This window comes from Hibiscus syriacus, unplaced genomic scaffold (assembly GCF_006381635.1).
Source record: "Hibiscus syriacus cultivar Baekdansim isolate YM2019G1 unplaced genomic scaffold, ASM638163v2 tig00109936_pilon, whole genome shotgun sequence".
Lineage (NCBI taxonomy): Eukaryota > Viridiplantae > Streptophyta > Magnoliopsida > Malvales > Malvaceae > Hibiscus > Hibiscus syriacus.
The window spans coordinates 34,614-106,702 of record NW_024062533.1 but is presented as its reverse complement, the minus strand read 5'-3'; the positions used below and the strand labels follow the sequence as shown (position 1 = coordinate 106,702).

General features: G+C 33.7%; 3 protein-coding genes and 2 pseudogenes across 3 annotated transcripts; 4 read left to right on the top strand and 1 right to left on the bottom strand.

Moving 5' to 3' along the window:
- The first annotated feature begins 15,515 nt into the window (after window positions 1-15,515).
- Window positions 15,516-18,047, top strand: LOC120210817 (annotated as a pseudogene).
- A 25,797-nt stretch (window positions 18,048-43,844) lies between these two features.
- LOC120210784 (putative Myb family transcription factor At1g14600) lies at window positions 43,845-46,336 on the top strand. The gene is made up of 6 exons (XM_039209462.1): window positions 43,845-44,281; window positions 44,368-44,444; window positions 44,531-44,567; window positions 44,910-45,069; window positions 45,158-45,305; window positions 46,033-46,336. The coding sequence occupies exons 1-6, from the start codon at window positions 44,155-44,157 to the stop codon at window positions 46,321-46,323; spliced, it is 840 nt and encodes a 279-aa protein (XP_039065393.1). The 5' UTR covers window positions 43,845-44,154; the 3' UTR covers window positions 46,324-46,336.
- Window positions 46,337-47,810: 1,474 nt separating this feature from the next.
- On the bottom strand, window positions 47,811-50,212 carry LOC120210815. The gene is made up of 7 exons (XM_039209478.1): window positions 49,981-50,212; window positions 49,837-49,883; window positions 49,158-49,305; window positions 48,858-49,056; window positions 48,389-48,518; window positions 48,099-48,275; window positions 47,811-48,016 (listed from the first exon to the last, which is right to left on the bottom strand). Exons 1-7 carry the CDS (start codon window positions 50,132-50,134, stop codon window positions 47,861-47,863), a joined length of 1,011 nt encoding a protein of 336 aa, XP_039065409.1. The 5' UTR covers window positions 50,135-50,212; the 3' UTR covers window positions 47,811-47,860.
- An 11,692-nt stretch (window positions 50,213-61,904) lies between these two features.
- Window positions 61,905-66,320, top strand: LOC120210814 (annotated as a pseudogene).
- Window positions 66,321-69,019: 2,699 nt separating this feature from the next.
- Window positions 69,020-71,446, top strand: LOC120210782 (anthranilate synthase beta subunit 1, chloroplastic-like). Its single transcript, XM_039209459.1, has 8 exons — window positions 69,020-69,168; window positions 69,255-69,418; window positions 70,104-70,174; window positions 70,261-70,298; window positions 70,399-70,509; window positions 70,664-70,763; window positions 71,050-71,185; window positions 71,302-71,446. Exons 3-8 carry the CDS (start codon window positions 70,107-70,109, stop codon window positions 71,407-71,409), a joined length of 561 nt encoding a protein of 186 aa, XP_039065390.1. The 5' UTR covers window positions 69,020-69,168; window positions 69,255-69,418; window positions 70,104-70,106; the 3' UTR covers window positions 71,410-71,446.
- The last annotated feature ends 643 nt before the right edge of the window (window positions 71,447-72,089 follow it).

Below are 72,089 nucleotides of genomic sequence, written 5' to 3'. Positions count from 1 at the left end.
GTAGAAGAATTTCACTATGAGAAAATAGGAATTACAACTTCTCTCGATCGATCAAGGAGAAAACAATGATAATTCTCTCTTGATAAAAAAGAGAAAACAACTCTCAAGAAACTCTCTAAATTCTCTCTAGTATTGGAAGAAATCTAGAATGCTTTGGGATGGTTTTGAAGCTAAATGAGCTAGTGTATTTATAGTTGAAGCCTAATGACTGATTTGTAAATACCCTAAAGTTTAGTAACTAAATTGAATTATCCCATTTTACATTCAACAAAAGGGGCCATGCACCTTTCGGTGCATTAATTTATGCACCTTTTGGTGCTAGTCAACAGACATCTCCGGGACATGAGACTCAAACGCCAACTGTCAAGAAGCGATCTAAGAAAACTGAGTCCCCAAGGTAGAGAAGTGAGACTCAAAGGTACCAAACCGTAAATCCATCGCCCCTATAAAAGTCTGGAAGTAAGGAAGAATAACACTTGCATCCTCACCACCGACTCTAGGAGGATCGTCTAGAATGTAATTCATCGGATCATCGATATTGTGCATCACATCATTGTCTTAAGGCTGAGTTGCACCATAGGAAGAACCAGTTGTTTGCTTCCATTTTCTTTGCCAAGATGTGCCAATCTTCTCTCATTCCGGTTTCCTAAGAGAATTACGATCGATGTAGGACAAGGGTATAGCGGGATCTTGATCGACATTGATATCGACTTTAAAAAAGAAATGGCTAATGAGACAACCATAAACTAAGGTATCAAATTTCCTAGACTAAAAACTGTTTATGGTGTCAATGAGCTCACCAAAGACTATTTAGGGAAAATTAATTTGTTTGTTATTTTGAAAACAATGGATCCACCAAAAGTCAATAGAACGAAGGGAAGAGAACTTACCTCCGGATGGTCGAAACCACCAAGAGGTAATAAGATGTAAGAATTACTCATGAATATCTAAGGTATTGACATTATTAGCGACAACATAAGGGGAATCTACAGGTAAAGCCTTATTTTAGCCTCTATGGTCCTTTAACTTGTAATTTGACTCATTTCTTGCTTTTTTTGAGATTTGAACTTATTCAAACGAATACTGAGCCCTAAAGACGAGACTGGATACTAGTTATCAGAAACAATATTGAAGCATCATGTCTTAAGGTCTTAGTTATCAGAGCAAGCATTTAAGGATGGATCACTTACAGTATTAAATGGATTTGAGGAATTGTGTTCTCAGAAATTAATGTTATAAGCTTTCTTAATGATTTGTTTCAGTAGAGAAAAGACATCTAAAATACCTTCATACCGCATGAAAATGTTTCCAGGAGTCATAAGCCATCAGTTTTACTCAGTGATAACATGAATAAGACTGACTAGCTCCTTGGTTGCAATGATTTTGAAGATGTAACAAAGACATGTCAAACATTCTTTGCTGTTAACCTACTAGAAATTTTATAATCAACAGAGAATTGGGTTGTCTTAACAGGATATATAATTGAAGTTGCCAAGATGTGATCCTTGGTCACTAGAACTAAGATTCGATTGTGAATTCTTGATATTTTTATCTTGAAAAGGAAGTCTTTGCTCATTTTGATTTTCCCTAGTTGATGTAATGGTTGGTTGTTCTCTAGTTGATCATATTTGGTGATGTAATGGTTGGTTGTTCTCTAGTTGATCATATTTGAACTATTGGAGTAAAGAAAGTTTAATATCACTTACAACTCTTTGCTTTTTGTCATCTTCTACTGCGAATCTTGTCCATTCTTTTTTTATTTTTCTTATGTTTATAATAAAGCAAATACGGGTCCATAGCTCTTATTGTTACTTTTTACGTCTACCCAATTAAACAACTTTTGTGGCCGAGGAACCATAGTGAATCTGTTTTTTTTTTTCTGCTTCAGAACATTCATGGGGCTATCTGATTCTTCTGTACATCTTTGTTCAAGTATCACGTTGCATAGCTGTTGGAGCATTATATCCATTTTTAGGATATTTTGGATATGGTTTGGATTTGAAGGAAGCCACCATCCTAATATGGTCAGGTCTCCGAGGGGCTGTTGCATTATCACTTTCTCTATCTGTTAAGGCAAGTTTGCATGGATCAACTCCTACATGTTTACATATTTTTGATATGGTTAGACATATTTTGAGATCCGCCAATTGGGAGACGGATGGGTTGGCTAAAGTAGGAATAGGGTGATTCTTGTGTTTTCGAGTCTGGGTGATTATGTTAGGTTCTGGGTGTTATGCTGGTTGTTTTAAGTGTGGGTTTGCATGTTTTTGATCAGTTTTGGGTTGAGGTATATTCTTACTGTTATTGTTTGTATTGTATTGGTATTGTACTTAGTATTATATCAATAAAATTTTGAGTCACTCTTTTCCTCCTTTCAATGTTCATTAAGCTACTTCCGTTAAAATTATAAAAGTTATTTATATTTATTTTTATGAAAATATATTAATTATAAATAAATTATAAAAATTATAAGATTATATTTATAACATCAATAAATATATTAATTTTGTAAAAGTTATTTATAATTTATGATACAAAACTAAAAGATTAATGATTATACTAAAATTATTTACTTATATATAAAAAAAAATGGTTGTCCCTTTTTCCCATATATATGGGGTAAGGGGGAGGTAAGATAGTAGGCTAACCCCCCAACACCAGGTTGAGAGCAGTTTCCGTAAGAGACCTCCGAATTATGAAATGTCCTCCGTGGGACTCGATCCCACGACCTCAAGGTTAAGAACCTTGTGCTCTACTAACTGAACTGGATGGTCATTTCTATTTACTTATATATAAATTATAATTATATCCTTTTAATATTTTATAATTTATATTACTTTTATAAAATAAATGTAATTAATTTTAATCACAGTTTTGTCTAAATATTATTTTTGTCGATCATGTAAGTATGTAACTGCCTCAGCTGCCATTAAATATGTAGGCATGTCACACGAGCTTTCGTTAACGACAGTGACTGAAATGAAAACATTCCTTAAGTTCACCGACTCTAATGAAAGTTTTTTATTCCGGTGATCCAGATGTAAACACCCTAAAAGTTCAGTGACCATTAGTCTAGTTTACCCTAAGATTATTAAAATGTCTACCGTTAAAGAAAAATCTGGAAAAAGAAATGCGCTTTTCCTAAATGGTGCATCTGCCTATGTCTCTGACAATATCTATTTGCTTCATATTTACTTTGGTTGTAAGATCCCATTTTCTGCTTTGCATTTATATTTGCTTCTACAGAAGCTTATACTGGACTACACGAAGTATGAAATGTTGAACAAAGCATTTGAGGCTTTTGAAGACAGGCGATTTTCTCGATATATCATCGGTGAACAGTATATTTTTTGATCTAATATCGGTCAGATTATATTTTTCGATCTAACACCCTTAGCAGTAAAGCGCGTCCCCTGCACCGCGCTATACGATGATCTGTCATACACGTGGGTATAGCGCGGCCCCTGCAGCGCATTATACGTCACGTAGGGGTATAACGTGGGGCAGGTACCGCGACATACCTTTACTCCTAACATAATTTTATATAGCATTGGGTAGGTACCGCATTTTGTATAAATTTCCTCGCTATAAATATCATTCTCCGCCGGTTAAGTTTCTCACACCTCTCCTCTCAACTTAAAAATTAATACAACAATTCCGTCAACGAGTCAATAATTCTGGAAATCTTCTCATATTTTATTTAGAAGTTCGTACGATTTTTCGTTATAAGGTATTTTTTATTATATTTATTGTTTATTATGATTATTTGAAAATAATATTATACCAATTATTTTCAATTAATTTTTGTGTTTGTAAAATTGGAAAGCGGGAGCATACGTCGAAATAGTTTTGCGGTGCAGGTAATAATATTAAATTATATTATTTAATTTATTTACTTTGATGTGTAAAAATTTTATTGTGTTATATGTTCGTTCATATATAATTTATTAAATCAGGTTTGTTTCATTTATTTTTTTTTTTTGCAGATATAATAGTGCCGCACTTTTAAACTCAAATAATGGCACGACTTTCAGCTATTGTTTATTATGATGGTGAAATTCGAGAAGATGAAACCGGCGTTGTTTTCGTATCAAATGAGCGTGTTAAAATATCATTCAAGAGAAACATAACTCTTGAGGAGCTGATAATGAAGATTTCGATGAAGATTCATGTTGGAAGTAGTAGAAGAATGTCGTCGTTGCAGTACAGATTTCCAACATCATTGTTGTCATTAACTTATACAGCGTTCGAACTTTCGAACAATGATGATGTTCAAATGATGGTTGAAGCTCAAAGTAATTATTTAGACGCCGCTATTGAGATGTATGCATATATTTTGTTCAAGTGCGTGCTGTTCGGGGTCAATCTTTAAGCTCACACTATGGGCTGGCTGAACAAGTTGATCAAGTTGACATCCCGACTACAGTAATGTGTAATGATTTTAATGCCAGAATGGGGAGATATTCATCCGCAACTCCTTACGATATGTACCGAGGTGGGTCCACGAACAATCTGTATGGCAACACCGCGTTCAGTTCAAGGGGAAGGCATTCATCTGCAAATTTTTTTGACCATATGGAGATGCCATCGACGCAACCATCTGTGCAGTTTCCGTTTGACACGATGGCTTCAAGCTCCAGGGGGAGGCATTCGACTGCGAGCTTTTTCGATCTCAATGTCGATATGCCTTCCAGTTCAAGGGGAAGGCGTGCAAGTAGTAGGTTCTTCGACCTAAATGTGGAGAGCATGGAGAAACCATCATCTCCACCAGAAGAACCGCTTCATGAGCATGGTGCGGATGGTGCTGAGACTGGACTATTCATTCACCCATAATCACCGCAATTCAACTCCGATGATGATGAAGTTCCAGGAAATGTGGCACAAACTGACCCTCATGCACACATGTATGAAGCTGATTATGGTGCAATGTACGGGCCAAAATTTGCGGATATACCTCATCTCGATGACTATGGGTATTACTCATTATTAAATAATGGTGAGTTATCTTTAGGCATGGAGTTTTCAAGCAAAGAAGAAGCGATGATGGCTATCAAAAATTACAATATCCGTAATTCTGTTCAGTCTAGAGTAGACCGCTCCACGACCGAAAAATATGTATGCTACTGTGCCCAGCGTGAAAACGGATGCAATTGGATGGTTCGCGTATCGAAGAGAAAGAGGAAAAACAACATATGGGAACTAACAGTATACAACGATCCTCACACATGTTGTGCTGGAGGAGTCAACCAAGATCATCCCAACTTGGACTCTGAAGTGATATGCCAAGCCATCATGCCCATGGTCAAAGCAAGCTCTCATATAGTTGTTGCAGTGTTGATTTCAGCTATACAATCGCAGTATGGGTACACTGTCTCCTATAAAAAAGCTTGGTTGGCAAAACAAAATGCCATTGTCAAACTTCATGGTGAATGGGATACATCTTACAACGAACTTCCAGGTTGGTTTAGGCTGGTGCGGACATTGAATCCTGGGATAATTGTGGACTTCGAAACCTCCTATGCATACCATAATGATCGAGTTATTCGCGATCGATGCCAATTCTACCGGGTTTTTTGGAGTTACCCACAGTGCGTTAATGCTGTTAAATACTGCAAGCCTGTGGTCCAGATCGACGGGAGTTTCTTGTATGGAAAATACAAGCAAGTTTTATTATTGGCAGTTGTCCAAGATGGCAATCACAACATTCTTCCAGTTGCTTTTGCTCTTGTCGAATGAGAAGATACAGCTTCTTGGGCTTTTTTCCTCCGAAATTTATGGGTACATGTTATCACAAGGGAAAATATCTGTGTCATTTCAGATCGCGGAGCTGAGATCAAAGCAGCAATGGAGTCTTTGGGTCCAATGTGGCAACCACCCTTTGTCCAACATAGGTATTGTCTTCGACACATTGCCGCGAACTACCATGGAAGGTACAAGAAGAATGATGAGCGTCAATTAATTGTGCGCATGGGTAAGTGAAACTTAGGAAGTTTGTTTTCTTTCGATCGTTTTAATTTTGCAAAGACAGCAAGTTAGTAAGTTATACATTTTTTGATCAGGTTACGAACTACTTCCTCGAACGTTTGAATCAATGTTTTAAGAAATGCGGGCGAAGAACGAGGAAGGATATGATTACATCAGCCTCATCGATAAAGAAATGTGGACGAACGCATATGATGGTGGATATCGATATGGACACATGACGACCAACTTGGCAGAGGCAATCAATTCAACCTTAAAGAGTGCACGTCACTTACCAGTAGCGGCTTTGGTAAAGACTACATATTTTCGTTTGGGGGCGCTTTTTGCGAAGCTCGGGGGACAAGCTCAAACTTGGATGCAAGGCGGTCATGTCTATCACCCTAGATTAGTTGCAGATCTACAGAAAAAAAATTGTTGCATCAAATGGAATGTCTGTAACAAGCTTCTCTAGAAGGCATGAAATGTTTCGTGTCACAGAGTTACCGCGACCCCTTCAAGGGATTGAAGTTGTGTCGTTAAGAGTAAATCTAAGGGACAGAACGTGCGACTGCGGGTTTTTTCAAGCTCTGAAGTATCCATGCTCTCATGTGATAGCAGCTTGCTCGCATACACGTCAAGACTATAACCATTTTGTGGATCACGTATACATACTATATGAAGTTTTTAAGGTATATGAATTTGAGTTTCCCCCATAGGTAATTAAACACCTTAAGGAGAAGGGTCAGTTGAATGTGCTGGGAGAAATAGGTTTTGGATCGTTGGTAGGAGTAATGGATCGACCTATTCGGAGGGAATTGTGTCGATCCTTGATGGCGCAATTTGATGTCAGACAATGTATTGCTAAGTATGGTGATTTTTCATTTCCTCTCGGGATCCCATGTGTTGCAGCCGTATTGGGGGTAGAAAATGAAGGCAAAAGTGTTGTAGAAGTCTGTAAGAGTAAGGACTGGAAAGCACTTGCCTCCAAATATGATTTGAAGCAAAAGGTGACATATGCTGAAATTGAAGAGGAAATAAAAAGTGGATCTTACGTTGGGGATGAGCTGAAGGCCAGAGTTCTATTATACCTTGTCGGTATCGTTCTTTGTCCAACGGGTCATACGTCAACGAACAAGGAACATATGAAGCTCATTTGCGATGAAGGCTTGAAGGGTGAATTCAATTGGGCTGAATATATCCATTCGAGATTGATTGAATCAATAATCACCTTTAAAAAGGGCAGCCAGAGATACCTCAAAGGGTGCATAGCAATCTTAGAGGTAAATGAGTTGAAGAACTGTTTTGTGTTTTTATATAAAAATATAAATTTTATTATAAATGCAGGTTGCACTGTTCGATTTTTGGTCGGGCTGTGAGGCAGTGCCGACTTATGAAAGAACCGGAGTGGCACGCATCCGTGCATGGGGGAAGGAAGAGGTGGTTAGAGTGATGGTGAAGTTGAAGTTGGATAGAGCGAAGAAGCAAGAAAGGGTAATAAATGTAATTAAATAATATTAAGAATATAATCAATGTCTTAATATTGTAATTTAATTTTGAAGGTTATTGGCAAGGATGTAGAGGAGGCAGTGGAGGCAGAGAAGAAGAAATGAGAGATGGTTGTATTGGGGGATGACGGTGAGTGAGACGACGGTGAGGGAAAACATAGTAACTTCGACATTTTGATGTCTGAATTAGCTGATATCAAAAAAATCCAATTTGATATCATGTAAAGACAATCAAGAGTCGAAGAGAAACTTGATAGAGTCGAAGAGAAACTTGAGAGAGTCGAAGATACACTTGAGAGGCATAAGGGGGTAGTGGAAGGAAAAATAGATGGAGTGGTGAAAGAAGTAGAGGTGTTGAGGGGTGAAGTGGTGAAAGAATTTGGGGTGTTAAGGGGTGATATTAAGATGGTGACGGGTGAAAAATTTGAGGGAGTGGTGAAGGAGGTTGTGGAATTGAGGAGTGAACTTACGGGGGTGAAGGGGGTGGTTGATAAATACTTGAATGAAGGAGATCAATTGAAGGGTGAAATAAAAATAGATGAAGAGCTATGTAGAAAAAAAATACGATGAACTGAAAAAATATGAAGAAGAAAAGAGGGAGGGAGGAGGAAGAAGAAGAGATGGAAGAAATGAGGAGGAAGGAAGTCGATGTCATTTATACACCGGAGAGTGTTATAGCAGCAGATTTGGATTCGGAATATCCTGCACCCCAGAAGAAGAAGCAGAAGGTAAGTTGAATAAAAGAAAACTTAATTTGATTTTTATTATGTTATTGTGACAAAAATTTGTATTCAAACTTGTAGGTTGAAAAAGCGGAGATTCCAAGCGGAATTGATGACATCGAAGCTGTAATTTGTGATTATTTATGGAATAGTGAGTTAGAATCGGAGTAAGTGAAATGTATTGCTTTGTGAGTTATATTTAAATATTTCATGACAACATATTAATCCTAATGATTCATATAGATATTATGTAATCTCAATGGGAAATCAATTCGCTAGTGTATACGACGTTGCAACGTTGAAGCCTACGGAATGGGTTGGCGGTGTGGTAAGTAGAAAGTAGAAAATGTTAAAACTTATTGAATATGTTCTGATTGTGTAATTAATTTTGTTAGGTTATTGATTTGCTCGCCTGGACAGTATGCTACGATTCTCAAAAGTCACTCCGGATGATTGGCTACCTTCCATACCACTTAGCGGTGAGTTAAATTAATAAATGGAGATAAGTAGTGTTATAGACGGTAAATTAATAATGTTTGTTGTGTAATTGCAGCAGCAGGCGTTGGATGCCAACAACAAAGAAAGTGTTGAGAGTATTGCCACCTTCTGGGGTCCCATATTGAATAACTATGTGAAATTCACCGACTGTGAGAATGTAAGACACCATACCAATTGCAAATGATGTTTTCGGATATAGAATGTTGAATTTTGTCAAATTGGGTGTGAAATTTGTTGCAGATCATGATCACAATAAACTACCATAATTCACATTGGTATCTGTTGGTGTTGGATATGGTAGATCGTGTTGCAACAATATATGATAGTATGTTTACAACTGAAGCAGCTAAACAGAGAGTGAAGGATGCTAAGAGATTGGTATGTATGTATGTATGAAAGGACATTATGTAAATTATAATGCATAATTTTTTTGGATCATAACTTCTTCTATTTTAATGCAGATTAAAATATTAGATTTTTATAATAAGAAACACATTTGGGTTGAATCCTGTGGATATCTAGGAAAGTATCCCTTGAAAAATTTCAAATTTGTGGAGCATAAGAAGAATAAGCAATTGAATGGGTATGAGATGTTATCACAAATAGAAAGCTTAATTTATGCAGTATTCATCATAATTGACATGTGTGGTTTTCAAATTTTGTAACATACATGATTGCGGCATGTATGTGATGATGTGGATGGAATCGATCGGTTCTACAGGGGCAACTGGTGATTTTGTAAGTGGAAAGAAAAATTCGTTTATGGTAAAATTGTTAAAAGTCGTAGATTGAATGTTGTAGTTTACAATACTTAACGTTCTGACAATTTGAATATAGGTTGTTGGAGAGTGGGATCGATCGCGAATATTAAACGATCTCGTAAGCCATAATCAAAATCAACGAAGACATGAGATAACAAAAGCTGCCATGATACATAAGAATAACAAAAGGATGCAATGATGTAAATGTAGGGTTAATTTTGTATAAGATTTATAATTTTGTATACGATTTATAATTTTGTATGTGAATATAATTATGAATGAGATGAGAAAAGTTAGCAGTATGTTGTTGTCCATGTTTCTTATACACACTTACGATATATGGAGATTGTTGTATGTATTATACCAAATGTCATCATAATTGTCATCATGTGCGAGAATGAATGGCCATTCTATATATATTGAGGGTATGTACAATAACTACAAAATTCACTTTAAAGTAAAAGGCAAATTTACAATATGACAAACAGGGTGCAACCATAAAGTGTCGATCCATATATAAAAAGTGTCGATCCCATAAACATCGAAACCCAAAAGTATAATGTAATAGGTAATTTTTCAATCTAATCGATACAAGTATACCGGTTTTATGAGAGAATATGTCTAAATAATGTATCGACACTTTTTTAGTTTGTGTCGATATTTTTGGTCCAGAATGAATGGCAAACAGGGTGCAACAATAAAGTGTCGATCCATATATAAAAAGTGTCGATCCGATAAACATCGAAACCCATAAGTATAATGTAATAGGTAATTTTTCAATCTAACCGGTACAAGTATACAGGTTTTATGAGAGAATAGGTCTAAATAATGTATCGACACTTTTGTAGTTTGTGTCGATATTTTTGGTCCATAATGAATGGCAAACAGGGTGCAACAATAAGTGTCGATCCAAATTAGGCTTGTACTCAAACTGAGCTTGACTTGAAGACATGTTAGTTTGTTATGTCCCTCACCGTTGCAGTACCCACATCGCCTAATTTTCTTCTCGACCTTGTTCTTCGGCACTTCTTTTCGCTTGCGTTGTTTTCGTTGAGGGTCACGAACGTTGTTTACTACAATGCTCTGGTTGACTGAATCATTCAAACCAAACGAGTTTTCTAATTCTTCTATTAGTTTTTTCATCTCATCTCTTGCGGTTTTGAAAGACTCGTCTGTCTTTGATGCAATGTAGCATAACCTACTTGACGTTGACCGTAGAGCAGCGAACCTTGCCATTTGCATCACTTCTGGAGACACATTCAAATCAACATAACTGGGTGCAGAAGCCTTCGCATCATTAGTCCACCTACTTTGAATCAAAGTCTCGGGCAAATATGTGTAGTCTAAGTGCTTCAAAATGTGAAGTTGATGGCGACACAGAAGTCCAACGGTCTCGAATTTTTTGCATGAGCAAATTAGAGTTTTCGTACGAGAATCAAAACTAATTTCAAATTTCCTATTTTTTTCTGCGTACTTTGACAAAATATAATGTTGACATTCATCTGATAAGGACTTAATCTCTGCCTCAATCCGGTATAATGTCTCCCGTATAAGTTCATCTTGGAACACACGAAAAGATTCGCGGGTAAAAATCGCAGCGGCATGGCTTTCAAGGTCGACCATTTTTGTGATCTGGAAGGGCTTCGTATGGGAACTTAAGTAATCCGCTTTCAACTCGTTCATACGCATTCTACTAATTCCATCTTCAATTGCACGAACAACATCTAAATATGTCTTCTTGTGTTTCAGTGCAATAGCTAGTGAAGCATTCATAGACTCGCACCTTTGTGTTGAGCGAATATTGGCAAAGAAATGACCGGTTAGATATGCTTGTGCCCATAAGTGTCGTGTATTTCCCTTCTCAATCACCCATGGATGCTTTTGGACGTTGAATTCTGAAACAATCGAACGCCATTGAATATCAAATTCCTTGGTTGTCCACCAGGAAGCCATGCATTTTGAGAATGTTGTTGTAAACTTTGGGTCACCAATGTTAGCTTATGCATTGCAAGAAAGATGCCAAGAACATAATCTGTGCTTAGCATAAGGGATAACAGATTTGATAGCCCTCTGCATTGCCCTATCCCCATCGGTGACAACTGAAATAGGTGATTTATTCATCATGGCTTCTAAAAAATTCTGTAGCACCCACTCGAAAGATTGAGACGTCTCGTCAGCGATTATGGCAGTGGTAAACACAATTGTGTTATGGTGATGATTGACACCAACAATAGGCATAATTGGTCGACCATACAAATTATCTTTGTACGTTGTGTCGAACGCAATTACATCACCGAAGCATGTGTAATCCGATCTCGATGTAGAATCCGACCAAATAAGATTATACAATGCCCCCGATTCGTCTACCGAGTATGTCATAAAAAACCTGGGATCATCATGTTTCTTATAATCAAAGTAGGCAATAAGCGTATTCACATCCCCATCGACGATTTCCTTTGCTTTACCTCTTTGAAGTGCATTGTAGAGGTCTTTATGTGTAAATCCAACATTATGATAGCCCCCTGCCTGCTGCGTTAAATAGTTCATTACTTGTGACGTGCCAATACCGACCTCTTTCAATGTTGTTGCCTCATCGATATCAGCCTTACTTACAGCTCTATTAGAACGCATAAATGGTGTCATAGCAGGTGTGCACAATGCATGATTATGTTTCTGATCAGACTTACTTATAACCCACTGATCGTTTGTATTTGTTGCTGTAACTACGACTCTAGCCTTACATCCTGTTCTTGTGACTGGCGTATGAGCACGTTGACGATCAACAGTATTGACTTTTGATACTCGAAACCCTTCTTTGGAACAACAAAATTCTTGTGTCTTCACATTCCCTTCCACGTCAAGTCGTGTTGTTCCCTTACGTGCACTAAACCCATGTTCCCGTACGAATCCCTTGTAAAAGTACCAAGCTTGATCACGTGAACAGAAGAGCTGACCAACCAATCTGTCAGATTCATCAACATTATGTACTTCATGGCATTCCTCGGTTGGCTTAACATTGTCTACATCAGTATTATTCATGGCAAAAATTTTGTTGTGCAAGTTCAGTGGTCCAGGAGTTGATGGAGATGTAAGCAAAGGTTCATTTTGAACATGTTTCAGTCGTGCTGCTTTCAATAGGATGTGGTATTGGTAGTGGTAGTTAAGGGGTGGGTACAACATTAAATTCGAAGTACATATTTAGGTATGTACAATAACTACAAGTATCGACCCAAAAAACATCAAAACCAATAATTATAATGTAATAGGTAAATTAACAATGTAACAAGTATCGACCCAAACGAGGTGCACGCATAATATATTAGGTCAACATAAAGTATCGACACTTATTAAAAGTATCGATCCCGAAAACATCGAAACCAATAATTATAATGTATTAGGTAAATTTACAATGTAACAGATATAAATATACTGATTTTATGCTAAAATAGGTCAGCATATAGTATCGACACTTGTTAAAGTTGTGTCGATACTTACGGTCTAGAATGAATGCCAAAAAAGGTGTACCCTTAAAGTGTCGATACATTTATTAAAAAAGTATCGATCCCTAAAACATCGAAACCCATAAGTATAATGTTCAATGAAACCGGTATAATTATACCGGTTTTATGAGAGAATAGGTCTAAATCATGTATCGACACTTTTTTAGTTTGTGTCGATATTTTTGTCCATAATGAAATATTAAAACCAACGAGGTGCAAGCATAAAGTGTCGATACTTACGGTCTAGAATGAATGCCAAAAAAGGTGTACCCTTAAAAAGTGTCGATACATTTATTAAAAAAATATCGATCCCTAAAACATCGAAACCCATAAGTATAATGTAATAGGTAAATGGTCAATTAAACCGGTATAATTATACCGATTTTATGAGAGAATAGGTCTAAATCATGTATCGACACTTTTTTAGTTTGTGTCGATATTTTTGTCCAGAATGAAATATTAATGCCCAACGAGGTGTAAGCATAAAGTGTCGATACTTTTATAAAAATTTCGACACTTTATGAAATATCGAAACCGATAATTATAATGTAATAGGTAAATTTGTAATGTTACCGGTATAAATATACCGATTTACTTATAAAATAGGTCAATATAAGCGCTACATATTACATTATATAAGTGTTACCTAATATGTTATTGTACTTGATAATATTTTCCGTTAAATACCTATTTTATTATATAAGCGCTATCTATTACATTATATAAGCGTTATCTAATATGTTATTGTACTTGATAATATTTCCCGTTAAATGCCTATTTTATTATATAAGCGCTATCTATTACATTATATAAGCGTTACCTAATATGTTATTGTACTTGATAATATTTCCGGTTAAATAATATAACATAACCGGTCTAAATTTTAACCGGTCACTTGTTTAACCGGTCACGCCGTATATTAGTCATTTTTTAGGCGCCGCACCGCAGAACTACCCATTGTATAATTTAATTACTTTTTAATACCTTTTGTTATAATTTTATAAGTTTGTTCTTCTAAAATTTTATGAAATAATTGGGTGAACGAAATTATCTTACATTACATAATAAAATCTTAAACCCTAAATCTAAAAATTTAGGATAAATTATACATTTAGTACTTAAACTATCAGTTTTGGTCTATTTTAGTATCTAAACTTTTAATTTTTTCAAAATCAAACCTAATGTTCAGTTTCCATTTAATTTAAGTATCTCACCGTTAAAAGCGTAACGTGTTTAATACGTAAACTATCAGTTTTGGTTCGTTTTAGTTCCTAAACTTTCAAGTTTTTCAAAATTCAACGTTAAATTTTGAATGGGGTATTAAAATGAAACAAAAATTAAATTTTTTAAGGGCGAATACTAAAATGAAACAAAAATCAAACTTTAGGTATGGTTTTGAAATAATTAAAAGTTTAGGTACTAAACCAGATAAAATTTGATAGTTTAGGTACTAAACCCATAATTTACCCTAAATTCCAGACTTTTTATTTATGAACCGTGTAATAAAGCGTGTGAGAATGAATTGGAAAATTTTTGGGAATGGACGCGAAGTGAGACCCATTCATAGTAAGTAGTACCCTTTTTAACCCAAAAGAACATCCACGTAGCTGAGATTATCAGCATCAAAGAAAGTCTTTGGTGTCACAAATGTGTATATACATACTCTCACCAAGTCACCTACTTCTCACACGCTGCTTTACTCGGTTTCCCCACGCCCTTTTTATACCTCCAGCTGGTCGCTGTGTGTGTGTCTGCACACAACTTTTCTTCTAACATCGGATGCCACTTCCCATTATGGCTGTTCCCAGTTCAGCACCTCCCACCAAAAGTGCACCTCGTTGGATTCCATTACGTGGCCAAGTTCTAAAGACAGCCCTCAGACTTGTCTTTGCCTCCTGTCTCTGCTGCAATGAACCTTCTTCTTCCTCCAGAAAAAGCAGCCATTCCATTTCCATGGTGGTTCCTTGTTGAGACTTCTCTGTGTCCCTCGATGGTTTCCCCTCGTTTTTGGGTAAACAAAAATGCAGAAATGGTTTAATTTCGAGGGAAAAAAGGACAAGATGAGTAGGTTCTGTTGGTCAAAAATGGCTTCTTTATGTAGAAAATAAAAACGATTTTATGGTCAATTTTTTAGGGTTTTTTTGTTATTAATAACTACCGAGTACATTTAATGAATTCGAGTTCGAATTTATGTACAAGTAATGCTTTGACCCATTATGTTAATGTTCATAGTTTTTTTCCCATTTTCTATTGTTTCGATATTTATTTTCTCTCGTCTAATAATTTTAAAAAGATATAAAACTAAAAAGAATTTTAGACAATATAATTGTATTCTTTTTTTCGTCAATAAAATAACGTATTTTTTCCTAGTAACATAAAAAGATGTCATTTTAATGAAAATACCATTCCCTACCTGAACTTGTAATTTACCAAAAAGATAATTTTGATTTGGATCTAATCTGGGTGGACCTGTAATTTTGTGGTGTTGAGTATTCAATTCATTTGGACTTTTAGTTGGACCTCTCAAATTGGAATTGCCCAAATTTGGAATGAATTAACATTACCCTAAACATTTGATCCTACCAACTTTGGAGTGGGACTTGGGAGAAAGCAAACATCTTCAAACCCAATCTTTTTTTCTTTGATTCAAACACAGAGCGAAGGTAGAGAGAGAAAAAAATGGAAGTGAAGGGTTCATCGAAGAAGATGATAGCAACTCAATCGGATATGGTGGAGAACCAGGTTCCCATCCCATACAGAGATCAATCTCCTCATCCCACTCAACAAGTGTCGCCAATCCGATTTTTACTTGCCTTGGAAGTGTAAGAACGAACGCCACTCCTATGAGAAGTGCGAATACGAGCACTTCATGGAGAGGATGCTGCAGATGCAGAAGATCCGTGAGGAAGAGGCCATGTTCAAACAGCCTGGGAAACAAGGAGCTTCTATTCCTCTCGTTCCCAAAACTGCTCATGCTTAAGCTACCTCCTCCATGGTCTGTCAAAACTTCTCTTTTTTTTGCCCCCTTTTGATTCCAACCATTGGGTGTTTGTTGATTGACGTTTTCCTGCATAATTTGTTGATTGACGTTTTCCTGAATAATTTGTTGATTGACGTTTTCCTGAATAATTTGTTGATTGGTTCTTTGATTTTTGTATTAAGTAGTTTTAAAGTTTGAAATTTTTGGGACTTTTTGCTTTAATTGATGTGATGGGTGATTTGTTTATGCTGTGTTAAATTCTTAATAGACATTTTCCTTTATGGTCTTATCAATGAAACTGGAGCGTTTAACTGTTTAGTTTTTCCTGTTGCATATGAAAGTAATGAATTTGACGCTCTGGTAAACCATTATCAATACTGGTTATGTTGTCTTCTGATAAGGGACTCCTTTTCCTTTGGCCCATTAAGAAGTAGGGTGTAGAGATTTTGGGATTTATTATGTTTGGTTCTTGTGATAATTGATTGGAAAGAAAAGGTAAACTGGAATGTGTCCCCATATCAATTGATTTGTGTTTGGGGTCTATCCATTCATGAATGGTATTTTGTTTGGTTTAGCATTTCATTTTGAGGGTTTTTGAGTTGGTATTAGGTTGTTCTTACCTAATAATTTGGAATTTGGTGGAGGGGATACTTGTGAGATTCAGCACAACACCCTTTCTGGGTAATCCCTATACACGGTTTGAATAAGACTATGCATAATCATGTGATGGCTTTGCAAGTGTCTTTTGGTTCTCGGTGTATGAGATTGAATATTATACGTTGTGAGGCATTGGATATATTTGTGGTACTCTTTTCAGTTTCCTGTAGATGAGTTTTGATTAAAGCTGTGAGCAATCATGTGATGGCTTTGATCTTTTGGTTCTTTGGTTACAGAGATTGTGTATCATATTTTGCAAGGAATTGGATATTATTCACGATACACATTTCAGTTACCTGTAGATGGGCTTGATTAAGACCGTGAACAATCGTGTGAATGCTTTGGTTATTGGTTAATGAGATTGCATATTATATTTTTCATAGAATTGGATGTATTCTTGATACTCGTTTCAGTTTCGTGTATGTTATTGTTGTGTCGTGTTGCGTTGCATGCAAAAAAGTTGGCTTTTGTGTTATAGTCCTTTTATCTCGATGAATTAGTAGGCTTAGCCAATGGAACTAGGTTGATTACGGTTGATGTAAGTTAGCTTGATTGCAATCAGACAAAATGGAAGTTTGACTGCAGAGCAATGAGGTTATATGTTCAGATTTGACAAAGCGGAATGCTGCAGTTATTTACTCGAATCACAATTTAAGTGAAATATCCTGGGAGGCCTGGGATAGTGAATTAGTAGTAGTGCTGTTTTAAATGCAAGTTATGGCCTTCTATTTTGATCATGAAACAAACATGGTAAAGATTTGAGAGTACCCTATAAGTTGTAGACTTGTAGCTACCCATTTGAGAACATCCGAGTCGATGGAAGCGTCCGGTTAACATTTGAGAGTGCTCTATAAGTTTAGGGAACATATCCATTTCTTGAATATAATCTTTGTAGAACATATTGAAGCAAACAACATCGAAGCTAACAAATATTATATTTTCGAATTCTGAAAGCACAAGAATGTCATGCTCGGAACAATGTGTAGATTAAAAGCTCAAACCCAACACTAGTATAGTACTCCCAAGCATAGTATTCCTAAGTACAAATTTTAGCACTCGAAGACGAGTTTTTCTGAAAGTTGTTATGCCCTTTCTTTGAAGAAGTTTAGTTGCAGACAACTGATATGAACTTCCGGTTTTCGGATTAATATTATATTCGGTCTTGGTTTAATGTTATTTTGTTCATTCTCATGAGTTGTGCTTATAATAACTTGTTTAATTACATGGCAGGAAGGTTGTTTTGATGTTTCATCAGCTCATGAAGGAAATTTGAAACTGTTTGTCATCAGCTCAGGAAGGTTGTGCTCATGGGGAAGTAGCATGCTTTTGGTTGGGCATATCCTTGGCTCAAATTAAAATATTAACAATGGGAGCGAAGATGAAGCCATAAGACTTGTATACAAAAGTCAAGGTGGTGGGACACCAGGCCATCTCGAATGATGTGGAGTACATGTATTACTTTTTAAAACAAAACTCTTAAAATATTTTATAATAAAGGTTAATTTATCAAATTTAAAATCACGATGTCTCTTTACCAAAATTTATCATAAAAAACGATTAAATATATTATTAAAATCTTCGTTTATAACTTTTTTGTCATTTTCTCGAGAATTAAACGGAAAATTTATTTCTCTCAATTCAGAGTTCTGCTGAGATAACTACAAATAAATAAATATTATTAAAAGGTGTAAGATTTTGATTGGAATATGATTATTTTCAAAGCATGAAACGAATGTGGACACTTTTGATTATATAAGAGAAGGGAATTGCATAGTTGGTGTGGTCTAATGAATTAGTCAAAAATGAATGTGAACAAGCGAGTATGGTTGAAATTTTAATGCATGAAAAATAACCATAGGGTGGGCAAATAGGGATACGTGTATTATTATTGATTGATGATCACTGATATCATATTACGTCGTGCAAAGGCCATAGAATGAAAAGAAAATTAAAAGGGCTAAAAAGTTGTTTCGTCCTCTAATTTTTTGGGTGAAACTATTAATTTTAGTCTAATTTAATATCTAAACTTTTAATTTTTTAAAATCATAACATTACGTTTAGTTTTTATTTCATTTTAGTACTCGACGTTAAAAACTTAATAAACGGACTGACGGGCATACTCTAGTTTTGGCCGATGACTGTTGACGCGGCGTTTGACGAGCCCGCCCGTTAAGTTTTAACGACGGGGTACTAAAATGAAACAAAAGCTAAACGTTAAATATAATTTTGAAAAAATTAAAAGTTTAAATACTAAAACGGATAAAAAAAATGATAGTTTAGATACTAAACGAGTAATTTATCCCTTTTTTCTTCACTTTTATTTTAGAGAAAATCGCCTCAGTGACCAAAAATCCCATATAATATACGATTTTAACCAACTTTTTCCGGATTTGCCAAAATGACCAACAAAATCGCAATGCGATCGCTAATTCGCAACGCGATCTCCATTATCGCAAATTCGCGTTGCATTTCGCGTTGCGATAGTTGGAAATCGCGTTGCGATGGTCTACAGTGTCGTTGCGATTTTCCCAATTCGCAATGCGAATAAGTAAATCGCAACGCGAATTGGGAAAATCGCAATGCGATACTGACTATCGCAATGCGATACTTACTATCGCAATGCGATAATACAAAATTGCAACGAGATACTGACTTTCGCAACGCGATTCTGACTTTCGCAACGCGATAATACATAATCGCAATGCGATTTTCAAAGCGCCATTGGTATCCTGGCCAAGTATTTTATTTTTAAATTTCAAACACGAATATTAATATATTGAAACACTGAACCGTCCACAGTATATCCCGTAATCGCAACTCATAACCTAAAACCTAAAATCACAACTCAGTCCCATCTCCATCTCTCACTCTCTCACCCATCTCCGACGAAATCTGTCCCCATCTCCGGCGAAATCCGTCTATCTCCATCTCTCAGAGCCACCCTCACAATCAGAAATGAAAAATCAACCAAATCAACCAACGAGGGTTAGTTTTTTTAATTATTTTCTTTTTGAAATTTTTGCATTATTATTAGGTTTTTCATATTGAAATTGATGATAAGTTTACTGGTAATTTCAATAATAGATTAACCATTTCACTTAGATTGCTTATTAAATCAACCGAGAATCGCAACGCGAAATGCAAATCGCAACGCGATTTTAGTTTCGCGTTGCGATTCTCTTGTTGCGATAGTCAAATTCGCGTTGCGATAGTCATTTTCGTGTTGCGATTTTCATTTTCAGAAACTATTCTTCTTCTGCAAATTGAAACTTGAATGAATTGCATTACTTCAACCAAAAAACAAAGACAAATACGAAATTCACAGTGTTGCAAATTTAAGTTTGAAGAATAAACTACTACTCTTTATGTTTATTATTGTTTTTGGTATATCTTCACAGTGTAGTTTTTGGTATATCTAACTTAGTATTTTTATTGTTTTTGTAGAACTTTTATTCGGCTCAATTGACCTTAAGAAATAAAGTCAGCCTGGCCAAAACAATTGCGTCGAAGCTTTCACCTGCACAAAAGAAAAATGTTTGAGGATACATGCTTCGGGCCATGGCTGAAAGTACAACATCCCGGTGGAGATGCGATGTTGACACACCTGTTTCTTCAAACCATGACTAGCGATCTACCAGAGACTATACAACGTCGTGATGAAGAGATATGGTTTGATTTTCCACCGGCGTATACGTGTTTTGGGCGGGAGGAGTTTTGCTTAATCACCGGTCTACGCTTCGGACACGATGATGTAGGTCGGTACACTAGACACATTACCCGCCCATCATGGCTATCCCGGGTTTTTCTTGAGCTGGAGAGGCCGGATCTACAGGTAGAAGACCTGACAAGATTGTTGAATAAGAAAGATGGTTTTACTCGGATGGATGACGTCGACGTTGTCCGAGTATGCCTTCTAATTCTTTTGCATGCCGGCTTTTTAGGCAGAGAGGCCAGACAACCTATTCCAAATGATCTAATCAAATTGGTAGAAGACCTAAATGCGTGGAACCTGTTTCCGTGGGGCTCGTATTTATGGAAAGCTACATGGAATAAGTTATCGTCTGCCTTGGATGATCGAAAAAGTTTGCATGGCGATGGTTCCAAATACACTTTGACAGGCTTTATTTGGGCCTTTAAGGTAAGAATTTTTATATAATTTTTCCAAAATTATAAGTAATTTTTTAACATTTACTAATGTTTGTTATTATATTGTTTGTAGATTTGGATATTTGAGGCCTTTCCCGCCATGAAGACATATGCAATAAAAACTTAAAATGATATTCCAGGGCTATTTCCTGGAAGAGGAAACGGACCTTGCAATGGGAAGATTTACTACAGTATACGACAATAAATAATGTAAGTTAACATAAATACTACCATATGTTTATAAACAAGTTATTACTAGTACACGTTTAACTTTGTTTGAGCTTTTATATTGTTAGGAGACCAACACTCCTCTACAGAGGCTGACACCCACGGAAGCTGGGCTTGCCACTGATTGGTGGCAAGCTAGTAAGCGTTTTTTTGATGGAACGGTTGATGAGCAGCCTCCACTTCGGGAGCCATCACCTCGCCCAGAGCTATCACCTCACCCAGAGCCATCATCTGATCGACCCGACTATACACCTCCACAACGACAGCCATCACCTATTCTCTCACATCATCAAGCCTCTTTTCCACCATCACCGCAAGATAGGCGACCGGCAAAGATGCCACGACGTTTATCTCCCTGTTCTCCACCTCCACCTCAACGGGATGAGTTAGGGGAGTTACGTGATGAGGTCAATGCCTTGCGTGAGGAGGTCGGTACTTTACGCAAAGACGATGGTGCATGGCGTGTTGAGGTGTCTACATTACGCGGTGAGGTAGCCGCTCTACGTGAGATGGTAGCATCGTTGCAGAATGAGGTTCATACTCTACGCAACGAGGTAAGTTTAAGATTTTTCATACTCGTAATTCATTCGGTTGCTGCCAATACTGCTAAACTGTTTTTGTTAGTATTTGTTTTTGGTTTTGTTTTTGTCTTTTGGTTGAAGTAATGCAATCCATTCAAGTTTCAATTTGCAGAAGAAGAATAGTTTACTTTCGCAACACGAAAATGACTATCGCAACGCGGAAATGGCTATCGCAATGCAAAATGAAAATCGCAACGACAAAATCGCAACGCGAAATGAAATCGCAACGCGAAATGAAAATCGCAATGCGATTTGTGTTTCGCGTTGCGATTTTGTCGTTGCGATTTCATTTCGCATTGCGATTTTGTCGTTGCGATTTTCATTTCGCATTGCGATAGCCATTTCCGCGTTGCGATAGTCATTTTCGCGTTGCGATTTTAAGTTTCGTGTTGCGAAAGTAAACTATTCTTCTTCTGGAATGTTTATATATGTTGTCCTTTTAAATGTTTATATAAGTGCTTACTTCTGGAATGTTATCTGAGAATTTTGTGAACTATGATAGAATAATGACTTGGGTGAATACAATGCTAGTTTGAAACATATTTGTCTTTGTTTAATATCATGTATGTTTATTTACTGATTTATGTATTAATATTTTTTAGTGGCCCGATAAGGTGGATGCTTTACGTCGGGTTTTCCTTGCACGACGGAGTTCACGCATCAGACGGCGTGGATGTGCTATTACGTCTCTGTTCACCCCAATGGTGCGAAGACTCCGCAAGAAGAAGCCCGACTCACCTGTCATCCCTCAAGAGTCCCCTCCAATCGTTCAAGAGGCCCCTATCCTCCCTCAAGAGTCCCCCCCACCGTTCAAGAGGTCACTATCATCGTTGAAGAGGTCCCTCCCACCATTCCAGAGTCCGATTCACATGGGGTAATATATCGAAGTATTGAGAAACCCCTACCGATTCCGGACATGATGGATGAGAGTTGGCTCTCGTATGAGTTATCGGCTAGTACCTTTCCGGTATCTGAAGTGGAGAGGAGACAACTACCGGAAACAATTGTGGATAATACCCTTTGGGCTAAGACCGCAGTTGATTTTTATCTACATGAGCGGAGCCAAGGGTGTTACACTGACATAAGCAAACTCAACGATGAAATGTTTTTGTTGCTTGATCGGTTTTGGTGGGGTGTGCTATTAGGGGTTGAAGACAGTGGCTATTTCGATGGGGAGGTAAGTCTTATATTTGTCTTATATATGATTTTGATTAATTTTTTTAAAAATTAATGTAATTCACTAATATATGTATTTTTTTGTAAAACAGCATATCGATGTGTGGGTGTCACGTCTACTAATAATAAGGAAGCTTAGGAAAAATAAAAAAAAATTCGCGATATACAATAATGCCGGCGGCTTTTCACGCAGTTCACTTGAAGAATCAACGAGATAAATCATTTTCGTTGGGCAATGGACAAGCTAAACTTTATCCTGCATGGTGGGAGGTCGATAAGGTTAGCGTTTATTTTTTAAATTTTTTAAAGGTGTTCATAAATAAGTGCGCAAATAAATGAATTATTACTTATGATTGCAGGTGTTTATCCCTATTTTGGAACGTCGTCATTGGCTTCTCGTCCAACTTCAGCTCCCATCCCTGAAGATAATAGTGTATGACGACAGCATGATAAATTACATATCACTGTCTGATTTGAGAGATATGATCAAGGGATTGAGCTCTCATTTGGCTAAATTCTTGGATGGGATTAATTATTGGACTCATTCTGGACACAAGAAGCCAAAGAAGTTCAATGTCATAGTTGTCAGAGACGAGACCGCGCCACAATAATCGCCAGGAGCCAGAGGGGATTGTGGTCCTCTCGTATGCTTGTGCTTGACGCGTTTGATGACGGGAAGCACAGAGTTTCTACCTCCCACCGATAGAGATAGAGTTGCAGTAGGCTTGTGGTTTCGGCATTATATGGCTAGAGTAATATATTCGAGACGCTGCCTACCTGCATCCGTCTTATGAAAGTGTCCATTGTTAATTGGTAAGTCAAATGCAAGTTTTATTAACATATATACTCCTTTTGGTTTGAAAATGTTTGGTTAAGTACCTAAAATTCAATAATTTGATGTTTGTAGGTTTTAGATGTGTAGGAAGTCTTGTTTGAGCAAATGTTTGGTTTCTGTAGGTTAATCCTTAAGTGAGCTGCGTGAAATGGATGTACGGGGTCACAAAGTTGTTGATTCATTGATTCAATTATTTATGAAGAAATAAGAATTATTATTTTTTTGATTGTTTAATTGATTTGTAAAAGATGATTTGTAAATGTTGATTTGTTTAATTGATGTGTACATAATTCTTATTTGTGCTTGTTTAATTGATTGAAATGTAATAGTTGATTTGTTGATTTTCAATCTGCATTATGTTGAAGGCAAAACAGACTATCGCAACACGAAACTGACTATCGCAACGAGAAAATCGCAATGCGAAATGAAAATCGCAACGAGAAAATCGCAATGCGATTTTCATTTCGCATTGCGATTTTCTAGTTGCGATAGCCATTTTCGCGTTGCGATTTTTCATTTCGAATTGCGATAGCCATTTTCGCGTTGCGATTTCCCCGTTGCGATAGTCAAATGAATGTCTAATAAGTGATAACAACTGAACAGATCATAGCAATGTTCAAACTCAAGTTACTAATACATGCCTAACTGAAAATGTTAAAAGTGCACACATAAAATACACATAATACACCGTTTGCATTTAAAAATCACCTAAGTTAACAGTCCCAAAAGGTGAAGCCGGTTGTGATTGGGATTTTGAAGATGATTGCGATTTTCAGAATCTCGTTGCGAAAGTCAGAATCTCGTTACGATTTTGTATTATCTCGTTGCGATAGTCAGTATCGCATTGCGATTTTCCAAATTCGCATTGCGATTTACTTATTCGCATTGCGAATTAGGAAAATCGCAACGCGATACTTACTTTCGCAACGAGATAATACAGAATCGCAATGCGATTTTCAAAGTTCGCAATAGGTTTTAGTTTCGCAACACAAATTTTTTGTGTATATATCTACGCAGAAGCAACAACTCATAACCTAAATCCCTAAATCGTAACTCATTCCATCTCCATCTATCACTCTCTCCGGCGACATCCGTTCCTATATCCGTTCCTACATCCTTCCCCATCCGGCAACATGTCTTAGTTTCGCAGCTCGTTTGTTTAGTAAATTAATTTACAACCATGAAATCATCTAATGTTGATCATGTTTGGATAGATTTGTGTTTTGGAGGGTCATGGAAGAATGTTCATGGTGTTTTACAATATATGCATTTACCCATGAATCTTCAACTAAAACTGTCATTAAAAAAGTTAACTTATGAAACTCTAATGTTACGTGTTTCAAAGAATTGAATTTAGAGCCCCTAAGTGGATTTAGGCTATCTTATCAGAGGAATGGTAAAGTTTATTTGTTAACCGACAATGAAGATGTTGAACGATTCATTGCTTACATTAGTGTTTCAATTGATGATGTTACATTGTATGTTGTTGAACCTAGAAGTAGTATTGTTGGGTCAGTAGCGGGTAGTAATCAACTAAGTTTTTCTCAAAACCCACAACCTTTCTCTAATCCAAATCCCAATCAACTTTCAGCACCAAATTCCGGTTTTCGTATTGACCAATTAGACGATGATGAGCCAAGAGAAAAAATTGTGAGTACTAGTCAGTATTCGAAATTTGATCTTGGTCAATACCCGTTACTTTGATATTGGTCAATACTCGGATTTTGATGATGTTTCAGAAAAAGAAACAGACCCTGCGTGTAATGATTTTGATATTGTTCAATACCCGAATTTTGATGATGAAACAACCGTTGCCGAGGAAGATGTTGTTGATGATAATGAGGAGGAAGTGGAGGCTGTGAATGAACATGTTGAACATCCATTCTGTAATTCATATAATCCTGAAGAAGAAAAAGAAGAAGAAAAAAGTCCCCGAAGAAAAGAAAATGCCACGGGAGTATAACTGGAATATGCCAGAATTACTTCAGATACCGGAAGAAGAGTTGGTAAAGAAAGCAGTTGATTGTTACACAAAAGTTATTCGTATCAAGAAAGATGATTGTTTTGATACAAAGGAAGACTTGAAGATAGCTTTGTATACGAAATGTGTGGAAGATGGCTATCAACTAAAAGTTAACAAATCAAGCAAAGATCGTTTCGAAACAAGGTGTATGATTGACAAAAACTGTACGTGGCGTATGATTGCAAAGAGGATAAAAGATTGCGAAATGTTTCAAGTTAGGACTTTTATTGATAAACATACATGTTCAAGAACCCAAGTTTTTCCTAACCATAGACAGGCAAACAAAAAGATGTTGGGTAGTTTTCTGGCTGAGTTAATGTTTTTGAATGGCAGGGTATATCGGGGACATGAAATTATGACTGACATGAATGCTCGGTTCAAGATTAGTATATCATATTCTCAAGCTTGGAGAGCCAAATGTTATGCCTTGGAATTGTTGAGGGGGTCGCCAGAAGCATCGTTTGCCCAACTGCCGGCTTATTGTCACAATTTAAAGCTGAAAAATCCTGGGTCGGTAACTCATATCAAAACAGATAGAGATGGACGCTTTGAGTTGCTGTTTATCGCCATTGGTGCTGCGGTTAGTAAATCAATATAATTCTGTTGACTCATTTCTGTTAGTTACATGCATTTCACATTTAAATGATTATATTTCTTGTGTATATTATTTTGTAGATTCGTTCATTTATTACTTGCATGTGCCCAGTTATTATAGTTGACAGAGCATATTTGAAAGGTCGATACCTTGGAGTAAACTTATTAGTAGTAGCCATGGATGCTAACAATGGGATATTGCCAATAGCTTACGGGGTTGGCAAATCTGAAACCTCTGATTCATGGACATGGTTTATGGGGCATCTTAGGGATTGCATAGGTCCTATTAGCAATCTGACAATCATATCCGATAGGGCAAACTCAATTGACAACGCTGTTAGAAGGTGTTTTCCAGATTCTTTTCATGGACTTTGTGGTGTTCATTTGTATAGAAATCTAAAATCAAGGTCTGCTGGTATAAAAAAGCACAAATGGACATACTGGAAGGCTGTAAAAGCTTATCGGGAAGTGGATTTCAATAAGCATATAAACTGTTTAAGACGTGTTTTGCCTCAGTGTGCTCAAACACTAGAAGATGTCGGGTTTGAAAGATGGTCAAGAGTATATCAACTTGGAGCAAGATATGGTTTCATGACGTCTAATAGTGCAGAATCAATCAACGCTCTAAGTCGTCATTCCCGGAAATTACCCATTACTATGTTAATGGAGTTTTTTTGAGCCTCTATTCAACAGTGGTACTACAAGAAAAGAAACCATGCAGGTATTATTTCTTTGAATTCGTAACTTATCATATATTTTACTAAGTATTATTTATTTAAATTTACAGGAACATTGGAACATCGTGTTACACCATGGACTGAAAAAAAGATAACGAAACGTGTTGTAAAGTCAATGTCATGGAGAGTTGAACCATGTTCAAACACTTTGTTTGAAGTACTGGATAATAACTTAAATGGGCTTGTCGATCTAAATGCAAGGACGTGTAGTTGTATGAAATGGAAAACATCTGGTTATCTGTGTGGCCATGTTATAAAAGTTGCTCTTCATCTAAACCAAGATGATTCAAGCACATACGCTATGGATTGCTACACTACAGAAGTATATCGACAGACTTATGCCGAGATTGTCTACCCTATTCCACATCCTTCTGAGTGGGACATACCAGATGACTTACAAACAGTTTTGCCACCAGCCATGGACAGAAGGCTACCTGGCCGACCAAAAAGTCACGATCGTATACCGTCTAAGGGTGAAGAGAAGAAGATATCGACATGTAGTCGGTGCAAGGAAAGTGGTCATACAAGGTTGACATGTGGATCACCAATGCCATCACAATCATCTTTTCCTCTACCAAAATATGGATCATCATCAAAATCCAAAGCTCATATGGTGTCAAGAAAAAGGCAATCAAAATCGCAATCATCTTTAAAATCCCAATCACAACTGGCTTCACATTTTGGGACTGTTAACTTAGGTGATTTTTAAATGCAAACGTTGTATTATGTAGATTTTATGTGTGAACTTTTAACATTTTCAGTTAGGCATGTATTAGTAACTTGAGTTTGAAAATTGCTATGATCTGTTCAGTTGTTATCACTTAATAGGCAATCATCTTAATGTCTATCGCAAAGCGGAAATTACTATCGAAATGAAAATCGCAACGAGAGAATCGCAATGCGAAATGAAAATCGCAACGCTAATTTCGCAATGCGAAATGAAAATCGCAACGAGGGAATCGCAATGCGAAATGAAAATCGCAACGCGAATTTAATTTCCCGTTGCAATTCTCTCGTTGCGATTTTCATTTCGCGTTGCGATTTTCATTTCGCATTGCGATAGTACTTTTTTCCTTCAACATAATGCAGATTGAAATCAACAAAATCAACCATTACATTTCAATCAATTAAACAAGCACAAATAAGAATTATGTTAACATCAATTAAACAAATCAACTTTTACAAATCACCTTTTACAAATCAATTAAACAATCAAAAAATAAGCAATAATTATTAGAGAAAATAACACTTCTACTATTGAATCAACTTTTGCAGCCATACATCATTTTCACGCAGCTCACTTCTGAGATTAACCTGCATAAACCAAACATTTGCTCAAACAACACTTTCTACACATCTAAAACCTACAAACAGCAAATTATTGAATTCTAGGTACTTAACCAAACATTTTCAAACCACAAGCCTATAAACATACCAATTGTTTATGGACATTGTTATAATGCGGATGCAGGTAGGCAGCGTCTCGTATATATCGATCTAGCCATATAATGTCGAAACCACAAGCCTACTGCAGCTCTATCTATATCGGTGGAAGGTAGATACTTTATACTTCCTGTGATCAAACGGTCCAACGCCAAGCATACGAGAGGACCACAATCCCCTCTGGGTCCTTTCGTTTGTTGTGGTGCGGTCTCGTCTCTGCTAACTGTAATATTGAGCTTCTTTGGCTTCTTGTTTCCAAAACGAGTCCAATAATTTATCGCATTCAAGAATTTAGCCAAATAAGAGCTCCATCCCTTAATAATATCTCTTAAATCAGCCAATGATATGTAATTTATCATGCTGTCATATACTATTGCCTTAAGGGATGAGATCTGAAGCTCGACGAGAAGCCAATGGTTACATTCCAAAACAGGGATAAACACCTGCAATCATAAGTAATAATTCATTCATTTGCGCACTTATTTATGAATACCTTTAAACTCAATCTAAAATAAACACCAACCTTATCGACCTCCCACCATGCAGGATAAAGTTTAGCTTGTCCATTGCCCAACGCAAATGATTCATCTCGTTGATTCTTCAAGTGAACGGCGTTAAAAGACGTCGGCATAATTGTATATCGTGTATTTCTTTTATTTTCCTTAAGTTTCCTAATTATTAGAAGATGTGACACCCACGCATCGATATGCTGTTTTACAAAAAAAGACATATATTAGTAACTTACATAAATTTACAAAAAAATAATCAAATTAAAATATAAAAAAAAATATAAGACTTACCCCTCCATCGAAATAGACATTGTCTTCGACCCCTAATAATATGCCCCACCAAGACCGATCAAGCAACAAATAGATATCATCGTTGAGCTTGCATATGTCAGTGAAACACCCCTGGCTTCGCTCATGTAGATAAAAATCAACTGCGGTCTTAGCCCAAAGGGTGTTATCCAGAATTGTGTCCGGTAGTTGTTTCCTCTCCACTTCAGATACCGGTATGGTACTGGCCGGTAACTCATACGAGAGCCAACTTGAATCCATCATGTTCGGCACGTCAGAGGGTTTCTCAAGAATCCTACATATGACGCTATGTGAATCGGGGCCTCTTAAACGGTGGGAGGGGACTCTCGAGGAATGATAGGGGCCTCTTCAACGATAGGAGTGGACTCTTGAGGGATGACAGTGGCCTCTTGAACGGTGGGAGGGGACTCTCGAGGAATGATAGGGGCCTCTTCAACGATAGGAGTGGACTCTTGAGGGATGACAGGCGAGTCGGGCTTCTTCTTGCGGTGTCTTCGCACTATTGGGGTATACGGAGACTTAATAGCATGTGCACGCCGTCTGATGCGTGAACTCTGTCGTGCAAGAAAAACCCGACGTAAAGCATCCGCCTTATCGGTCCGCTAAATAATTAAATACAAATATCAGTAAATAAACAGACATGATATTTAAACAGTGAAAACAAAGACAAATATATTTCAAACTTTCAACCAAAAGACAAAACAAAGACAAATACTAACTTCACAATGTTAAAGAATACACAGTTTAGCAGAATTGGCTGCAACCGAATAAATTTACTTCAACCAAAAGACAAAACAAAAAGACAAATACTAACTTCACAGTGTTAATACACAGTTTAGCAGTATTGGCAGCAACCGAATAAATTTACTAAGCAATCTAAGTGAAATAGTTAATTTAAGTGAAATTACGAGTAAATTTATCATCAAGTTAAATATGGAAAATCTTAAACTTACCTCGTTGCGTAGAGTATGAACCTCATTCTGCAACGATACTACCATCTCACGTAGAGCGGCAACCTCACCACGTAAAGTAGACACCTCCACACGCCATGCACCATCGTTATCGCGTAGAGTATCGATCTCCTCACGCAAGGCATTGACCTCATCACGTAACTCCCTTGACTCATCCCGTGGAGGTGGAGAACAGGGAGATAGAAGTCGTGGCATCTTTGTCGGTCGCCTATCATGAGGTGATGGTGGAGAAGAGGCTCGATAATGTGACGGGATAGGTGATGGCTCTCGTTGTAGAGGTGTATAGTCGGGTCGATCAGGTGATGGCTCTGGGTGAGGTGATGGCTCTCGAAGTGGAGGCTGCTCATCATTCGTGCCATCAAGAAAACGCTGACTAGCTTGCCACCAATCAGTGGCAAGCTCAGCCTCCGTGGGTGTCAGTCTAATTAATGGAATGTTGGCCTCCTAAAAATATAAAAACTCAAACAAAGTTAAATGTCTACTATTAAGAACTTGTTTATATATGATAGTATTTGTGTTAACTTACATTATTTATTGTCGCATATGGTATTAAGTCTTCCCAATCCAACAGACGTTTCCTCTTCCAGGAAATAGCCCTGGGAATATCATTTGAAGTTTTTATTGCATATGTCTTCATGGCGGGAAAGGCCTCGAATATCCAAATCTACAAACAATATAATAACAAACATTAGTAATTGTTAAATAATTAATTATAATTTTGAAAACATTATATAGAAATTCTTACCTTAAAGGCCCAAACAAAGCCTGACAAAGTGTATTTCGACCCATCGCCCCGCAAACTTTTGCGGTCATCAAAGGCAGACGACAACTTAGTCCAGGTAGCTTTCCATATATACGAACCCCACGGAAACAGATTCCATGCATTTAGGTCCTCTACCAATAATATTAGCTCCTGAGGAATAGGTTGTCTGGTCTCTCTGCCTAAAAAGCCGGCATACAAAAGTAGTAGAAGGCATACTCGGACAACATCGACGTCATTCATCCGAGTAAAACCATCTTTCTTATTAAACAATTTCTTCATGTCGTCGACGTGTAAGTTCGGCTTCTCTATTGACTCATCAGGAAAAACCCTGGATAACCATGATGGGCGGGTGATATGACGAGTGTACTGGCCTACATCATCGTGTCCGAATCGTAGACCAGTGATTAAGCAGAACTCCTTCCGCCCAAAACAAGTATACGCCGGTGGAAAATGAAACCATATCTCTTCCTCACCACGTTGTATTCTGTCGGGTAGATCGCTAGTCATGATCTGAAGCCACAAATGGGTCAAATTAGCATCTCCACCCGGATGCTGTACTCTCAGCCATGGCCCGAAGCAGGTTTCTTCAAACAATTTTCTTTGTGCAGGTGAAAGCTTCGAAGCAATTGTAGTGGCTAGGCTAACTTTATTCCTTAATGTCAATGAAGCCGAAAAAAATTTCTACAAAAACAATAAACATACCAAGTTAGATATACCAAAAACTACACTGTCAAGATATACCAAAAACAATAAACATAAATAGTAGTTTATTCTTGAAACTAAAATTTGCAACACTGTTTTGTCTTTTGGTTGAAATGAAAATCGCAACGAGATAATGAGAATCACAACGCGGAAATGACTATCGCAACGAGAGAATCGCAACGCGAAATGACTATCGCGACGAGAGAATCGCAACGCGAAATGAAAATCGCAACGCAAAATGAAAATCGCAATGCGATTTTGGTTTCGCGTTGCGATAGTTATTTCCGCGTTGCGATTTTCATTCTCGAAACTATTCTTCTTCTACATTACTTCAACCAAAAGACAAAACAAAGACAAATACTAACTTCACAGGCTAAACAGTTTAGCAGTATTGGCAGCAATCGAATGAATTTAATAAGAAATCTAAGTGAAATGGTTAATCTATTATTGAAATTACCAGTAAACTTATCATCAATCTCAATATGAAAAACCTAAAATAATGCAAAATTTTCAAAAAAAAAAAACAAGAAAAAAACTAACCCTCGGAGGTTGATTTTCCATTTCTGAATGATTGTGAGGGATTTTTGATTGTGAATGGTTGTGAGGGATTTCGCCGGCGATGGGGACGGAAATCTTCGGAGATGGGGACGGATTTCGCCGTAGAGAGTGAGAGATGGAGATGGGACTGAGTGTTGTGATTTTGGGTTTGAGGTTATGAGTTGCGATTACTGTGGACGGTTCAGTTTCCGATTAATTAAGAAAAAATTCGTGTTTTGAATTTGAAAAAAAAATACGCGTTAATACGAATGGCGCTATGTAAATCGCGTTGCGAAAGTCAGTATCTCGTTGCGATTTTGTATTATCGCATTGTGATAGTAAGTATCGCATTGCGATAGTCAGTATCGCATTGCGATTTACCCAATTCGCGTTGCGATTTACTTATTCGCATTGCGAATTGGGAAAATCGCAACGACACTGTAGACCATCGCAACGCGATTTCCAACTATTGCAACGCGAAATGCAACGCGAATTTGCGATAATGGAGATCGCGTTGCGAATTAGCGATCGTATTGCGATTTTGTTGGTCATTTTGGCAAATCCGGAAAAAGTTGGTTAAAATCGTATATTATAAGGCATTTTTAGTCACTGAGACGATTTTCTCTTTATTTTATATTGACATTCAATTATTCTTTTCCACTTTTTTGAACTTTTTTTCTTTCTATTTTTCACCCAACCAAATAAAATCATAAAAATTACTTAGATTATGGATGAATTTAGGTCGGGTCGAATTTTTTACCTATCATACCCAAGAAGTGTTACCCTCCTCCGATTTTGAAACCGACTCGAGATTTGAACTAAAAATCCGATCCCACCCAACCCGACCTAATAGATTCCAGATTTTGTTTTCTCATCTATTCCCTTATTTTTCTTACTAACTAAACAAACAACCAAACATAAGAATGAACTTAAAAATAAAGCAAACCGAAAAACTAAATCTAAACTATGAAAAAAAAAGTGACTTTCAAAAATAATCCCAAAAACAAAACAAAAAATTAGAAGAAAATTAATTCACAAATAATATATACAATCTTCGTTCAGATTATGAAACCCTCATAAAATTTAAAAAAAAAAAATTTGCAAAGGTGAGATGGGAGAGACGGCAAACAGTTGTTTTCTATAGGAAAAACCGAAACAACCCTCATAAGAATAAAGGAAAAAATTTTAAAATTAAAAACTAACAAAGAAGAATGGAAAATGAGGAGCCACAGAAGCTAAAGTATAAAAATGAAATTAAACCAAAACCCTAAATAAATAATATAATGAGGACATTGAATCGGGTCGGGCCGGATATTTTTTCACTTTAAACTTGATTTCGACATGAACTCGATATTATGTCCCATATAACTTGATATGATCCGAATCTAATTTTTTTTAAAAACCCAATTCTATAAGATTTGATCAAATCAAAACCTGTCGTATTCATGTTAATGCCCGTCCCTAACTTAAATCCTTAATGGGGAAATGTTGTTGCTTGTTAGGTAAGCTTGAGTTGAAAATAAGAGGAAAACATAGGGCGTTTTGCCACATGCCAATCTGCCTGCTTTTGTATTGCTTTACAACACTGGCCTAATTAGCAAGAGAATGTCAAAACCTACTAATCTAGGTGAAGCACCTCATTTATATTTATTAAACCTCACGTGGCATAGATTCATACCCTCTTTTTTAATAATTCAATTTTCATATTAAAGTCACTTGTGATTAAAATAAAAGAGATGGAGAATATTAGGTTAAAAATATAAGAAATTATAAGGATTTATTTAAAAAGAAACAATACACGTAATACGTGTCAAAAACATGAATTAGCACAAACATAAATAGGTCAAATGTTAATGGCGATGCGTGTGTAGGCCTCAATTTTAATTGTTTAATAAGTGCATGTTTATGATATTGTATTTAAATATAAGAAATATAGATATAATATAAAATTTGAGAAAATTATGATAAAATTATTAATTTTAAATTATCGAACATAATTTTTAAACTAATCTGGATCAGATACTGCAGAGGTAAGAACAACATTCCTAACCCAATTCGTTTAATTTTTAATAACAAAATTTGAATCTCTGACATTGCTTAAGAGTCTAGTACATCATCTCATTATACCGATCGATTATTGATTATCAAACTATTTTATAAATTAGGTTAAATTAATCATTCTATTTTTATTGTATTGTAAAGTATATAATAAAAAAATCTATTGTAATAAAAAAATCTATTATAACCTTACAGAACAAAGTTATCAATGAATAATTAGTAAATGGGTAAACTACACGTGTCACCCTCTGGAATATTATAATAATTCTTCCTGCAATCTGCCAAATTATTTATTTTGCCTTCATAATGGAAATTTGGATTTGGTGCTGCCATTTTTGTTTGTTTATGGTTGTGAAATTCAAGGCCACTCTTCTTCCCTTCCCCCTCATCATTGCCTCTCATTTATGGTTCCTGCATGCCCTTTCTGCATTTTCAAATGAATCCATCTTTAAAATTTGACTGAATTCAACCCCTCCCCCCCCCCTCCACAAATGGGTCATCTATTATAGGGTTCTCCTTTGTTTAATAAAAATTATAAAATGAACCTTAATTATAAGGTATTATTTAATCGAATTTTTTACTTTTAAATATTATAAAATAGTCATTCAGTTATTTATATGTTTGAAACTCGTCATTTTGTATTAAATATTTGATGACAATTTAAGTTAGAAGTTAACATAATGACTGAGATATGATAAAAATTATATTTTCATGATATCTACTAGTACCATTGTTGCTTTCAAACATTGGCTCAATGACATAACATTTCAAGCATTAACTCGACAATATAATATTTCAAGCATTAGTTTGACAACATGATGTAAATAAAAAGTTGATCCATGAACTACGGTTCAAATAGTTACGAGATTAAATTATCGTATTTCAATCAACATGTTAACGTCCGGCTCAGACGACCGCCAATTTATTAATATAAAGTGATGGGTAACGTATAAATAATCAAGCGATCACTTTAAAACTTTTAATAACCGGGAAACTTAACAAAACAAAGCACTATAATTATTGGATCATTTTATAACTTTAAATAGCTAAGGATTCAACAAAATAATGTCCTATAGTTGAGAGACTATTTGTATATTTTGCCCTTAATAATATTTTTGAAAATGAAACAGCATAATTTTGATTACAAATATTAAAAAATTACCAGTATAATTAATGGACTTTAATTAATGGATAATTTTATAACTTTTAATGACTGGAAAATTTAACAAAACAAAGCACTATAATTAATTGATCATTTTATAACTTTAGATAGTTAAGGATTCAAAAAAATAATGTGTTATAGTTGAGGGACCATTTGTGTACTTTATCCTTAATAATATTTCTGTCAAGATGAAGATGACACGTAAATGCAGAAGATTTGAGTCAGGACACGCTGAATGCAGTCGCACTCATTTATTATTCTTGCCATCTACGTGCGAGGGAAAACAACAGTATTTTAAAGATAAGACAAATTTTAAAGCTCTATAAAAAATAATTATATTTTTAAAGTAAAAATTAAGTAATGTTTTTAAAAGGGACGTCGTTAAATTTTAAAGCTATATAAAAAGTAATTATATTTTTAAAGTAAAAATTAAGTAATGTTTTTAAAGGGATTCTTAAGAATCACATATTAATATAAAGTTAAAAAACGATGTAATCATAAATTTTAAAAGGAATTTAAAAAAATAGGTTTAGCGCTATTGGTTATATTGAATTAATATTAATATATTAGGTTATAAGTATTTTAAAATAATTTAAAATGACTTAATCGGGTAAGTTATGTTGTCAGTAAGAATCGATAATTTTTTAAGAATATCAATATTTTTTAACTATATAACATTTCAGATTGCAACAAACAATTCATAAAGCAACCAACTTATTTTGTTGTCGTATGGATGAATAAGACCACATCAACTTAAAAGTTGATAACATTTTCGAAACCCTTATTTTGAATAATAAAATTCTTGTGACTTCACGTTGACTTCCTTATTTAGTTGTGTTGTTCCCCCATGGTGCACTAAAACCATGCTTAGTTGTGTATGCCCTATAGAAATTCCAAGCTTAATCACGCGAAGAAAATAGAACCCCAAACAACTTTTCAAAAGCATATCCATAAACTGATTCATCACATTCTGTGTTAAGGGTGATGCAGTGTAGTCATTTTATAATCGAAAGTGGTATGTAACACCCATCTCTCGTATATCTTTCCGTACATGAGATACAGATGTCATATCACTTTTAAAACAATTCCTCATTTGTAAACTCGTAAAATTTTATTTCTTTTTATAAAATATTTTAATTTACTAATAATAAAACATGCATTAAACTTAAATAGATAACAAAAAGAAATGTTCACACTTCATCATTTTTATATCAGGTTAAATAAAATGCTTTTTCAGAGCGTTTTTACTAAATCTAATACATGCCAACTGAATACATCAAAAGTAGACATGAATGTCGTACTGTTACTGACGAGGCGACATTTGCTTGGTGATGTCTAATGATCTCCTTACTCCGATTGTATCAAAACCTACGTGTGAAATCAATACACGTTAAGTAATCTCTTAGTGAGACATACTTAACCATAAGCAAACTTATAAACATAAGTATAGCATAACAATTCTAATATCGATCAACTCTTTTTAATTTATTATACACCTTATACATTTGCACCCTTAGTGCTAACATGATAATTTTCCAACTTCATATTCATGTTCATTTATTAAGATGCACACGTAGTGCCTGTACAGTAGTTCATCGACTTATGATGAATTATGTGGGTTGCGCACATCGTGCCTGTACGGTTATTCATCAACTAATAATGAATTATGTGGATTTACACACATAGTACCTGTACGGTTATTCATCAACTAATAATGAATTTCGTGGATTTACACACATAAAGCATGTACGGTTATTCATCAACTCATGATGAATTTTGTGGATTTGCACACATAGTGTATGTTCGGTTCTTCATCAACTCATGATAAATTCCGTGGATTTGCACACATAGTGCATGTACGGTTATTCATCAACTAATGATGAATTCCGTGGATTTGCACACATAGTGCATGTACGATTATTCATCAACTTATGATGAATTCCGTGGATTTACACACATAGTACTGATATACCATTGCAACATATATTTTTAACAATATATATTTATAACTCTTAATGTACATAATAAATGCACTCACCTGGCTGGCCTCGCTATATATCCAAAACGCAAAGTTGATTACTCAGGCACTTTGCATTTGCCTTTCGTTTTGCTTGACTCAGGAGCTTGATTTCGATCTACTCAAGCATCCATTAAAGACACGTACAATATCAATCATTAGTATCTTTCCTAACAATTATACTTAAACAATACTCAAAAGTACATATTATTAAATTTCTATAACAATCTCAGCTTATCTTAACATTTCTGGTTCAATAGTATCGATACCCCTACCATGGTATCAATACTATTGCACTATGGCACCGATACTCTAACACGGTATCAATACCATTTTTGGATTCTGTTATTAATGGTATCGATACCTTCCGCACAGTATCGATACCCCCTTTCGGTATCGATACTGTATCGATACCCCCTTTCGGTATCGATACTTCTTGAATCAGTATCGATACTACTTAGTTGTTCTTATTTTAAGCCTATAGTATCGGTACTGATAACAGTACCGATACTTGTACCCATATTTTCCAGTTTTCAACCCGATTATTACCCAAATTAGGTCAAATTTCCTTATGTTTACACCCAACAACCCTATTAAACTCTTCTTTACTTATCCATACTAACTTTCCTTCATTTAGCTTCTTAAAACATCTAAAATCTTCCAATAACATTTAAGTCTAATAATCACACCACTTTTTCTAACATGTTCTTATTCCCATCCAATGCTTCTAATATCTTATTTACGTATTTGAAAAGTCAAAAAAACTAATAAACATCAGTAAAAACTCATATTCTAACATCACACTCAAAAACCCATTTTCTTCAATCTCAAATATCTCATCAATCTCTTAGTTTTGATCCCATTTAATCCTTCCTTAAGCTTTTTTCATACTCAATGCTTCAAAAACTAACCAAAAACGAAATAATAAACTAGCAAGTTGAGATCTCACCTTTAGCTATAGAGGAGGGCTATCCACATGAAAGAAGAAAAGAGTTGACTTAGTTAACTCACTTTTCCCTTTATTTCTTTACTTTAATACCTTAATGGCAATGAATTTTAAATTCATTTTATTCCAAATGACCAAAATACCCTTTTAATCATCCCTTGTTATAATTTAGTATAAACCACTATTCCAGCTCATTCTATCTTTTATCATTTAATCACTTTAATCCTAAATTTTTAAATCTTTTCAATAAAGTCATTAATTCGATATTTGGGGCATTACATGGACCCTCTGAACAAAATATTTTTTTTATTATTCAGTTTAACATTCTTCAATTATAACTTCCTTTTTACATAAACCATACAGTCACATGTTGAATTAGTAGGGAATTATGTCATGGTTATTGAAGTTTTACTACGACGTTTATTTGTTAGTACAAAGTTTGGTGTGCGTGTTCATTTAATACGAAGACAATGATGTTGTACAGTAAGTATCGAGACAATTACACAAAATATCGATACAAATATACGTAATATTAAAACGAATATAATAAATATCGAAATTTTGTAATTCGATTCATAATTTGCATATAATAGTATTGATACTTTCATCCCAAAAGTCTGATACAAATAAATGAATGCTTGTTGAAGAATTAGTACCCATTACATATCGAAGTTGTTGATATTAGTATCGATATTTATAATTTCTAACTTTTGAAATTAAATTAATTGAAAATATCGATACTATTATTAGAAAATCCGATTTCTTTTTGAAAATAACGATATTAATAAATTTGAAATACAAATATATCGATATTCATATCATTAATCATCAAATTTTTATGTTTTGAAGATTAAATTCAAATTTTAGTTAATAGTGGGATATCGATACTTCTTACGGAAAGTCTAATACACTTAATTTCGACCGGTTGAGGACAATTTTTTTCTCAAAAAGTAATGACACTTTGTAGCCTTTTTAATTTTGGATGATTTGTATATACATTATTTTTTTTAATGATACATGATACCTCAATTATAAATTGAAGTCATTGTGCTTTTTTACTTCTCATGCTAAATAGTTCAAATACCTTTCTTTCATCTTGTTCTATGAAAACAAACGATCTTCTTCAATTAATATTTTCATAAAATGAAGAAATCAACCAGTAGCTCTTCGAAAAATCTCAACCAATCAACCAACCGCTGATCCAAAAATTTCGAGTAACCAACAAACAACTCGAAAGTAAGTTAACATTCAAAGTTACTTAAATCATTATTTCTGACTATAACTATGTTACAAGTTGTCTAACATAATTGTTTCTTAGTTAAATTGTTGTGATATATGCATATATGTTGGTTGGGTAGAACTATTCAATCAAAGTGTTGTATGTAACATCGAAGCCATTTGTGAGATTGTTTTCTAAAAAACTTATTATTTAACCCTAAAAATCCCTTCCCATTTCTTATATGAAATTATATTTTTCAAATCAAAGGTAATGCATGTCCATCATTGTGAGGCATAAGGTGAAAGATTGGATATGTGAATGTCTTTTTTCTAATGCATGACTCCAACTCGTTAAGCTCGTTGGGATAAAATTAAGATGACAAAAACTGTGTTTTTATGAGGCATAAGGTGGAAGATTGACGATGTGAAGAATGTATTTCTTCCAATAGATGACTTCAACCGTTTCAGCTCATTTTGATATAACTGAGAAGACGATAACAATAAATGTAAAGAAAATAATTCCATGTCATTCACACATTCACCATCCTTCGATCTTCATAGTAAGTGGATTTGTCATTCAATTGATGATAGGACTTGAAAGATTAGGAGATGTAGCTAGATTATATATGTAATGTTTGATTTCTGTTAACCCTGTATGATGAGACATGACATTTTAAGAATGAATCGTTTATTTTGGGATCAATATCTTTTTGCATACATGATTTCTCGTTGATAACGAAATCTATTTTTTTCCTTTAATGAGATATTAAGAATCAATTAAACGATTTTTTTATTAATTTAGTAATATAAGGTCTAAAAATTTTAGATTTAAATAATTATATTCGATACATGTACATTATTAATGATTAATTTTTTAAATAGATAATTATATTATAATTATTTTAATCATTTAATTATTTAACGATAAATGTTTAAATAATTCTGTAAACAAATTCTGGAATCCAATATCTTTTAAGATTAAAAAAATCATTTTAGCCATTAAAATCTTTTTATTTTTTTATGTTAAACAACTACTTTTAAATACTATATTTATTCATATTTAAATGTGCAGCCAAACAACAATGAATAAGCGCGATCGTACGTTGCAGGTTGCAGCGCGTATCCCAAGGGAAGAATATGATAATTCCTTTGATCAGTTTCAGAATTGCAGAATATATTATATTATATTTATTATTTTACTTCAAAATGATTAAACGCTAAATTATTTAAATGTTGAATAATTTATAAATTCTGTATGAATTAGTTCTTAATGTGACATGCTGTTTGATAATGACTCTGAATCATTTAAAATATATTTCTGTGTTGAATCATTCAGCACTATTTTATTGAATCAGTCGACACTATTTTACTAAATCAAACAACACTAATTTATTCACAGATAAAAAACAAACAATTTAAATACTAAAGAGTTCAAAATTTAACATTAAATGATTCTATTTAACCAAACAAACATGCCCTTAATCTCTTATGCATAAACACGTACGCCTCTCTGCCTTTTCCTCTATCCTTTATTTATATTATTTTTTAATACCTTAATAAATTTATATTATATTCCTTACTTGGTATTGTGTATATATTATTTTTTTGCGTCAAATGTACATTTAATATCTCAACTATCACTTTTATTTTGTTTTAGTCATTTAATTATTTGGCTTTCAAAATCATACTTAACGTTACGTTTTGGTTTCATTTCCATCACTCGTTGTTAAAAAAAGTTAAGAAAACTATTAACGTGAAATTAGTGGCGGATCCACAACATTAGGCGTCCACACTAAAATTTGAATTTTCTTCGGCTAGTTATATATTTTACTGATGGTGCTCACCCTAAAATTTTATTCGTAGTGACCAATTCAAAAATTTGTGTTGTTAACATATGTGTGCTCACCTGCAAAAAATATTTATGGATCAATCATCGTGTGAATTTTTTTATTCTTCAACAATGACGTGACATTTTCTTATAGTTACATATTAGTATCACAATTAATTTTTTAATGATAGATGATCAAAATAAAATAAAAATAAACATTGGATATACTTTTTGAAAAATAATTAGGTGACCAAAATGGAGTCAAATGGATAAACTACAAATTTAGCACTTAAATTATCACTTTTATTTTATTTTAATACCTAAACCTTTAATTTTTTTCAAAACTTAACATTGAAACAAGGTACTAAAATGAAACAAAAGTTAAATTTTAGGCATGATTTTAAAAATATTAAAAGTTTACATACCAAAACATAATAAAATTGATAGTTTAAATACTAGATGCATAATTTATCCAGGAAAAAAGTTGAAAAATAGGGTTGTAATTTATCATAATTGTTTTGCATGCAAGTAATTATATTAAGATATAAAACATTTTAATAATAAGCATACGTAATAAATGCGGTTTTGTCCAACAGTCGGCACCGGCTCAACAAAGAAACCAGTGAAAAATAACGTGCTTTATTTGATAAATGAGCCGTCCGGTTTTTTTTTGTTTGGTCTAAATTCCGGCGTTTTTACCTAAACATCATCTTGAAATGAATTAATTAATTATTAAGCACCGTTTCAAATTTTTTTACAGATCTAATACCTATCCATGTCATTGAAAGCTACAGATTATCATTCACTTCTAATTAGAAGGAATATTATATCGATAAAAAATTTTAAAACAATGTCTAATAAGTAATTAATTCGGTATTTTTTTTTGTTTTAAAACGTCCTAAATTCCTTTTACCCAAAATTTCACATTAGGAAATCTATTTCTTTGACGGCCCCACTTACGTGTTCCTTTTCCTAACTACAATCCACCGTTGAATTTGTCCTCGTGATCCCTTTCCCCTATACTAAAACGGACGGTCCAGATCTTTGTCTGCATTTGTCTACTTGACTTTTGTCGTATTTTATTTCATTACACTCCTTTACCAATTTCCACCATTTTGACCATATTTTTTTTTATCACCATACGGATTAAATAATTGTACGATATAACATTAAAATTTTAGAGAGATCGAATTTAAATTTATGAAAATTGAGAGGATTAAAATATATTTTTAATAAAAATACATGTAAAAAATAAAATAAAATATAATTTTAAATTTTAGAAGGATGATTATTTCCACCCACCCTCTCGAGATCCATCCCTATTTATCGGTATTAAATTTATTAATTAACGATTACATTTTATATTTTGTTATTCGATAATATAATAAACATATAAAATAATACATAAATTTTTAGGAGAGAAAAAAAGAAAGGGATATATTTCTTCGAGAATATGTGACCCTTTCCCTTCTTGAAATAAAATTTTAATCTCTTCATTCTCTTCATTATCACAGTTAAGATACATTAATTGTGATTCTTCGTGTGAATTAGGGGGAAAACGGCTAATGATTGACATAATTTATTTATTATTATCAATAAAATTATTAATAAATTGTTTTATTTGTTTTATTGTGTAATATATACTATTTTGGGTTAATTATGTAATATGTCTAATTTTCTACTTTGTATTTTCTTGAATTGTACATATAAAAAATGAAAATTTGGTACTTGAAATACAATTCGGCGACTTGGACTTCAAGTTACCCTTATTTAAGGGCACCTAATCAGCTAACGTTAGTCCATGTCCTTAAGGAAGGGCAAAACTGTGATTTTGGAAAACATGCAAACGAGAAGAAAATGGGTACTAGCCGTATTCTTTAATGGCAGAACAGTCAAAAGAGGGTGCCCAAAATTTTGTCCCTTTCCCCTTGTTGTGGAAACATACAATTATACAAACCAGTCGCAAGAAAATTATATTATAGGGTAAAATCAATATTTAGTCATATTATTATCATATTAGTTTCATTTTGATCACTCAATTATTTTTTTTCAAAATCATGTCTAACGCTATATTTTAATTCCTTTTTAATCACCCATAATTAAAAATAAATAGAATTGTTAAGTTGGAATTTTCTTTGTTTTCTCAATGATGACATGATGTAATTTTAGATATATTTTCTAAAAGAACATTTAGATGATTAAAACACAACCTAAATGATAGTTGGGACTAAATGTATAATTTATCCTATATTATAATTATGAAAGGTGCCTTTTTGTGATCATGACGACGTTGGCAGTATTACAGTTCAAGAGAATAAAAAATAAAAAATAAAAAAACGTAGGTGCTGTAACAGAGGTCAAAGTAAAACAGTTTGGGTTAGGGGTAATGATTTAACGAGGGAAGTGAATCAGAAACTCGTGATGGTATTTTCATTTCTTTTTTATTTATGTATCTCTGAAAGTGCTCAGAGTTTATTATTATTGGTTTGGTTTAGGGTATAGAAACAGAACAAAGTCAGCAGCAGGCAAGGTATAATCAGTGTTCCTTAAGGAATTTGCAGCTTCGTCTTTTCATTTTCTCGTGATCTTCCTCTTCTCTCTTTCTTTGGGGTTGTTTTTGTGGATATATATATTTTACTCCTTGGCTTCTCTGGGGTGTTAAAAATAGCATGAAACCCTGAAAGATTGTTTTTTCTTTTTCCTTCAAAGATCGAGTCTTGGTGAAAGGAGACACTTTGGGATTTCAGGGTTTTGTTGAAAGAAGGGATCTTTGGGGTGAAAGAAAAAATGGGTAGTTTTGGGAGGAGTGGTGCAGTGAGGCAGTATATAAGATCAAAGGTGCCTCGTTTGAGATGGACACCTGAGCTTCACCAATGTTTCGTTAATGCCATTGAAAGGCTTGGCGGCCACCACAGTAAGCTCATCTTTCATTCTTCTTCTTATTCTCTGTGATTGTTCATCTTTTTTTAATTATAATGGCTTCTTTGTATGTTTCTTTAGAAGCTACGCCGAAACTTGTTCTTCAACTGATGGATGTGAAAGGGCTCACCATTTCACACGTGAAAAGCCACCTTCAGGTACTTCATCTTCTACCTTTTGTTTTTTGTCTTCCTCTTGTCTTCGTGCCCTAAAAATTCCTCTCTTTTTTTCACTTATTCCCCAGATGTATCGGAGCATGAGAAGTGATCTTGGCAGAGAAGGTAAAAGCTTTCTTCTTGTATGTATTTTCCATTTTATGTGACACTTTCCTCTAATGGCTGTCTTTTTGGTGTTGAAAGTCAAAGAGCTTACTTGCCATGTTTCAGTTCATTTATTATCATCTCTTCCTTTCTTATTCACTTGATACCAAAATAGATGATAACATGAATTAACTTGTTTACTTTGTAAATCTTCTACTATTGGTATGTCTTGAGAAATCCATCTGTTAATTTCTCAATGTTTCCTGCAACAAATTCAACCATAGAAAATGACGGCCCCCTTTTACTTGTTTTTTTTCTTTAAAAAATTTCCCAACATGAATAATGCATGCATGTGAATGACAGATCGGAGTTCAACCCATCAAAGAAGACAGTGTGTAGAGAACCATGATGGATGTGTTGATGAAGTAAATGATCATATGGGGTTTCACTCAGCTTCAAAGACCACTGAAGAACAAGAAGAAGAATCAGATTCTCATCGCTGTTCACTCCGTCGTTCAAAAAGGTCAGTTTTTGTGTAGTCAGACAGTGCAAGAAGCAAACAAAACCTAATTCTTTTTGTTTGATGTCTTGTCTTTCTCTTATTACCTCAGGGCTAGAATGGAGAGCACCAGGAGTACAATCACTGACGAGACAATGTCAATTCCGTACAGCTTTGATGATCATCTTCACACCATGGGAATAAAGCAGCCGCTGCCATTTTCTTTCAGATATTCAGTAGAACAACCTAATTACCATAAGGTAACACTAAACCAAAACCTACATCTCCCCTATCTCACTGCCACTTTTCTTTTTTGCCAGCTTTGAGTGTAATGTTGGTTTTGGTGTCAAACCAGCTAAAATGGACCTAAAATTCTGAAAATTTTAAATTATAATGTATTTTAGATAATTTTTTGTATTTTTTATTGAAAATCTTGTGAATGTGTTTACAACAAAGTCTAGTTACATAGTGTGTTTCACTTTGGATGATGCAAAGAACTTTAGGGTACATTAGGCATAAGGGGGATTGAAAAATTGTCTTTTACCTTTTTTCACTTTTACCTTTTATGGGTTTCACTTGCTTCTGATCATAGAAATCAAATGAATTAAACTTGGAATTGGGGATGGGACCAGTGTCCATGAAAAAGTTGTTCTTACATTCTGTGGTCCACTGTGACTCTAGTGAGTAGGGGACCTTTCTGGGGGTTGGCCAGAATGGAGATTCAAAATGAACCTTTAGTGCATTGGACCAGAAGTTTGCTTTTTTGAATTTCATGCTTCTCTTCCCCACCAGTTCCATCTGATTCCGCTGTAGCTTTTCTCCCAACTGTGCCTTTTCACTTGTTCTTAGATACTTTTTTTTAAGTAATTACTGTTATGGTAGTTTTACTACTTATCTGATCCATGTTGTGTTAGAAAATGTTTCCAATCTGTGCATGGACTGTGGTCTACTAGGGTACCAACATTTGATGTTACTTAAATGTCTTAGGTTGGCAAGGTAGGAGTAGAACACGAAGACGAACAAGACGGTGAACACGTCAAACTGAACGTAAAGAGATCGTGCATTCAACACGATAAGGAGGAAGAAGAAGAAGGATGTGAATTATCGTTGTCACTGTCGCTGCAACACCTGCCATCCTCACAGAGAAGTAATACATCTTGTACAAGCGAGATGAGCAGCAGCAAGGGGTTCTCGTCATCATCCTACTCTAATTATAAAGACCGCTCCATCCCACGTAGTCTTAACTTAGATCTTTCCATTGCTCTTTGTGGCAACTAATCTTCATTGCTGTCCCCCTTAGCTATAAATATATGAAATTATGAATATTTCGTTTTTGGTTTAGAACTTGAGACTCTGAATTCGACATGAACTTTCATATGATCATATCTTTCAATATGTGAAGAATGAATCTAAGAGAAGAAAAAGAATTCTTCCTCTAGTTCTTTCTTAATTAAGATTATGAAAGGTTATATCTTTTTTAATACAATGTGTAGTCTATTTAGTTTTTTCTGCTGTTGCGATAATACCACTCTTTTTATGTTAAAATTTATTATTTGATATATGGATTAGTATTTATTATATTATTATTTAATATTTAAATAAATAATTAGTAATACAAAATAAATGGAAAACTTGTGGGGCAAATAAAGCTTAAAAGAAGAACAAGAGACCAAATAAGGAAATGAAGAAGGGTGAAAATTTAGGCAACATAGTAAGTATTGGTCAATTTTTTTTATAAAAATTATTCTCTTAAAAAATAATAGAAAATAACTACTTTAATTAATATGATTTTAAATCTAAACTTAATATAAATCAAGTTATACATATTTTAATATTAAAATTTCTTAAATTTAAATTTTAATAAATATTTGAAATACCAAATGATTAATACTTAAAATTATTTAAATATTATGATTTTCAATATTATTAAACATAATCATCAATATTTTGGTAATATAATAAAATAATTAATAATAATACTAATCATTATTTTGATAAAAATATTTCATAATATTATGCTATTTTTATTTGAAAATAAGAAACTTTTTTATGTAACTATTATTAAAATGATAGTGAAGTTATTATGTGTTTTCTTTTTGATAAAAAATATAAGTAAATTATATTAATTAACAATTCATTCAAATCACTACAAATTGAATTATACTAAAATACACATGACTAGAACTGTAAATGAGACGAAACAGATCGTGAACTACTTGAGATCGACTCAATCAAGGCTCGATAAATACTCGGATCGAATGGACTCGACTCAAGTTCTTAACGAACCAAAACGTACTTGATACTCAATTCAGAAAGCTCATGAGCAGCTCGAAAATATAATATATTAAGATTTTATTTTTTAAAATAAATTATTAATAATATTAACATTTATTAATAATATATTAAGATTTTTTTCCATTTTGAGTATTTTCAAATTGTTCATGAGCTTCAGTTCAGAGTTTCATGTTGAGTCGAGCTCTATTTTAAAGTTTTCAAGTCAAGTCGAACTCAGCAATACTAGAACTCGACTCAGCTAGTTTACACCCCTACACATGACATGAGATTTAAACCAAAACCAAATTTGAACAAAACCCACATATTTTCTAAATTAATCAAAATGGTAAACATTTTATCAAAAAAAATGGTAAACTGAATTTCTCATATCTATTAAACCTAAAGTAAAACAAAATTTCTGGGTAAATCAGTTCGGATTATGCTACCTTGGATTAGCAAATCATAACATAAAAAATAATGTTACAAGTTCCAAACTCCCTAACCAGTGGATGAAGGTTGCAAGCCAACCAGTAGACATGCTTTAACTTCCCTTCTTCCCAATTTTATCCCCAACCAGTGGCTTAATGCAGAGTTTTGGCTTAGTACTAACAAGGTTTAGGGGTAGAGCTGACACGCCAACCACTAGCGATCCGTTGGGCACTCCGGACAGAGGAAACAACTCTACGAGAATAGATAGCTGAAAGATTTGCTATTGCAGTTAGGCAAACGTCGGGGTAGAAAATTTAAGACCATTTACAAGCTGTATAACATATTCGTACCTCTGGAGATTTCAGATCCACAACTGAATCTGGAACATTGGCTTTAACAGCGGCGGCAACAACGCTGAAGCATTTGTTGCGGTCCAATAATACAGACATATCAGAATTCTTTGAACCATCTTTTGGATTCTTCAACTGGCTCTCGTCAGTTCCTCTTCTGTTAAATCCAACTGCAAACTAGAGATAAAAACAATGCTTTACACTTGCATAACTTCGTATTAGAAGAAATGTTCCATAAGCCTCTTAGGTAACATACTGCAAGCATAAAAGCTAAAAACTAAAGCTCAAACCTTTAGAGGTGATGTTAATTTGTTTCCTTTGTCATTCACATATTGTTGAACGAGTTTCGACACAACTGCATGCAGCTCCTTCTCACTCAAGGTACATGTAGCTTGGATAGGGAAGATTCGATGACACCAACTGCACCAATGAAATGCCATTTCACCCAAAATTCAGTAAATATGATAGAATACTGAAGTGAAAAAGAAATGTATATGAATGATAATGCAAGTATGGAAAAGATATACTAAAGAATGTATGTTCTTATGCGATAATATCCATTTTAAGTCCTGGAGCAGCTTATAAAGGGCTTAGGAGTCGGCTATCCTAACAATATTCTCAGAAGAGATCTCTTTGTTTCATTGGAAGATGATTCAGATAGATCACAGTTTTGGGAAAAAAGAGACCATGGGAAAGAATTATAAACACGTCTAAAGACGAAAATAAATATAAACTCGAGGATATCTGTAACAAACTTACAGCGGTGACTTTAAACTACCAGATCCCAGATCACAAAAGATCTTTGAGACAACATCAATTGTGTCTAAGGAGTTCTCCACAGGGAGGGTAAGCAGAAGCAAGCCGCTCCTTGTTAGCTTAACTAGTGAAAGAGCAAGCTCTGGTGCTTCACTTTTATCCGTATTTGCAGAGATGGAACTGCCATCTTTTGGATTTCCACCTACCACAATGAGATACTATCAATAAATTTAGAATCCAGGGCCTAAACTAAATTGAACTGAATGTCAAAGTCCCATTTTTTAAGGCCTGGAAAGTACCCACCTGCATCATCAGTGATCTCCGGGCTGTCAACAGTCTTGCTAATAATCTGATCAATTTCTTCAGTACATATTTTCCTTCTCTTAGCATCAACATTTGCATCAGAGGTTCCTGAACTTCCAGAGGTTTCACCGTTGAAGGGACCAACGTACTGGCAAAATATTCAAACAATTAGCAAGCATTAGCATTGACAATAACAGTACATCTCTCCAATATGCAGAAACCTGTTTCCATGAAACCTCAAAAGAAACAAAGTGCAGATGCAATTTATCCATTAAACTCTCTTTTCTAATAGAGTAACTGAAGAGAATGAATTCAAAAGTGATATACACTCTACATGATCAAAGGCACCTATTCAGTGTTTTGGCATCGTTGTTTAGAAGCAGAAAACAACACCGCAATCAATTAACGTCATGTAAAAAACAAAATCTATTCATTTTTCAATTATGATTTATTAAGCTTATTTAAACATATGGAAAGTTAAAGCAAACAAAGATTCATCACTTAAGTAACCAACACTTAGCTCTCAAATGGAGAACTTTAATTGATTCATGTTTCTTTCTACTATTGAATACCCAAGCTTTTGTCTTTCTTCTTCTTCTCTCGAATACCATTCAAAGTTCCAGGACATGGTTCAATGAAATCAACAACTAGCAATGTCTTAAATACGAAAGGATGAGACCTTTGAAAGGATAGACATGGCTTCTTTCGTAGCGCTCTTCTCCCTCTCTGGTAACAAGAGAAACGAAAATATCAAAACCCATTTCCAAATTTAGGGGAAAAAGAGGATACAGGAGAAAATAAGTGAAAGGGACAGGAGAAGTACTGATAGTGCAAGTGATGAGAAAAGCAGAGTGAGAGCGTTGAAGCAAAGAAGAAGGAGCCTTGTAATCGAAGCGAGGGATGCTTATGACTTTGGCGTGTTGCTCCCATGGAGTCATTGGGCTTTCGCCCTCTTCTCCCGCCTTCTTCGATTCCATTTCTGTTCCTTTCTTTCTTCTTCTTTTTCTTCTTCACCTATTTACTATTGCTCTGAAAAATCCCTCTTAAAAATTGAAACCCTACGTTCTCTCATCCAAATTAGGGGAAGAGGGTTAAAAAATAAAGGGTGAGCTGTACATAGGATCGGTTAATTATTGTCCTTTTTTTATTTTACGTATTTAAACCTTATTATTTATATATTTTATTAATTTAATTATAATTTTAAATTAACTCAATATATTTAATCTTTCAATTACAGGTAATGTGTTATAAATGATGTGTCATGACACATGTCACGACATGATGACATGAGAGAATTTTTTAAATTTTATTTATACTTAGTTAAAGGGGTTAGCATGCTTCTACCATATATGACTAAAATCTTACAAAATATGGTATTTATCTTATATTATAAGCAATGCTAAAAACTTAAAACAAAATTATTAATAAAAGGATTCAAATCTAGATCTATTAGTGATTATAGAATTACTTTAATCGTTTATGTAACGCCCAAAATCTCAGATTTGTGGTTTTGAACTAAATCGAGTGTTTAGAATAAGTTCTTTAGTCTTGTGGGAAGCCTTGACTCAAATTGAGTTGGATTGGGCTTGGGATGGGCCCAACTTGTGATAAAAAGGATATTTTTAAATTGATACCAAAGCTTGAAGGATCAAGGGAGTGATTATTCCATCTTTTGTTTCAAAGGTTGAATATTCTTAATTGAAATGAGGTCACATAGCTGGGCTCCTCTTTTTCTTCACTTCCCTTTGTCTTCTAGTTATCTACATCTTATTCATTCTCTTCAAGAGGTATAACAAAAAGGTGGTAACTTTGTAGCATTTTAAACCTAGTCTGAAAATCTCCAGTGAGAGAAGTTAAAGAAAGCTCCAAGAGCAAGGAAAAGGAAAAGCTAGCACTTGATTGAACTTTGGGTGTTTCCATCAACTTAGAATCCAAGATAACACATTTTTAACTCATCTTTACCACGTGTTGATCACTAAATGTGTTGGTTTGTTTGCATGAGTTTATGAAGCATATAACCACATTCATGATAGGTTACAACTTATGGTTTTTTTCAACATGAATATTTCCAATATAATGACCCCTCTTAACATATATAAGACTCAAATAATAGTTGGGTACCTTAGTGGGGATTTTAGGGAAAGTTGGATAGTATTTTCGTGGTCAAAGCAAAGCATTTTTTGGCTTAGGTATTGGTACTGAATGAAGAGTACTGATATTGTTCTTTAGATATCCTAAAACAGGGGTTTTTGGCTAGGAGTATCGATACATGTTCATTGGGTATCGATATTATTCGTTGGGTATTGATACTCAAGGATGGAGTATCGATACTAGTTTTAGATTTTAAATTTCAGTAGACTATTTTGGTATCGATACTCAACAGAGTATCGATACTATAGGAAGAATATTGATACCCTAAGTAGGGATATCAATATTAGATTAATTTTCAAAATATCAAATATAATTTTGGTATCAATACCCAAGATTATATCGATACCCTAGTTTAGAAGTAGCAATACTCTATTTAAGGGTATCGATGTTGTCCAGTTCCTCAGATTCCAGTAGCTACTTTTGGTATCGGTGCTCAGGGTGAATATTGATATTCAAGGGTCAATATCGATACTAAAGAATTTAGTAGCATCGATACCAGCATATTTGTAACACCCCAACCCATACCTGACCCGGATACGAGTTCGAGATGTCACATTGACTTTTTAAAACAATATTCTTAACAAAATACAGATCAATTGGACTTATATTAAGAAAATATGATAATATAAGTCCAATTGATCTGTATTTTGTTAAGAATATTGTTTTAAAAAGTCAATGTGACATCTCAGACTCGTATCCGGGTCGGGTATGGGTTGGAGTGTTACATTTAATGATATCAGAGCTACGGTTTAGCCGATTCTAGGCTAAAAACGAAGTCAAAAGTGTTTTAAAAAGTATACATGCCAACACAAAGTGAAAAATTTTCTAATCTGATAGTGTAAGGAGTGTACTGTCTTGTTAATAGAGTATTGTTATGTTATATTAGATGTATGATCATGAGAGCTTCCAAAGTGAAGCACAAGGTGATAGACCTGAAGGTAATAGCAATTCACTTGCCCTGGCCAGACAAGGAGAAGAGCGAACACCTCAGGGTGTGCCTGTATAAGATTAGATAATGTTTTTCATGATGTTGAAGGATATTCTGATGTATTTTCAATTTTATACTTCTTTAATTCATAGAGTGAATGTATCGAAAAAGTTAAAAGAGTTAAGAGCACCCGAGCTCATGAGTGAATGTAGGGAAGGTTCTGTTGTTACAGACCTTTGGATAAATGAAATGAAGATAATGTTAGAAGGTTTCCATTTCTCCAAAGTGGAGAAGTTAAATTGAGAAACTTCGTTACTACTTGGGCAGGCTAAAGTATAGTAGACAAATGTCACCATAAGAATATTAAAAGATCAAGTGATGTGGTTATTATTTGTATAAGAGTTTAGGAATACGTACATTGATGACCAGTTTATAAGACAAATGAAGCTAGAATATACGAGCTTGAAGAAAGGGAATTACACGTGCATGTGTATGAGTGTAAGTTTAATAAGTTAAGCAGATTTATTGCTGAGTTGATTCTGATTAAGAATGATAAGAAGGATATATGTGATTGATTATTTAGGGCTTGCGCCTTAAATTAAAAGAGTGTTACTGGTTTTGAATTTGTTCTCATTTCAAGAAATGGTTAATCGCGTTAAAGCTCTAGAGAGAGCTCAGAATGAAAGGATTGGAGAACAAAAATCTAAGATGATCAAGAAAATTAGTGCTTCATAAAGTTAAGCACCATCAAAGAAAGGTAGAGATTCTGGTTTTCAACTTTAAACCAGATATTAATTAATTGTATTCTCCGCCAGGGAATAAAGCTAATCAATTCAGACGGATTGAAATTATAGTATTAGAGGAACTTTATCGTTCTGAAATAGAATAGTTTCTTTACGGCATGGACAAGATAAAGTAGAGGGGATGGATGTTAATTGGAGATTATTAAAAGACCAAGGAATGTAAATATTATTTTGGAATAGTTTAAGAATATGTATATCAGTGATCAGTTATAAGACAAAGGTAAATGAAATGGTTGAATTCGAAGCAAAGGAATTGTATTATGGATAAGTGAGAATAAAGGTTTGATAAGTGAAGGAAATAGAGGATGAATTATTTTGATTGGAAAGAATATATATGGATAATTTGATGAAGGTTTACGTTTTGATTGAAAGAAATAAGTTGAACAACAAAGTAGTGTGCTAGTGGTGTATTCTGATTATGTAAAGGTAATATGGCTAAGAAGATAAGGATTTGTGTATTCAAAGGAAGTTAAAGCTAAGTATAAGTGATATGAAAAAAGTATGAGAGTATAAGAGAAAGAAATGAAAAGGATTGAGTTTAAAGGATCAGATGTGATAAAGACTATATGGAAGTGTAGATTATGAGTTCGATATAGAAGTAAAGAAAAGTGTGGAAGGTGATGTGAAAAGATTGTTTGATTTTTAAAGTATATGTTTAATCACATTTGAAGAAGATTTAAGGTTGTGTTCTTGGTTAAATGATAATGGAATAAGAGTATGGTTACTGTTATAAGGTAATTAGAGATGGATTTATGATGTTGAGGGATGAAAATAGATGTCACTAATTTTATGATAAGTGGCATGATATGAATGTATAAAGGAAAAAGGTAGTTGAAAAACTAAAGGATTGAAAAGTAAGTTTTCTGATGATAACAAGAAAGAATGAGTAAGGGAATCAACATGAGAACATTAGAAGATATGTTCTTATCAAGATGTGCAGTGAAAATTCGAGGACGAATTTTCTTAAGGGGGAGATTTGTAACATCCCAAAAAGCGGGCTAGTGACCAAAATGCAAATTTTGAAAGTTTGATGGTCAAAGTAGAAAATTTGGGAAAATTTTTAAAGATATAAGTGATATTTTTCCAAAAAAGATTTTATTCCATAAATGGATGTATTTAGTGACCAAATTATAAATTTGATAAAGATTAGTGACCAAAGTATAAACTTTGAAAAGTTCAAGGACCAAAATGTAATTTTATAAAGTTACAAATGGGTCACGAAAATAAGGAAATAAATATATTATTTTCCATTTTCAAATGTTGGAAAATAATATTTAATGGTTTAATTCAATATTTAGTTTGGATTGTTGGATTAAAGTGATTGAATTGTAAGTTTTAGAAATTTCAAGGGCAAAATGGTAAAGAGGGAAAATAGTTTGGCTATATTTGACTATTGGAAGATGATAAGGTTATTGTAGCTTGATATTAATGTAAATATCAAGTTCGTTAAGGGTAAATTGGTATAAATATTTTGATTTTAAGGGTAAAGTGATCATTTGACATTTAATGAATTTTATATTCATTATTAATTAAGAAAGATGAAGAAATATCATATGATTTCTTCATCTTCTCCAGCAGCAAACGTGAGCTCCTCCCAAGGTAAGAAAGAAATTTTATTTTCAATTTTGAGCTAATTCCTTTAGAATTCGAGTTATGTCGTGAAATAGGAAAGTGATCTACGTGAAAAACGTTATCATTTGGTATCAATATTTCTTTCTATTCTTGTTGGATTTCAAAGATTCCAAATCTAAGGGTTTATGTTCATGATAAGATTCATGAAATTGAGGATAAATCTTGATGATTTAGATGTTATAGATTTATTTTCAAGCTTGATTCATTGTTAGAACATGTTCAATCTTTCTAGAAATTATTCTTTGAAAATTTGAACATGATGAATTTGAGTGAGAAAAATTATGAAAAATTATATAAGGTCTGGAAATGATGTTGGAAGTATTCTACAAGCTTTTGAAAATCCGAGGACCATTCTGTAAATTCTAAAAAAGTTGGTGGGACTAATTCATAATTTTCAGAAAAGATGTAAATGGTTGTATAATTGTCTAATAGTTGATGTATTATGCTGGAAATTGTTGTTTTGGAGTTAAAATGAGCATTTAGATGTGAAATATGACCATTGAGGAAGTTTGAAAAGATTGGTGATTAAAGTGCAACATTCACATAGTTAGTGTATCGATACACTGAAAAGGAAAACAGAATAGATATTTCCTTTAGTTTAAGAAATGAAAACTAGAGTATGCTATCGGGAATACTAATATGTATAAATGTATGATTGTGTAGACATCGAGCACAAGCAAGTTCTGAAACGACTGCAAAGTTAGGATCAATCCAAAGAGATAAATCATAGAAATGGATTGGATATATAAAGTGTCAAGATGAGTGCATTTTAATTTGTACTTATGTTATTGATCAAACATGGGCTTGCGATGAGCCAGTGACAGAGTTACTATGGTAAAAAGTAACCTTTAAAATATTATGTGATTCTTATGTGTGCATGAATACATTAAAATATGATATAAGCTATGTATATGTGATCTATGTGAATGCATATATGTGTGATCGATTATGTGACTATGAGCTATGCGTGATGAGAAGTTATATGATCATAAGTGACAAGATATATGTGATACATGTTATACGATATGATTCATGTGATTACATGTAAAGTGATATGAACTATGTGACATATGACTGTGAAATAAGCTATGTGATAAGGACATAGAGAATGAAGTGAATTAGTGGTAATGAGATATGAGAATATACAAGAAAAGTCATATGATATAAGATCAATGATTACACATACATGTGATACGTGACAGAAAAGAAGAGATATGTGTTTATAAGAGAAATAATATGAATAAGTGATGTGAATATATGAACTGTTATAAATGATAATGCCCATGTTATGTGATATGAGAGCTAGGGGTATAGTTTTCATGCCAATAGTCGAGGGCTACCTATGTCTTTCGAGACATATGGACAGTTTACCTATGTTCTAAGGAACATATGGACAATTTACCTAGGTTTTTCGGGTCCTATGGATAGTTGTCGAGGTTCTTTATGACCTCTGGATAGGTCCTTCAGGACATTTATACGAGCTGTGGTGACAACATAATGGTGCACAACCTCAATGTACTCACATACCTTAAGTTCTCACATGTGTACATGGGCTAATAAAGAGATTAAACAAATATACTGAATGTGATATGTATATGTGATTTGTTATACAGAATAAATTACAGGATTCATGTATTGGTGTATTGCTTGGTTAATGCATGATATATTGATAATGATATATGTATATGTGTGTATTGGTTATATGAAAGGATATATTCTTTTAGTTATATGAACTATATTAAATGAATTATATGATGTTATGTGTATTTCTTTATGAAATGATATATGATGTGTATAAATGGAAAGTATATAATTATACAATAAAAGGTATTAATGATAATAATATGATAATGATAAGGAAGAATATAATCATATATGTACATGTGTGGACTTAATATATGAATGGAAATATACTGGTGTATGATATGATAGTAGTAATTATTTATGCATGATTATAAGTTAGAGTTTTTATTATATGTTTTATATGCCTCACTAAGTCAACAACTTAGCGTGTGATTGTTTCACACGTATGTTTCGAGAAGAGGAAGATTGATAAAAGTTATGCAATACATGTCAGTTTCTCCTTTCCAAAGATCATATCAGAAAATAATTAAATAGTATGTATTTTGTAATAATGATAGTGTTGGCATGTAATAAAGATTTGAATCCAATATGCTTTAAATGGTTTGTAAAATCATATGATTGAGTTTTGTAATGTTTTAAAAGTGTTTATGGGAATGGTAAATGTATAGTAATGAACGGTTAAATTTTTACGAGTTTTATGAACGTTTTACGAAAGTACTGTAGCAGGGTATTGATACTTGTAATAGGGGTATCGATACCCCTGAAGCAATCTGGAAAATTTTTAACATTCGGTACTGTTCATAGTAATGTTCACTACTGTACATGGTACTATTCATTACTGTTCACGACATTGTTCATACCGTATAGTACTATTCATAAAAACGTATATTTTCTTAAATTGGTTATAACAAACATGATTCAACATTATATTATCATATTTTCTTAATATAAGTCCAATTGATCTGTATTTTGTTAAGAATATTGTTTTAAAAGGTCAATGTGACATATCAGACTCGTATCTGGGTCGAGTATGGGTTGGGGTGTTACAATACTGTTTTGGGTAAGAAACCTAATTTGATTAAGGGGCTGAAGAAAAAGTCTAATAACACCAGAACTTCACTAAATAAAACTACAAGTGAGAATAATTAATGAACATAATTATAGCTAGAAATGATACAAATTAAAACGGCATGAAACTAGCCATTATGTGATGCTTAGGAAACAACCAGGACACCTGAGTTACTTTAGTAGTATGAAGATCGTCTTGCTTGTTAGAATATTCGGATATATCTCAGTTAGTATCAAGGCACTTTAGTCACTGAATGGGTGTAGATACCCCAAGACTCTCAAGAGTGGCTAGTTGGGTGTACATTATGATATAGTTCTAGATCTTACCTCGAATACCAAAGGGTATTATAGGTAGGCTAGAGGGGTGTATGTCCCGAGATGCAAAACCCTTTGACCGCACCATGATGTCTACCTCAACTTTACATGTTAGTATTCTTTTTTGTTCATATATATATGCCTACTAGCATGCTCATGTAGTGGGTGCATATAGTATAATATAGTTATCAGTGTGGCATTGAGCTTGTGAGCTTAACGTTTGGAATATGTTTTCATGCGCATGTTCTTAGAAAATTTCGCGAGGAGCTTATCGCCAGTCAACATTCCAAATTTGTCGAGGCATTAGATTACGTCTAGAGTCTTGTAGAGTGCATGCATTATTCATATATCCAATTTGTAGTAAGTCGTAACTCTATTTTGAAGTATTTTACTTATTTTGTTTAGAATGTATTATGGGATCTCCCCACTTTGACAACTTAAACATTTACAGTTTTTAGTTATAAATTCATGGAGACAAATTTTGAATGAATGTTTCAAATCATTTTAAAGAAATTTTTGGGTTAGCCACTTTAGTGGTCCCGTGTAAGGTTATAACATGTTGATCTTTGCATCGTGTCAGATTAAGATGGTTCAGTTGAAACAAATATGATTTATTTTATTCCTTGCTAAAACAATAGATATAAAGGGTGTCGTTGTGATCAAATTCGAGTAAAAATCGGCATAAGCTTTAACATCGAGTTAACTTAAATCATCTTCAAAAGATCCTCAACACCTCTAGATCTAATGGAGTCTTCACATATCTGCAATTCTTCCAAGCTATTATTCACCTTAAGAGCAAAAGTAAGTAATGTAGCACCAATTGTCCCAATACGTGGTTCAGAAAACACAAACTCTTTGATAGCTCTATTTTTTCCGACAATTAAATTTTTACTGAAGTATCATATACTCATAGATTCGAAATGTATGCCTCATTAAAAACCTTCATACACCTAAATGAAGGAAAAGAGTGTACACATTCAAGAGATGACTGAATACAAAGATCCATTTCAACAATAGCAAGACCAACGACAAAACAAAAAAAGATACTAGTGGGGGCCATGCCCCCCCAAAAATATTAAAAAACTAAAGGGTAAACTGCACATTTAGTATTTAAACTATTACTTTTATTTCATTTTGGTACCTAAACTTTATTTTTTTTCAAAATCATACCAAACGTTAGTCCAGGTTTCAATTTGGTACTTCGTAGTTAAAAACTTAACGATGATGTTGATTTGTCATCATATGATCATCATCGTTGATTTTTTTAAAAAATGACACAACAACAATTTCTGTTAATTTTTTAACGATAAGGTACCAAATTTAAACCTAAACTAAATGTTAGGTATGTTTTAAAAACAATAAAGTTTAAATACTAAAACAAAATAAAAATAACAATTTAAATAATACGAGTAGTTTACTAAAAAAATAAAATATATATATTTACATACATATAATATGTATATATATATATATATATTAAATTATTAAAATTTAGTTCCTTAAAAATTGTACACCATAAATTATTAAATTTAATTATCTAAAAATGTATATATTACTTTATAATTACTTTAGAATTTAGAAACTACTAAAATCTCATTTATTGAAGAAATAAATTCAAATTATTAATATTATTTTACCCTTATTTAAAGTTTAAGTGGAAATTTTATCCTTACTTAAAGTTTAAGTGGTAATTTTATCTTTAAAATAAATCCAAAAACTAGTAATAATATTTTTATCTTTTAATTATATCATTTTTTTAGTGATATTAATAGTTATAACATTGACGTAATAATTTACAATGTTGGCATGAGATTTATTTTACTGACGTAACAATTTACGTGTGAATGATGATGTGAAAGAGTAACTTAATTTATTTTTTAGTCGGGTAATAATAAAACTCAAATTTTCCTTCATTTTTACATCAAATATTAATGACCGCACCACAAGTTTAATCGCTTTTTTATATTTTACCTTATGTTATATAAAAATCTATACGAGAATTAAATATATATGTAACGACCCAAATTCTCGAGTCAACAGTTAGGAGTTGACTCAAGCTAATAAGTAGTAGATTTTAGTGTTTTGGACTTGTTAGATATGATTTTTGGCGTTGATGGAGAAGAGTTGAAACCTAATGGAAAGGTGATGTTTTTTAATAAGAGAATTAATAGGGAGGACTAAAAGTGTAATATACCCATTGCAAAATTTTATTTGCCCTTTTTTTAAATTTGGTTGCGTTAGAACAAGCTTTGATGTAAGATTCATTCTCTCCACATCCCAAGCTTCTATTTGATTTTTTTTTAATTAATAGTTTCTTGAATTGACTCACAACAATGATTACCACCATGCACGAATAGATGGAAATCGCCTCTGAAAATTTAAAATTATGATATATTTTATAATTTTTTATGTGTTTTTTTATTAAAATTTTATTTTTATTCCTTACAAATTTTATAAATTCGTTTATTCATAAAAATTAGAATTTTTCTCTCCCTAAAATGAAATTTTACATCCGTCTCTGCGATTAAGTATGTTCGGTAATCGGAGAAACATTTCAAGCCATATGATTTCAAGATGCATACCCTTGTACCAAGCTGACAAGGAAGAAACGAAAACAAGACAGTGAGCTAAGATCATCTTTATCTAGGGCTCACTGGTGTTTTTAGCTCTTCTAAACTCCTAATTGTGAGAGTAAACCAATAACTTCTTAAAGGAACCATGTCGCCTGTTTATGTATTAATAAGACAATTAAATGTAATCTCGTGGTTTGTCGGCGACGGAGATTGTTGGTAATTGACGATGTTGGCGAGTGACGACCGATAATGAGAATTTTGACTAGATTTAAAAGTCAAATTAATAGTTTATCTAAAATTTAGAGATTAAATTAGAATTTTATATAAAATTTAAGATCAAATTGATATTTATGTAAATTTTAAGAATTAAATTATAATTTAATTATTTTATTAATGTGCCACGTCAATAAAGTAATAAAAATTAATGAAGGTTATGAATAAAAGTAATAGAAAAATATTTTTTTAAGATCAATAACCAAAATAAAATAGATTGGAAACAAAAAATAGATTATCAGTATAATTTATCTTATTTTTAAGGGTAAAGTATTTAAATAGTCCCCAAACTTTTAGGACGTTTGAATTTTGGTCACCCGACTTTTAAAACTTACAATACAGTCATCAAACTTTTAGTTCATTTTCAGAAAGGTCCCCGACGTTACCTCCCGTTAGTTTTATCTGACGTGGCATTTATCTCTTGTTAACTCCTATTCTTCTTATTCTCACAAACAAAATCTCACATATAAAACCCCACATTTCCATTGCTTCTCTCTTACCCAATAGTTCTTGAATCATTTGAATTCCACCATCTTTGTCCATGTCTTCACCTTCTCGTCGGCTCCGTTCACGATGAAGATGTTGAAATTGTCGAGACCTTGAAGAAAGTCGTTTAGGTTTTCAAGTCGGTGACGATTTTGATTTCCATGACGAGTAACAACTGTGAAGTCTGGACGAAGGTGAAGCATGCTATGGAACCGTTGGGACTCAAATGTTGAACTTTCGCAATGGATGAGTTCCCTGCTGTTGGTACCGTCGTTTACAAACATTCACAGTGGTGACCCACCATAAATAACATTGAAAAAATAACAACACCAACGAGAAAGGTATATTAAAAGGAAAAAAAGTGGTGAAGGGGTTTTAGTTTAAAGAGGAGGAGGAAGAGGAGGAAGAGGAGAAAGAAGAAGAAAAAGAAGAAGGAAAATGAGAATGAGGAGAAGGAGCATAATGATAAAGAGTCGGGGGAGGAAGAGAAGAAGAAGAAGAAAAAGAAGGATTAACGAGAGATAAGTGTCATGTCAAATAAAACTAACGAGAGATAACATCAAGGATCTTATTGAAAATAAACCTAAAGTTTAATGATTGTAATGTAAGTTTTTAAAGTTTTTGTGACCAAAATACAAGTTTCCTAAAAGTTTGAGGACTATTTATGTACTTTACCCTCTTTTTAAATATAAAAGTAAAAGTTATTGTATAAGTTTTATTTTAAATTCATATCAAATTGATAAAATTTATAAATTTAAATTGGAATTATTATTATAATATATTACTGTCATTATCTATGTTTTAAAATAATAAAACATCAATTAAATATTAAAATATAATTATTAAAATTTTAATTTAATAATCAAAATAAAATCAATCTCGATTAAAAAATTAAATTTCTCGAAAAGACATTTTAAGAAAAGACGAGAAAATAAAATCCCATTGAGTTTCCTTCTCCAACCAGATTTCTGTTTTGGAGCTTAAGCTTATAAATATTAGACAAATCCCTAATTCGAACCCTAATTATGTACTAAGGCTCTGCCCTTTCTCGATTTCTACCCCAAATTGAGCTGAATTCAACCATCTAGGTCTTTGGAATCGGATTTCGTTTTCGGGATTCGGTTAGGAAATTGAGGAACGAAATAAAGAGGGCAAATGGAGGAAATGTTGTCTGCAAGTGATAAGCAGAGCATGGTTTCCTCCTTTCTCGAGATCGTCGTTGGTCAAACTACCGAAACTGCCATGCAGTTTTTGCAAGTAAGCTTTTATTGACTCTCTATTTTTTGGCATTTGATTCATAAAGTTCGAAGCCTTTTTATATACAAGTGTCTCCACAATGTTGAAGCTTGTATTTTTTGTTTGTATCTTTTTCCCTTAAATTCTTAATGGCTTTGTGATTCAATTAGTAAAGCTGAGGTAATCTGTAATGAATGTTGATTTACTGAGAATATATCTATTTTTAGTTTAAATTTCTGAGAAGACTATTGTTATTTATGCAACATGCTTAATGATTAAATATTTGTGGAAAACAGGCAACAAGCTGGAAGCTTGATGAAGCTCTTCAGCTGTTTTATGTCGGTAATGAAGGTGGTGTAGTTGCACCAAATTCTGAGTCTCCAGCTGTGGAAAACGTAAATTCTTGGGCTGATCAAAATTCTGGGTTAGAGATTTGCATTAATGTTCACTCTAATTTAGCACATAATTGTTTGTTATCGTAATATTTACTAATGTTTTTGCCTGTGGCTTCTACTGTTATTCAGTGAGCTGAAGGAATCTGGAACCAGCAATGTTGGACCCATTGGTGGAGAGGAAGTACGTCCGCCCTTACCTGTAGTAAGGGAGGCACTTTATGATGATGCATCGCTATATGGGTATCTTCTACTTTTAATTTTTAACAGTTAGCTTATTGCAGTGTTATATTATTTTTCTTTTCTTCATATGAAATTGCAAATGTATATGTCGGTTTTTCTTTTATGGTAATTTTCTTGTGGTGTGTCTTTGTATGTCAGCTCATGCATGCTTATATTGTCTTCAGTTGTTGTATGATTTGTAGAGAATTCTACTGCAATTTCCTAATAATTCCATATGTGGTAATATTTCATTTTCTAATATTCCTACAGAGCATCAAGCTTGGGATTCTCTCCTCAACAGTCTGGTTCGTTAATTGCTTTCCGTAATTTTAATGAGGAAATGAAACGTCCTAGGGTTTAGGAATCAGATGAAGGTTCTTCCACGGTTGATGCTTCTCGAGATAACCTTGCCTCTTTGTATCGTCCTCCTTTTCATCTGATGTTCCAGGGACCTTTTGAAAAAGTATATTGATTATCTTAGAATTTCTTATTCCTTACTAAGTGTGACTTGTATATCAACCTCAAAATTTTGTCCTTTTAAGTGATAATATCCCTTGTTGGACCATTTAGTATGTAGCCCAGGGCTTATAACTTTGTTTTGAGGGAAAATGATATTTTGTGCCTTGGGTTAATGAGGACTAGAAAATTGGATTTTGAGGCCGCCTTTTCTATATTTTTCTCTCTGACTTTGAAAGTCAATTTAATCAAAGGCTATATGTCTATCTTTTAGGCAAAAGCTGCTGCATCTGTTGAAGATAAGTGGCTACTCTTGAACTTACAATCTTCCAAGGAGTTCAGCTCACATATGGTATTGTTTGAGTCTTCCCTTTTCCTCTAGTTGAAACTAATAATTTTTTTTACTTCATTCCCTGGGTTTGAACTGGCTTATAATGTAATCATATATTCTGATGCTGTATGTGTTTTTGAAGCTTAATCGAGATACATGGGGAAATGAAGCAGTTTCTCAAACTGTTAGCACCAACTTTATTTTCTGGCAGGTTAGAATCTTATAATGTAATCATATATTCTGATGCTGTATGTGTTTTTGAAGCTTAATCGAGATACATGGGGAAATGAAGCAGTTTCTCAAACTGTTAGCACCAACTTTATTTTCTGGCAGGTTAGAATGATGCTTTCTAGTTGTCCTTGTCCTGTTTGCCATCTCTCTCTCATCCTCTACTATCTGTTTTACCCATATTCTATGGTTTTTACCTTCCATTTATTTTCTTAACAGATTGATGCAGGACAATCCCAGATTATTTTAATTATTTTATTTTTAGGACTAGTTTTTTTAGTTATCAGTCGTTACATTAGTTTATCTTTTGTGTTCTGTTAGATGGTTATGTGATTAGCATAGGACTATTAGTGATAACTTTATCATAATTACATACTAGAAGGTTATTAGGGCGGTTATCATTTGCCATTAAGAGAATTTTTAATAGAATCGGTTGCTGGAATTGTTTTGTATTTCCTCTCCATCACAGATGCTATTGTATAATTAGGAATGTGTTTTGAACTCTCTTTTATTTTTTGATTGTGGTTAAATTTGCAAGATTCTTATATGATGCAAGTTGTTTGCAACTTGTTGTTAATGGAGATATAAAGATGCATTCTCTTAAAATTGGGAACTTGATCTGATACTTCAGTTTTTTATCAGCCAACAATTGCCGGGGAAATCAAATAGTCCTCTAAGACAACTGCCACATTTTATTGTGTGTATACGACTTTAGGAGTCAGAGCTTCGTATATTAAGTGCCATATGCATCCATAGAGGACTTCCATATAATTGTATTTTTGAATCTCTTGTTTCTTTATATTCTTTATTTTATTGATGCTGTCTTATGGATCTAGGTTTATGATGATACAAGTGAGGGGAGGAAAGTTTGCACCTATTACAAGCTAGATTTGGTTCCTGTAGTGCTTGTTATTGACCCAATCACAGGACAGAAAATGCGCTCCTGGTGTGGAATGGTTCAACCTGAGAGTTTGCTGGAGGTATCTATTTTGTAACATTAATGCAGATTGGAAGTTCTTAGGAAAATAAGCAAAAATGAAATGGTAGTTGAAGAACTTTCAATTTATGGATTTTGTGATTTGATACTTGGCATTTTAACCTTTAGGACCTGATTCAATTCATGGATGGTGGCCCAAGGGATTATCATGCAACTCTGTCTCATAAACGTCCAAGAGGAAGCTCAGTTACACAGCAACAAAAAATTAAAGGTAATCATGTATCTTCTTTTCTACACCAAGTTAAAGTTTATCTATAGAGAACAAGTTAACGCTTAAATAAGTTTCAGCCTGTAGTTCCAAGACCTGTTACAATAAAGGCAGTAAAGTTAACAATATTTTTTATGAATTGATGGAAAGTTTCAGCTTGAAACTTTCAAGGGGGAGTGAGAGAAATCCTTTATCTATGTGCTAATTCTGTACATAATACTGTTGCATTCATGGATAATGACAAGGAATAACTTTTAAGAAACATGAAAAAATCCATCAAGAATAATATATGGCTGGCTGTCCCTTGTTCCCATATGTAATGGGATAAGGGGGAGGTAAGATAATAGGCTGCCCCTAACACCAGGTTGAGAGCAGCTTCCGTAGAAGACCTCCGAATTATAAAATGCCTTCCGTGAGACTCGATCCCACGACCTCAAGGTTAAAACAAATAAAGATGCTTACAAAACTGTTTGACTCGTCTGTATGTAATGTCAGTTCATTTTGTTATAGTGTCAGCAGATGAAACAAATGAAGATAAGGAACTGTTAAGAGCAATAGTAGCGTCTATGGAGAGTGCAAAAGAGACTGTTAAAACAACTTCAGATGATAAAGCATCATCCACTACTGACAAGGAGGAACCATGTTCGATTCAGAAGCCTGCATATCCATCTCTACCTGATGAACCTAAAGGTGACAGGAACCTCTTATGTAGGGTTGGAGTACGTCTTCCTGATGGACGCAGAGTACAGAGAAATTTTCTCCGAACCGATCCAATACGGGTAAACATTGAATTGAGCTGAACTGAAATGTGAGAAAAATGTATTATTGTATCCTTGGGTAGAGTGATCCAGTCCTTAGTGTTGCCCCTATCTGATTGGTTTATTACTTCCATTTCATTTTTTCATTTTGCAGCTACTGTGGTCATTCTGCTATTCTCAACTTGGCGAGGCTGATTCAAAGCCATTCCCCTATCTGATTTGGTTTATTACTTCCATTTCATTTTGTCATTTTGCAGCTATTGTGGTCATTCTGCTATTCTCAACTTGGCGAGGCTGATTCAAAGCCATTCCGGTTGACACTACCGTTTCCAGGAGCTTCGAAACCTCTGGATTATGATAGCAAATTAACATTCGAGGAGTCGAAACTTGCCAATTCTATGATATTAGTTGCATGGGAATGAATATTGTCAAGATGGCAATGGTGTTTCTTCAACCACCTAGAGTTGAAAGAGTTTTTGGTTTACAAACTCCAAATATCTCTTCAAGGGAGTTGATTTATAGGGGATGAAAGAAGTATACAATTTTATTATGTATATATACTCATGCCTGCATACTTTCTGAGCTGCCAATATTTTCTCAAACTGTTGAAATTTTGTGGATGCTAGCAATGCACATGTGCTAAGCCCTGTTGATACCAAATATATATAAAATTTTAAGATATTTTGAATTTTTTAAAATTAAATTATTAAATTATTTTAAAAGTTAAAATTATTCTTTTACTGGAGTAAAGGAATAAATTGCATAAAATTAAATATTAGAATAACCTTGTACATTTTTATAATTAATTGAAGTTAATAAATGATATTTTAAAACTATAAAATTCATTCTAAATGTATTTTTTGTACAATATTTCTATTTTTTTTTGTGGTATAGTAATATTGTCCATGTGCATGCAATAATTTTAACATAATCCCCTGTATTTGTATAATAAATTTTGAATTTCACCTTTAAAATCAGAACATAATATTTTATTTTTTCTCTATTTTGTAAACAATTAATCCGTTTATTAAGTAAATTTATTTTTTCAGTTACTTAAAAAAATTAATATTTGAATACGGGATATCAAATATCTAGCGTAAATGTGATAGCGAATGTTAATATTTTTAAATTTAATTGAAGCTATTTTAAATTTAAAATAAGGATAAAATTTTAAAATTTGATAGCGAATGATAAAGATTAAATTAATTTAATTATATATATGATTTTCTTAGATTATATTAATTAATATGCATGACATAATATTTTTAATTTTACTATGAGATTAATTTTAATTTTAATAAGAATAATGTATTTTAAATTAAATAGCTATCTTTTTTTAGAGTACTAATATATTATTTTTGAATGAATAATATTAGATATATTTTTATTTTTAAAACTGTAATAATTATATTATTATAATATTTTACAACATATTTTTATTTTTCAGTGGATATGATTTTAAAAATAGGTCAATATAACCTATGGAAAAGGTAAAAATGGACCAATAAATAAATATACATAAAATTATCAAACAAATTACTCGTGCATCGTATGGTATACAAATTAAATAAAAAACATTTTAATTTTATTACATAAAAAAACTAAACAATTAAATGTATAAATACACGTGCAACACAAGCTACTAAAGAAACTAATATAAATATGTATATAACGTACTATTAAAGCGATGTACCAAAACATACTACAAACAAATTTATCCTTGTTATAAATATTAAAAAGTATAAGGATTTATTTAAAATTAATCATTAATTAAAATTTACTTTTACTTTTGATAGAATTATAATTAAATTATGATATTTTATCAAAAATAATAATTAATTTAAATAATTTAATATGTTTAGAATTAGGATTTATAAATTATTTAAGTTAAGAATGACTATTAGCAGTACTTATCGCTAGAAACCTTTACTCACCTGAACATTTACCAAAAAAATGTACGTATAGTTTTTTGGCAAGTTTTTCGATGAGTAAAGGTTTCTAGCGATAACTGTTGCTGAAAGAAGATTTTTAACGGTGTGTATTAAAATGAAACAAAAGTTAAACTTTGGATATAGTTTTGAAAAGTAAAAGTTTAGGTGCTTAAATAGATCAAAACTAATAGTTTAGGCAATAAACGTATAATTTACCCTTTTTTTAAAAAAAAATACTTTAGCATAAAAACTTTTTTCTCCACCCATGAAATTATATTAAGGTAATTTATTTAGACATACACGTTTACGTTTCAACTTTGAAGTTTGAACAATACTTATTTTATAATGAGATGTGATTTTTAAAACGAATTTTTATTTTTGAACTAAAAGGAATTTAAATTAAAACTTTTACTTTTCCAAAAATAGTTATGTTATAAATATTTTTATTTTTTTAAAATTAATGAAATTATTAAATTATTAAAAATAGTTATATCATAAAAAAATTTATTTAAACCAACAATCCGTTGTTCTAGTGGGATGAGACACTAAATCTCTTAAATAAGGTTAGAGGTTTAAATCCTGATGATTGTGAATAGAACAAACTGAGTTGAGAGGATCTCCTTACTTTTATAGTGTCCGATCTGGATCAGTAGATTCATTAATCGGATACTAATGTTTATACCAAAAAATATTTTTTTTTAAATTTTTTAAATCATTCATATTTCCTAACATTAGTGTTTTGAAAACCGAGAACTGTTGCCTTGTCAGGTCCATTCTATCCCGATTGAACCGGTTCTAGTGAATCGCAAGGAACCGTTTGAACCGGCTTTGAACCACTCGAACCGGACCGGATCGTGAATCGGTTCAACCTAAATTTTTTTATTTTTTATTAAACGTTTTTAGTATTTTTATTTAATTTTTTAAATAATTATGATGTCGTTCGATTCTTACGACCGATTTGACTAATTTAACTGGTTACACCAATAAATCGATAGCACGACTAATTCGCTAACCGGTCCGGTTCTAAAAACCATACCTAATAAAGATTTTGTTTTTGTTTGTTGTACCATAACCTCCTCGTAAAGATAAACCCAAATCAGTACAAACGACAAATAAGGAGGATCTGTCAAAATAAACAAATTAACCCTCCAACAAAATGTCTAATTACGATCCCATCCATCAACATTTTCCACATTTCCATTTCAGGACTAAACAGTGAACGGATGATCATTCCTATATAAACAAAATTTTACACGTAAAGCAGAATAATTTTCCCGGAGGAATCGAACATCTTGTTTTCTGTTCTTCCCTCTTCAGAAGGAAAATGGCGGCTAATTTTATAACGCAAGCATCTCTGGTTCAACCAAAACCTTCACTTAATGCTAAAACTCTTCAAAACCCATCTCTGACTCGCTTCTCCAAGCTCTCTCCTTCATCAAGTCTGTTTTTACTCTCCATTCTTTTTGGGTTTTTTTTTTCATCACCAAGCTCCCTCCTTTATCTGCTTTTTTATTCTGCTTTGCAGGTTTTTGCTTTTTGCCGAAAAACAGAACTTTGTCTGTTGGAAAACTGTCATTGGCATCGTCTGTATCCGCTTCAAAATCTTCAGTTCTGTAAGAATATAGAAACAACAAGAACCCCATTATCGTCATTGATAATTATGATAGTTTCACCTACAATCTTTGCCAGGTTTGATTGATTGCATATTCGAAATTTGTGTATTTTTCTTTTGTTTCCTTTATCTTGTCCTTACTTGGTTCTGAATTGCTGCAGCATTAAAATCTTTAGCAAATATGTTTGATTGTTAGGGAAGACCTTTTTTTATCGGAGATTTAAGGTGAAGATTGGATCATTTAAGAAATCAATTAAACGATTGATGGGAACAAAATGTAATGTATTTACATGGTATAGAAAAGGTTTCTTTTGCTATTAATAATTTGTTGTTATTGGTATATATAATTCAAGTCCCTTTTCCAAGGATTTTGCATGTGAAATGAGGTGCTTCAATCATAACTGTATTAAAATGGCTAATTGTCAATTGAAAAGCAAATCTGGTTTGTGCCATGGACTGCAAACATGATGTTTTGAAAGTGATTCCTGCTAAATATTCCCATGCTGCGGTGATTTCAATTCGGTATCCTCAATAGCAAGTCGTGTTCATTCCGGTCCTGTCTTTCTCGTTTTAAGAATATACTATTGATTCGATTGCCGCCGTATGAGCACTACGAGTTACGTTACAGAAATTTTGGAACTTGAGATTTTGCATCTATGATATTTTGAATTTTTTTGGGTTCAACTTATCTCTTAGCCTTTTCTGAGTTGTATCCTTGACTAAGAATGGAATATCCTCAAAGGTTTACCTATAATTTTGTAGTACATGGGAGAGCTTGGATGTCACTTTGAGGTTTATCGAAACGATGAGTTGACTGTAGAAGAGTTGAAAAGGTAAGAACTTTGAGGTTTATGTATCCTTGAAATGTTCGATTTCGATCCAAATAAGTGACACTTCTCTTGGTTTTTTTTTTTTATAGGAAAAACCCTAGGGGTGTGCTTATCTCCCCTGGTCCAGGTAAGAGTTTACTAATATATTTTTAAACTATAAACAAACCGAACATAAGAATCTGTTATATTTAAGCATGATATATAATTTTATTCTATCCTTAATATAGGAACACCCCAAGACTCTGGAATATCCTTGCAAACAGTTTTGGAACTTGGACCTCTTGTACCTTTATTTGGTGTTTGTATGGGTTTGCAGTGCATTGGTGAGGCTTTCGGAGGTGAGTTTTAGGTTGCCTTTTGTAACTGCTTCTTGTTAATGTTTACGCTTATGCTAAGAAAGCTAAATCAAGACTCTTTATGTTTATCGTGGAAGATTAGGTGCTTGCTTGTGGAATTTTGACATGATTTGTTTGACTGCATTCTAAAATGCAGGAAAGATAGTCCGTCCTCCCTACGGTGTTATGCATGGCAAATGTTCTCCCGTGTGTTATGACGAGAAGGGAGAAGATGGATTATTCGCTGGATTATCAAAGTACGTATCGATTCTTCTAATGTGATTCCCAGTTTAAAAATTCTCTTACTCTGCTTCATTTATGTGTTGTCTATAGTCAAGCTATCAACTTGTTTATATTTGTTCCTTGAGCTGTGTTTTCACCTTTCAAGTTTAGATTCCTTTATGTTACTGCCCTCATGCATATTGCTGGACATGTGTGAAGTATCTGTTACATTGCACGTTCGAGTGAAAGAATTTCCGATTCATTTCCATTCATTACGCCTCAAATTATCAGCAATTCTTAGTATTATTGTGCCTTTTCAAGCCCATTCAATGCCGGAAGATATCATAGTCTTGTGATCGAAAAGGACAGTTTCCCCGACGAAGCACTCGAGGTTACTGCTTGGACAGAAGATGGGCTGATTATGGCTGCTCGCCACAAAGTCTATAAGCATATTCAGGTAAAGTTTCCATTATTTTTACTTGTTTGTGCCTTGTGCCACACGAAACCATGAAAAATCTGCGTTTAATTCTCCATAAATACGTCTTTCATGAGCACGTTGATCGAAAACTGTAGGGCATACAATTCCATCCAGAGAGCATCGTAACATCCGAAGGCATATCGATTGTTCGCAACTTCATCAAACTGGTAGAGCGAAAAGAGGCCGCCGAATCCCGGGCTTAGAGGTCATGTACTGGACACAATTCCTTCAGGCATAAATGTCAACATCAGGTATGTCGTCGATGCATCCTTTCTGTGACGATCACGTATGTGTTCTCGTCGGACGGTAAGTTCTTCCTCGGCTCATGTCGGAATATGTATCGGATTATAAGACCCCTTTTGAACTCCTTTTCAGGGTTAGCAAATGACAGAAAAGTGAAGCAAGTGTAGCTTTCCATCAACTTTGCACATGATTTTATGTTGGATAACTATGAATTATGTTTTCTATTTTTCTCTTTGAGTTTACGGTTCCAGTTCATAATTGGAAATATTGCTTCAAAAGACAATGTTGTTTTTTCTTTTTCAAAATTAAAAAATAAATTGGGTAAACTATACCTATGACCGGAGATTTTTATTTGAGCATCGATCTTTTAATTTTTTAATTAAGTTATTTAATTATTTAAATAATATCAATTAAGTCATCTACAAATTGACGTGATAGTTAATAAAATTGATAATTATATAATAAATTAGGTAAACTATACCCATGACTAGATGATAAATGTTCAACAAAAGACAATAACGCATTATTTTCGACACTGTAAAATTTATTCGCATGATGAAGTAGCCTCAAAGAAATTAAAATGAAAAAACTACAGAATAGGTATTCATGAACTTAATAGGATGATTAATGGCCTTAGGTA

Coding starts and splice junctions, on each gene's coding strand:
- LOC120210784 (XM_039209462.1), top strand. CDS start 44,155: ATGGGTAGTTTTGGGAGGAGTGGTGCAGTGAGGCAGTATATAAGATCA. Junction 44,282..44,367: donor AAGGCTTGGCGGCCACCACA/GTAAGCTCATCT, acceptor ATGTTTCTTTAG/AAGCTACGCCGAAACTTGTT. Junction 44,445..44,530: donor ACGTGAAAAGCCACCTTCAG/GTACTTCATCTT, acceptor CTTATTCCCCAG/ATGTATCGGAGCATGAGAAG.
- LOC120210815 (XM_039209478.1), bottom strand. CDS start 50,134: ATGGAATCGAAGAAGGCGGGAGAAGAGGGCGAAAGCCCAATGACTCCA. Junction 49,884..49,980: donor TCTCATCACTTGCACTATCA/GTACTTCTCCTG, acceptor TCTTGTTACCAG/AGAGGGAGAAGAGCGCTACG. Junction 49,057..49,157: donor GGAGATCACTGATGATGCAG/GTGGGTACTTTC, acceptor TCATTGTGGTAG/GTGGAAATCCAAAAGATGGC.
- LOC120210782 (XM_039209459.1), top strand. CDS start 70,107: ATGGGAGAGCTTGGATGTCACTTTGAGGTTTATCGAAACGATGAGTTG. Junction 70,175..70,260: donor ACTGTAGAAGAGTTGAAAAG/GTAAGAACTTTG, acceptor TTTTTTTTATAG/GAAAAACCCTAGGGGTGTGC. Junction 70,510..70,663: donor CATTGGTGAGGCTTTCGGAG/GTGAGTTTTAGG, acceptor TCTAAAATGCAG/GAAAGATAGTCCGTCCTCCC.